Source organism: Embiotoca jacksoni, unplaced genomic scaffold (assembly GCF_022577435.1).
Source record: "Embiotoca jacksoni isolate LCO1_2020_lvr unplaced genomic scaffold, fEmbJac1.0.p SCAF_47, whole genome shotgun sequence".
Classification (NCBI taxonomy): domain Eukaryota; kingdom Metazoa; phylum Chordata; class Actinopteri; family Embiotocidae; genus Embiotoca; species Embiotoca jacksoni.
Window position 1 is genome coordinate 485279 of NW_027185400.1, and position 70462 is coordinate 555740.

The window sequence follows — 70462 nt, forward strand, 5'->3', positions numbered from 1 at the left end:
TCTTGCTCCTCACACACTTGTTTTGACTTGTTTAGTGCTAGCACTCCTGCTTTTTTCAATAAAGTCAAAAAGCCTTAAATATCCTTGTTAACTTCTTTCCTCATTAATCTGTTTTGGATTTAATGGTTTTAAGACTCTAATTTATCATAAAAAGCCTGAAGTCACAGAATATTAGTTTAGCGCCTCCATAAAACTGTTTGCAGGAAAAGTACATAAACAGAAATACAATTTTTAGTTTACAAAACACTCTTCCTCTCAGGTGTGTGGAAGTTGGATCTGTAAGACACTTTATACACCGACTGTAGTTTTAATGACTTTTCTGGATTAATCAAGTCGTGAATAAACTCTGAAGTAACGTCTGTCAAGTGCAAGCTCTGCTTGCTTTAAAGAGAGTTTAGATCAGTAGTTCCCAACGTGAGGGTCAGGGTCCCTCCAGGAGGTCACGAGATGAAGGTGAGAGGTCGCAACACAATTAACAGGGCAAGCTTGAATATATTTTCAGACATTTTCTCTTTTTTTTCCGTGGTGAAAAGGATAATTTAACCTCTTCAAGAAAAAGTAAAAGTATTATTAGAGCCGGGCAACCACTACTTTTAGCTCACAGTGTATGTCACATGTAGTGAGGGTTGCTTCATTGGGGTCATACAGTGAAAAAAGACTGGACAGCACAGGTAACATGAACATTTTTGGGATCATTTTAAAGCAGTTTTTAAGATGTAAAAGTAAAAAGTTACTGGCTGATCTGACTTTTGCTGCATTCTACAACTACTGTCCTGCATTAAATGTTATTTGTTGCAATGCGTAAGCTATCCTTTATAATTTCCATTAATAATCAGTAAAATAACAAATTGTCATAAACCACTCTCTTGTAATTTAATTATTTAAGAAGCAGCAGGGAGGCAAAGTTTTTGCCTCAGACCCCAACTTTGATTCACTAATGAGAGAAATACATGCAAAGCAATTACACCTCCTGCACAGATGCATTTCTCCTAATTTTACTAATTGCACTCAGTTTGGAGGAAAAATGGGACTCCTTGGTTTGGGGTAACTTGGGCCAGAAGTTGATTCAGCCTGCCTCCCAGTGGCCATCTGGTTTCATTTCCTACTATAAAACTTTGGAATCGAACCAAGCCTGCAGATGGGCAGAGGTGAGGAGACACATTGTGACTTTACTGTGTACACGAGTTATTTTCTTGACACAACACATTTGTATGTCTGCTATAAAACTACAAATATAAGTCTGAACAAAATTTTATTCAATCAGTCAATTCATGGCCATTAATTGAAGTTATGTGACTGTCAAGGCAAAAGCTTGTAGACATTTCGTTATATAAGGGGTATCGGCAATATAAAAAAAAAGCAGCAAAAATCGTTGCGTGATAGCTCGGTTTCTGTGTACACTGTGCAAAAATAAACTGATGCGCTCCTTATTAAAGCTCTAATAGTGTTTGAGCAGCCAGGTGGGCGCCGGTTCACCGGGCAAGACAAAGTAGTTCCACCACCAGGGCTTCTCTCGTCTCTCCTGGCGGTTCTGGCTCACATCCGCCATCAGGATGTAGCGCTCGTACTGGTTGTTGGGGTCAAACCGGTCGTAGGTGCTCATGGACGGGAGGGTGTCGTCCTCTTCCTGCATGCCAGCGTCCGGAAGAGCTTTCTGCAGCACAAAGTCCACCCGGCCCGCCGTGTGCATGCGAGGGGGCAGCTGGACTTTCTTCATGGCTCTGGCGTAGCCCGGGGCCGAGGCGGAAACGATGTGGATGCCGGGGGTGAGGAGGCGCCAGTAGTCTCCGTTTTCAGCTGGGCAGGGAGGGAAAGGCTGAATGTTTGGACTTGTGATTTATCCCTGAGTAGGAATGGGTTTATTTGTAAAGGCACTCCGCTAACTGTACTAATGAGATGGGAGTAGAAAGATATCCCAGGAATCAAGGGTCCAATGCAACAGGCTTGTCACAAACGATTGCACTACACAATATATTTCTTGATTAAATGGGTTGAAATGACTGAGGTGAAACAGGCACCTCCAGTCAGATACATTAAACCTTTTAGAAAGATTAAGGTTCATGTCAGAAACGGGTCATTACAATACCTCTTGTGATGAAAAATTATACTGAGTTGCATTGTGGGAAATGTGCAGTAGGGTGCTGTGTTTTTGGTTGGCTCGTAGTGGGACTCAAAATTACAATATTTCAGCCTTTTCGCCTCTTTTATGACCAATATATTGCAAGTCCCCTGACTTTGTTGTTGCAGTGTGACGGTAAATGGTTCGAGTAACTGAAATAAATGTTGGCCACAGAGGTCTTGGAAAAACGACTATGAAATAAAGCTCTTGTCATACCTAAACGTGTCCGTGAATAATGGTGCATCTTGCTGATGGTCCTCACCTGTGGTAACGTCATGACGGATCCCTCTGACTGATACCGAGGCACCTTTTATTCGATTTCCCTCCTCATCTGTTACGATGCCTTTAATACCACGATGGGCCTGAGGGACACAAGAAAGTAATTCATAAATAAATCACGAAATAAATAATAATAGAGAGCGTTAACCAGACCGGCGTTCGTTCATCTCACTTGGTGTTCGGTATAATTTCATGTACCGAAATGTCAGATCACCAAAAAGAACACAAGAAAGCTGCTGAATGTGCCTTACTGCCTCCACAAATGCGATTAAAGCTTCGTGGTTTTCGTGCCAGGTCATCGGCAGCTCCTCTTCAGGGGGGAATTTGTCACAACCCAGCTCCACGGTCACCTCGAAGCAGTTGGTGTGAAGGTAGTTGAAGTCCTGCATACCTGAGCAGAGACAAAGACAAAACACAAGTTGCTGACCTTTCCGTTCCACCCCTGCCGAGTCAGTCTGGACCGTAACTGGTCCTACAGCGACCTCTAGTGGCTCCAGCTAACATTTCACCGCCACCTTTCAGTCAGATTGTCATTGAAACTTTCAAGGAATGCTGTTTTCATTTTGTTTTTTTCAGCTCACTGCCTGCCAAGCTGGACCACTGCGCTCCATTGATGATCCCTTTCCGGCTGTGAGGACGAGATGATCCGCACCGAGCGCTTTCTCTGGACATGGTATCGTGGGCGTTTGCGTAGGTTTCTGCAAGAAGTTTGAAAACCTGCAAAATAAAACCCCGCTGCGTTACTTTCCCCTTTTGTCCAATACAGATCGGAAAATGATTACAGGTCAGATGCTTAAAGGGTTTTGTGACAGAAGTTTAAAGGGGATAAATGAAACAGAAAACCAGGCTAAATACTTATAGTCTGCTCTTCAGCTGCAGATATTGATACCCGTGATTTGTCCTACTTTTTGTCCCCATCTGTTTTCTGTTGTGAGTCATTGTTTCCTCTCCTGCCTCAATGACCCGTTCATATTTTCTATGGGTGCATAATGTGAATTTACTTTAATATTACGCCTCACTGTGATTTGTCACTCACAGTTCCAGTTCAGTTATGCAGTCCCATCACTCTACATCAGTTGACTAATTAGCATAAAGATTTTACACCTTGTATTGTTTATATAAAATGGCGCACAAAGTTTTCAAAAATGTTCACAATTGAGGGCGCAGAGAAAATAAATATGATTTTACGTGTGCGAATTTGCCAAGACGTGATTGAACTTTGGAACAACATTTGTGATGACGATGTTTGTCCATCTGAATTATTTCTATAGTTTCATAACGGTTTCTGTTGCTTTTACAGCTCAGCCTTTGACAGCAAAAAAAACCAACCCAATTCATCTGTCTTCATTATCTGCTGTACAATCATTCATAATGATGAGTTTCATAAGCCTATAAGTTACTTTACATCTACTCTACGACGTCGCCGGTTGTCCGTCTTTCAGCGTTCCTCTTTCTGTGCCGTTCTCACATGTACTGATGACACGTGAACGGTCGAACCTATATTTCGTCGTTGTTTGCAGCTATGGTTTTGGATCATTTTCTTGTGAAGCCTTTGTCGATTATTCATGAGACAACTTTTCCCCGGTTTCCAAATGTTATCATATTCCACAAGACTTTCAGTCCACGCGTCATACACGTGGTCACACGTGTCCTATGTGGAAAAGCTCTTCCTACTGTGCAACGGAAAGCAAGGTTTCCTTTTTCATGGTGTGTTTTGTGGATTCAGCGCATCCTTCACTGGAGAGAAGTGACACCTCAGTCAATATTCTTTCAGCGGTGTGTTTCGAGGAGCCCGTGTTCACCTTTTCGTCCGGCGTTGGGGAGAACATGTTGCGTTCCAGCGGGTGTTTGGACAGATCGTAAGGGTACGACACCACCAGGTCTCCGCCGTGGAAGTTAGCGGAGAGCACGAACGGGACGGAGCGGACCCACTTCATGACGGCATACGTCTCCGGGGCAACCTGGGTGACAGCGTGAAGACTTATCGACTCGCTGAATTAGAGGTTTATTCATTCCGAAGTTGCATAAAGATTCAGCAGCACCTATCGGGCCACAAAATATCTTTGACTGACACGTATGGAGAAGGATTCATACTGTACCTTACCAAACCAGTAATGATCTGGGATTGGGATGTGGTCGGTGCGATGGCCCTTCTGTCTGCGGCGGCCGTAAACGATGGACGTCAGATCGGGGAAGTTTCTGTTCAGGTCGATGTTCTGGGCGTTGTTTCGGCCGATGTTCCAAGAATCATATCTGGGACCCTGTTACGTTTTTTTTTTTATATATATATATATATATAAATATCAAAGAAGTGTTTTTGAAAATTAGACAGGGACAAATATCACTCATGGATTTTTATATTTCAGCAGTGTGATGCACTCAGTGATTGCAAGACATTTCCGGTGGTTTAAGGCTTATAAAAAAATTTTTTTTAAAAAAAACACTAGAAATCTGAAGTGTATGAAAAGTGTATCGGGAGAGTAGCACAGGTTAACTTAAACTAAAACTACCTTGTAATTCAGACTTTCTGTTGGTGTGTTTATTTACAACGTTTCAGTCTACATGTCAATCATCAGATATCTGCACAAGTATCACAGCAGTTTCTGACATGTATCTATGTTCTGGTGAAAGCGTTGATACGATCGCTTCCTTCTTTACGTACGTCGTATATACGTGTTGGTTAAAATATCCTCTGCTGTATTCGACTTTTGCCTCTTGACAATAAATAACGCGCAAGTAAAACATACACATTATTCTGGATAGAAACAAATCCACCAACAGCTCAAAACCCCCGAATTAAAAAATTGAAAGTAATTTTCTAAAAACAAATCAGAGTTCTATACATTCTGTAACGTGTTTAAATACATGTTTTCTGTTGGAAACGCTCTGAACTCTAAAACTGAAACTCTTCAAATAGCTTCACGCACTGTTTAACTGTAACATTTAACAGGTAAGTGTGGGTGAATCAAACGGTGCGGCGATGACTGAGTGTAAATGTGGAGAACTCCCCTCTTCATCGTCGCTGTTGTCGTTGACCCCAGACACGGCCAGCTCGTACCCGTCCGGGTTCATGGAGGGCAGGATGTGGATGCGGGTGGTGTTGATGAGCGTCTGGATGCGCTCGTCCCCCAGCAGATACTCCGAGCACAAGTACTGAGCGAGGTAGACGAGCAGCTGGCGGCCCAGGACTTCATTTCCGTGCATGTTGCCGACGTACTTTATCTCTGGCTCGACTGCGGAGGGTTCGTATTTAACTTTTAACCACAGCAGAAAGGGATGGCGAGTTTACAGAGAGGCCGATGAGACGTACTCACGCAGTTCATGTTCCCCGGGGTTGTTGGAGAACTCGATCACCAGCAGCTCCCTGCCCTCCAGACTGCGCCCGATGCTGTAGGTTCTGGCTATGTCGGCGCATCGATCCGCGGTCTTCTTCAAGATGCTGATCATCTGAGCGTTGGAGTGGTAGGTGAACTGCATCGTGGTCGCCGATTCCTGAGGAGGAAGCATTTCCAAGGTGGCATCGGCCTCTTCTTCCTGCCCTGCTGGGAAGAAAAACATTTCATCTCGTCAGTTTTCACCGACGCGTGTTTCATGTGTGTCGCTAGAAACTGAATTTGACTCATTTCTATTTGAATTTTTAATTGATTGACGATTCGACTTGAATAATTGAACTGAAAAAGTGACTCTGAGTAACATATTTGAAATGGATTTTGTTTAGTTTGGACCTGAATTTCAGTAAACTTGAAAGTGAATGTTTTATTATGAAATTGCATAAATTTGATCCTCACAGAAAACCCAGCTTTCTGTGGGCTCCACATTCAGTTCTCAGGATTCAAATTCAGGCCTCGAAATCCAATTTTCAGTTTGTATGTCAAACATCGACATATTCATGTCTCCGTGAAATAACTAAAGCTGTGGATGTATTGGCAGGTGATGCATTCAAAAGGACAAATGATGGCATATACAATAATATTTCCGTCACAGGGACCAAACCAGTACTTTTATTTTTATAATATAACTACATTTTGGCGCCAATACTTCTGTACTTTTACTTAGGTAGGATTTTTCATGCAGGACTTTTACTTGTAATTGTAATAATCTGCACACTTCTTCCACCTCTGCACAAATGCTAAAACAGCATGACAACACGCTGAAAAGCCTGCGCATAGGTTCCCGCTGTTCACGCACTCATCTGGTTCACACATGATGCTGTTGTGAGTGGCAGCACACTATCCCATTTTTTTTTTTTTTTTTTAATCTTTAGAAACCTGTTTTTCATTTGAAATAATTTACAACCATGTTTTTTTTACAAAATACCGTCCGGAAATGTTTGCCTTTCTGCGGTGCATTCAGGGGCCTGTTTATAAAGCTGGGCTGCTCATGAAAACACAGGAAAACAGCCCAAAGGACCGAGGTTTTTTTTACGTGTGGGGAAATCAGGCGTTCCAGTTTTTGAGGTGAGCCACATGAGCCCGTGTTAACCAGATGCTTTCAGAAAAATATGTTCTTAAGGAAAACAACATGTGTGTGCGTGTGTGTGTGTGTGTGTGTGTGTGTGTGTGTGTGTGTGTGTGTGTGTGTGTGCGTGCGTGTGTGTGTGTGTCTCTTTTTGGGTGGACAAACCAAAGGTCAGTTCAGGTCCCAGTGTTCATGACCTTGTGTCTCACCTCTGAGGCCCTCCAGGGGGTCGTGGCATCCCTCCTCCTCACTGACAAAGAAGCGATCGCAGTCCAGGAAGTAGGGCCAGGCCATGTCGATCCCCTCGAAGGCGTGGCTGCATTTCGTGCGCACGGCCTCGCAGGCGCTGCGACAGGGCTTCAGCACCTTCGCCCCCTCGCAGCGCGGGGCCAACACCGAGCAGCCCAGCATGCGGATCTCGGGGTTGCACTCTCCGCCGAGCAGGGATTCGACCACGCTCAGGAGGAGGTACTCGGCGCCGGCTTCGGCATCCTCGCGGGCCTTGTGTCCGAGGAGGTTCGGGAACATGGTCTGAGAGTAGGCCATGTCGTCGCAGTAGGACAGCAACAGATCTGTGCATTTGGCTGAGGTGGAAATGAAAAGGATTGTTCGGATTGATCAGCAGAAATGTGAGACGCTATTATTTTTGAGACGTGCATCTCCATCTGTTCCAGCACTTAATCACGAGCTTCGCCGCGCCGTCATCAATCATCGAAGTCCTAAATATTTCTTTTGTCTCTGGAAATTAGAATGTGAATATTTCATGCTGCCATCGATCATCTAAAAATACTCAATGGTTTTATGGCTTTTGGGCCTGAGTCCATTTAGATATGCCCAGTGTGATTTATGAGCTCATCCTGTTTGTTTTCATAAAGACTCAAATCAGAAACACAGAACTGTGCCGAGCTGTTTGTCTGATGTCACAGGCAGTAAAGATTGATTAAGTAAAAAAAAAAAAAAGACAAAAAAAAAGACAAGAAATTAAAGGCTACCATTTACAAATTGAACAGTCCAGAGATGTGATCGACATCCAGACACCAGTTGGAGTGTGTTAAAGGCAAACTGGATGACCGAGGACACTTTTCTTCCTTCAAGCCGGAGGGTACTTACGTTTTTCTTCCACTGCTGGCTTGCACAGTCCTGAAAGACACATCAGAGTGTCATTAGCTGACACTAGATGGCAGAGTGGTTTCTGTAAAATGCCTTAATGTGGCCTACAAACTCCTCAACATCAACTTCTTGTCTGGCTTTCAGTGGCTCTCTAAAACGCCTGTCAGTCTGCAAAGTATCATCAGAGGATTTACACGTTTTACGTGATTACGAATCCATTTAAAACTATGCTTTCATCTGGAACATTAGCTACAGGTCACTATTATAGTCATTGTGTTGCTGTACGTTTCTAAAAGTTACACACAAGCATTTCCCAGAAGTTTCCCTGCGTCGAAGTGACTTCCTGAGTCGTGAATAGTCCACAGTCTGCACGTGAAAAGATGCCATGTCCAAATTTCTGCGGCAGGTCCGGATGCAAACGTGAAGTATGTAAACGCACAAACGTGAGAAAAGTTTACCTCGAAATCCCGGATCGCATCGCGGAGGAGCACAAGACACGAGGAGCAGCGGGAGCAGCAAGATCTGCAGCATGCTGCTCATTGTCAGACACTTCTGATCCGTTTCGATGTGGCACCTCACGCACGTAGCCAGAGGGTGTGTGTGTGTGTGTGTGTGTGTGTGTGTGAATTCCCCCAAGTCTGCAGAAATTGCCTCTGAAGTTTCCTGTGAGCGAGTTTATTACAAACATTACGGCCCAACTATCGAGTTACAGAGGAAATGGCTGTGAGGTGAAGTGAGGATATGAACATGGAAACAGGAGCGCAGGTTTTTATGGATGTGGCGCAAATTTCCGGATATTTAAAGCTTCTTCGAGTCAGTCATATTTTGCTGCGTCCCTCATTTTGGATTTTACTTGTTGACTGTTTTAGCCTACTTAAGGTCAAAGGATCCCTTTAATTATAATTAGCTTCGCATAAAATCCTCATTTAGCAGAAGAACAACAATAAATTACAGTCTGTGAAAGTGCTTGTTTACTATTTACTATAGTACTATTTACTATTACTATATAATAGTAAATTATGTATTTTGCTATTAATGGTAAAATCAGCTGTTGTCATTAAAGTGGCTACCCAACTACAAATGATGAAATATATTTTGTTTTGTTTTTTGTTGCCCATAATGTTGTTCTTAAAGGTGGAATAACATCCTCTATAAAACTTTCTAAAACTCACCACTTGACTCAAAGACATTTTTGGTGATGAAACTTTATAATTAAAGGGCTAAAGGAACATTTTCTGAAGTTAACCCCAGACTATGAACCTTTTTTTTTTTTTTTACTTTGCTGCTCTCCTCTATCTTCGAGCCCAAAAATTAAAAAAAAAAAAATCCAGTTTAAAACAAAAGAGAGGAAGCTCGAGTGCAGATGAGGAGTTGGAAGAACTGGCCACACATCCTCACCGGCTGGCTGTGTGGACTCAGACACCTGTCAATCAAGCAAGCACAACCTATAAGCCTTAAATTAGCCCTAATAGAACAATTGTTCTGAAAATGACTGCCAAGACAGTCTCGAGAGAGAGAGTTCAAAACCTTTGACTATCTCACAAAGAGACTTAATCTGCTTCAAGACTGAGTCAAGGTGATTGACACGCAACCTCATTTATGTTTTGTACACATCAGCTAAACAGCTTCACCTTTTACTGGTATGTTGGTCAAACACACACACACACACACACACACACAAAACATAAATCCTGGCTATTATCACACAGGGAAAATGTCATCATGGCTACATAAATTCTCCAAGTGAGCATGTCTTACTTATTCAACTAATTATAGGGTCCTCTCGTCTTGGAGCTGAGCTGATCTTAATTAGCATAATGAGAAGGCTGATTATTCATCATGCAGGCAGCGAGGCAGGCAGGAAGGCGGAGGACAATGTGGAGTTAAAGTAAAAATACTACTGTATCCTTCCGCTGTTTCAGGAATATTAATTAGATCTTTAACATGGTCATGTATTATGCAAATTACTGCGTGGCCCAGAAGCTGACTGCAAATGAAGCATTATAGGAGAGATGACCCGAAAACATGCACGTATACTTGTACAATTAGGGATTTTTATGGAATATCTGTGGAGGAGTTGTGTGGGCGAGTCTGAGTCAATGTTTGAAACTATCTACAGTTTATTGTGATAGATGAGCACAGGGCTGTAAAAGCTCGTATTTGAGTTAACATGACTTGGATGTATTGTATTCGGAGACAGCTTAATATTTTCAATTAAATAAATGCCAGGTCGTGATCTATTGCCTGATGAGGCAACAGAATGATTATTGAGCCTAAAACTTTAGCATTTGCAGAAAATATGAACTGAACGAGCTGGATGTCAGTGGTGACATTTCTCAGAAAAATCCCAAGGAGAAGAAGCAGCAGCGAGTAAACAGTTTTGTCCAAGCAAAGAATGAAACAAACAATGACTACAGGCGATGAATTTTTAACTTCAAATCCAAATAAAAAAGAAACAAGGTCCCGCACACAACATTGTTTGGTTCTCTGGGAAAAGAAGTCCAGCTGTAATTACCGCTTATCGCCACAAGGGCCCCCAAAGACGACAAAACAGGGATCTTCAAGATTGTTCCTTTAATTTCTCATCTGAATGAATCAGTCTGAAACTACACTTGTCTGTCAGAGGAGTCGTGTGTAAATAGTGATAGAGAAAGTCTATTTTCAAAAAGAGGGTTGAGGCTCTTTAAACCGACTCGGTCGATTCAGTCCCTTTAAACTTGAGCAGCTGCGACACATATTTTGTTATGCATACATTTTCCATGTGAGCGGTTTTAATTACCAGTTTCTCCTTTATCAGCTTCTGATGATTGGGGTTAATTAAGATGTGTTGAAATAGCCCAGCTCTGGCATCAGTACAACCTCGAGCTGTTTTTAACACAAACGGCTCGAATTCAGAGGCGCTGGTGTTCAAGTGAGCGATATAAAAACGGAGATTCCTTCGCTTAAGGCGCCAAATAATTGCCATTGGTCTGTTTTCACGACTGAAATGAAGCCAGAGTCATTACTGACTTAGAATAAACTAATCGACCAAAATGATCTTTGACCCGTCTCTTTAATGACACTTATAATTCTGCTGCGACAGGCGTTGTTGATGCGACTCCATAGTCGTTAGTTATGTTACATATCATCTACGATATAATTAAGGCCACAAAGTAGATTAATGCAACACAGTGTGATGCAAAGACAGGTTTGAAACTGGTGGTGAATTATGTCACCTTTTTAACTATTTCCAAATTTAACTTATCCAACTTAGTCCAAGTTAGTGTCCAAGACTTTTATCTCTACTGGTTGAATCTAATTTACAAACTCACAAATTAAACCCTGAAATGAAATATGATGTGATTTAGCAAAGCGTGAAATTGACACGCCGGTCCGCCACAGCAAAACGTGAAATAGCCACACTTTGGCACTCATAGCAGTTGGATGTTTTTGAAAGCGTGAAACTTACATACGTGTAAATGTCAGGTGACACGGGATCGTGTGACCAAGCTCCCGCAACAGAGGCAATAAAGGACTTCTTTTTCTTTTTTTTTTTGCAGTAGTAGGAGGAAGGAGAGGGTGGCTTGGTGGCAATAGTCACCGACTGCCAATGCGGGACAATGAGGTTTAAATGCAAATTCAAAGACATTACTGTGAAAACATTAATATTTTAATAGCTTTATAATTGACAGTTTTTATTGCACATATACCACTAACAGCTAATCACACTGCCAAAGAACAGCAAGTGGCTCACAGGAGGAATGTGAGTAAGATACATCCAAATCAACGGGTTTCTCATAATAAAAGGAGCCGTTCTGGTTAAAGTGTGGAACAGCTGGAAAGAAGTCACCTATTCAAATCTGGCACAAACACAAAAACAGTGTGTTTTAAAGCACTTTGAAACCATTCCTATGCTACATCACGTTGCTCCATTGTTTATCTAGACAACAAAAAAAGGTTGTTCCTGTACAGTGCAAAATATATAATAACGTTGTGTAAATATCCATAGAAACATTTTTCTCCAGTCAACTGCCGAAACAAAACACAGTTGTACAAATTCAGTTCAAAGTGGGCTATTTAGTACATTCAGTTACAAACTCACACTTTAAATGGTTAGTCCAGTGTACGCTTCAGTTTCTTATTGTCAACAAAACCCATGAAAAGACCAAAAAAAACTAATTCTGAGATGAACAAATAGCGTTTGTGTTAGTGTCTTAATTCATTTACCTTCATTTATTCATCAATCTCACCCAACAATTAGTTCTATTTGGAAAATTGGTGCTGTTATCATGTTATACTGTAATATTACTGAAGTTCCCACAACAGTTTATGTATATTTTATCATTACTCATCATAATTATTTCTGTAAATCCTTGAATAGAGTTCCAAGGTTTAAAATGTGCTCTTAAGGGAACTCGGGTAAAGAAATTTAGGATCCACATTGTTTCTTTTTTAAGTCAAATGCCATGAAGTCAAAACAAGCTTTTGATATTGTGATCTCAATGTTTCGCATCTTCCCCGTCTCCTGTTGTCGTGAGTAAATTGGTTTAATCCGCAGGAGAGCTGCATTTGATTAAATAAAAACTGTCACAACAAAGATGCTTTGCAGACTTAAGTGGCCTCTACACCTGCTATTCCTTCAGACGAATTTACATGTGGGTGTCTCTTATTATCAGTTTGTACCAAAACTGTTAAAAACGCATCACTGTGGCATCGGATGGTCTGTTTCTTCATGGACGTGGGCATTGTAGTTTATTTTCAGACAAAACGTACCCCACACATTTCTGCCTTCAGTAGTCTCCCTTGCACACAATGTGTATTAGTCTAAAAATAGACCACCAGAAATGCACATTTACCGCTGCAATAAAGTACACTGCCCAGCTCTTTTTTATGAAAATGAGTAAAGATACTTGTGACAAGTTTTACCACACTAAGTAGTTCCCGGTGGCAGAATGGCGAAGACACAACGTTCCCAGTTGGATTCTGGGTCGGTGTGACAGACCCAAATTCACTGTATTAATATACGAGTCTGGGCACACTCCGTTGAGGGTTGTTTCCAGTCGTTGCATCTTAATGGGCGTAGACCTCAGGTTCATTTTAAAACTATTGGAGCAGCCTTTAACCAATCAGTATAGACCGCCATATGACGAATGTATTGTGCTGTAACAACAGAGACCCTCCTTCAATGTGAGAAGAGTACAACACTCTTGTATTGAAGGAGCGTCGTTCTTGCTCCCGAGTCGGTTCTTAGATATTTGCTGGCGTTGCTGCAACGGTTCACATCGCTTCTTGGGTCTGCCACCGTCACTACTGTTGAAACTACGTTTCAAAATAAAGGCCCGAGTTCACTGTCACCGCACTTAGCGACCCCTACTGGTCATTGATTGGTCGGCCCTTCGGAGTGGCTGGGCAAACCTTCGAGCTAACTGGGTTCCCAGACTGTAATCACACCAAAAAAACTGAAGCTGAGAGTAATAGTCAGGCGGAGCGAAGCTCTTGTTTGGAGATTAGCCTGATTAGCCACAAATCGATCTCTTGTATCTGCTCTCAGTCGGACTACTATCACTCAGATAAAGGTACAAAAAAATAAATAGACACACCGGGGAAGATGATAAATAGTGAGAGATGGACTAACACATTGTACTTTCTTGACTTTCCATGGATCTCGTTGACAGTCACGAATATATCTCCTGTCACCAGACTTATCCTTTAATATTAAGGTGTAAATGTTACTTGCCTTTGGCTCCTGAAACTAGAGTAACTCTGAGAGAATTAGACAAAGTGCATCGATATTCAGTGACTGACATGACACCGCAAAGTAGTCTAACACCGTCAACACAGAACATGGCAATAATGTGCAGCAGCGGAGTCTCCACATCTAAAAGTACATCCATCTCACTGAAGTTACGTCTGTCCAGGAGCAGACACAACACCGTCCTCCCTTCGTTTCACGGCTGCGCTCTGCCAGCCCGCCGAGAGCGTCTGCGTCCGACTCTGCGATGTTTCCGGGTCAGAACATGTGGTTCTACCAACAATAATTATAAAGCGGTTGGTACAGTACGAAAGGCCACTTTTTACATGTCTCTCAAAAGGGAGGAAGGGGCCCGTCTCCGGCTGTGCGGTCATTGAGCTCGACATTAATTTGTACCCATGAGTTATTCTGTGAAATGGATTGGTTTGATCTGTGTGTGGTTTGTGTGGTTTTGCCGTCGCCGATTAATCACAGATCCCTTTGTTTACCGATACCGTGCGAGGCCCAACATCTCCGTATTGTCTCGTCGCTTCCTATCCGTCTTCCCCGATGTCTCCCCTTCATCTCTCCACCCGTCCATCCTCCCCCTCATTACCGTCTTTTCATTCTCCTCCACCCAACGTCTTCCTTCTTTTTTTGCTCTTTCTTCGCCCTCCACCCACGGTCGGTGGCCTCTTTCTACTCTCCCTTCCCGTCCCTAACAATATCCTGTCCTCCCTCTCCCTCTCCCTCCTCCGCCCACCTTCTTCCAAGAGGCAACCTTTATTTTTGGCCTGTGCTGTAGTGTGTATCTGTCATGTCCGTGCATTTGCCATTAGCTGATCCTCTGGAGACAGTAGTCGTTCTCGGTGTCTAAAGAGCTGTTATGGCCAGACGAAGGGTACAGGTCACGGCGGAGCAGCCTGTTGACGACAGTAACCAGGACTTTCTTGTACTGCTGACGTAGGAGGGAGTAGGCAAAGGGGTCGGAAGCAGCCTTGCTGTATGTTAGGCACTTACTGATGATTCCCCAGTGGCGGTTGATGCCCACAAAGGGGAGAAGCTCGGCCAACCTGAGGGGGCATCAGCAGAAACATGACTTAACAAAGTACATTTTTGTTAAGGTGCTGTTCACAGCGGCTTCCAGATGTTACTGTTGTGTAACATTTTTAAAAAGGAGTAGTTCTGAAGTCAACTTCCCTTTCTCTGTTTGACCTTATTATATATTATTAATCATAAAAACTTTTAAAGTGCATGTAGGATTTGAACATCAAAATATGAGGTTAAAAAAACTTCAACAGAAATAGTTTGTTATATGTTGTTTTTTTTCTTTTTTGTACGTCACAATTCAGCCTTCTATCACAACACGGCATGTAATACACCCATCAGTCCACTACAGGACGCCGTGGCAGCATCACGTTTTGCCTCGCCGAGGCGTGGAAAGTACATGCACGTATGACCAGGCTCGAACAAGGAGGTAAATGATATATTAATGTAGGGAAGAGGACAGAACAAACACAAACACAAGACTTCCACCTGGGAGACTGCTGTTTGAGTCCCTGAGTAAGGAAACTAGCTCACATAATTTTACGTATTCAGCTTACGTAATGCACGTGAAGTAACCTACATGCGGTATGTAATTTTACATATGTACAAATTTTAAATGTTCTTCTTCTTTTCCAAAACCTAACCACGTGGCTTTTGGTGCCTGAACATAAGGCAGCTTACTTTTCATTCAAAACATGATGTTGACGCAATACCCTCCAGTGGCTGATGGGTGTATTACACCTTATGGTGCGATACAAGGTTGCACCATTAAACTTTTAAAAGTTAAAAGGGCATCCAGCCTGTTTAGCTTCTGGCTTTAATATTTTTTTATCGCCGTAATAGGAAAATGTGTGGCCACATAAAAACTAAATCCGATCATGGAAAACAAGAGATGTCATTTTCTAAGAAAATACACGTACAAGTTTATCGTGTTTCACTTGATGTTTTTGTCTGAGCAGGTTTTAGGCATTTCAGATATTTCAAAGAGGTAAACCAAGTCGGCACAGTAACAGGGTTATGATATTAAAGGTGGTGTTGCAGTTTTTTTTCAGTGAAGGAGAGATCAGTTAAAACTTTTGCGAACAAATTTGTCCTTTTATAAATTAAATCTTACAGTTTAGTGACAGTCCCTACACACCCCAACAATTTCCATAGAGTCCCTCATGTCCTGCTAATTAAAGTGATGTTGTGGAGCAAAAAAATGAAATGGGGGCATCAGGTTACCACAGAGGTGAAGAAATATGTAAATTCACAAGTACAACAGATCAAATAAGTGTAGTAATGATGGCAATTAGATGTTTCGGTGTGTCCGCAGTCACTCGGGCAGTAGGTATTCATGGTCGGGATGTTACTCCAACCACTCTGACACTTTGCTAATGTTTCCTCCCTCCCATATCTGTGCACACACCACACATGTTCAACTGATATCATCTGTACCACATCTGCCAGACAGCAGATTTGCGGGCTACTGAAGTACTTCCTCTTTTCTCTGGGATCCACTTTCAGTTGTCTGGACTGTATCTATTGTCCTCTAAGTATTTCAGGGGAAGCAGCAGGCCAACCTCTTTCCACACAGCACAGGTGACCCGTGAGCCATGTCATGGTTCACAGAAATGACAATTAAAATTCTGAGCATTAGGGTGTGAGCTCCGAACAAACTGTAAAGTGATTGTGCTCTTTATGAGTTAATGATGTGACAGATCTGTATTGTATCGGTCCCTACAGTATAGAGGACAACAAAGCTAATGAATCTGGATGCCGAAATAAGGTTATTTATTCATTATATTCAGGCTAAATGTGTTTTAACTGGATCTCTCACAAGGTAATTGTTTAAGATGAATTATTATACATCATTTGTTTCGTTTGTCTTTTAAGCTGTGGAGGAGTTTTGCAGTAAATTAAATTATTCATGAGTTACTCTCAGTTCGACTTACCTTGTAATTACATAAGGAGCGAAGCAGATGATAAATGAGCCGATGAAGATGCTGATCTTCTTCGTGGCTCTCTGCTTTCTCCTCTTTTGCTCCGCTAAACATCTTTGTTTCACGCTGAAAGAGCAAAGGACATTTAGACGCTTGTGTGTTTTTGCATAACACGCTGAAAGATCATTAAGAAAACATGCTCATAAATTAGGAATACATGACATGAGGTACCTGGGGTGAATATCGACCAGTAGGAACAGAGTCTGCATGGTGATAATGTCAATCCGCTTGCAGTGAAACCTGGCCACTTTCAACACCTTTAAGTAGGTGAAACACAAGATGAGCAGGGACAGCACGAAACTCGTAGCGTGGAAAACGATAGTGAAGATTGTAAACTTAATCCTGTCGCCGCCTTCCTCGCTCGGCTGCAAGGTGCAGGACGCGTAAACGTCGCTGTAGTCGGCCCAGGAGAAGAGCAGCGCCGTCAGGGAGAAGGTGAAGGAGTGCAGCCAGGAGTAGCACACCATGATCAGCGCGTCCTTGTAGCGCATTTTAGTGGAGTAGCTGAGCGGGAAGACCACCGCTATCCAGCGGTCTATGCTGAGAGCCGCCATGCTCAGCATGGTGTTGGCAGTCAGGAAAGTCTCCAGAAAGCTCACCGTGTGGCAAATGCAATCTCCGAAAGGTTGCTGCTTCCTGATAATCCCCACCAAAGTGGCCGGCATGTTCAGAACGGTGATGAGGAGGTTGCAGAAAGACAAGTTCATGGTGAAAACACCGGGCACCTGCCGGCGTATCTCGGTGCTGTGGACGAAGCATAGCAGCACCAACAAGTTTGACAACAACGAGATGACCGCGACCACGACGATGAACAAAGCGAAAATAATTTCAGCAAAGTCCATGTCTCACTCCAGAAAGTCCACTGTCGGATAGCCCGCGCCTGTTGTCGATAATAAACACGTCGAATCAACCATGGTCACCCGTCGCTCATCTTTCCAGCAGATCCGTGAATTCATTTCGGGTCGAATCCTTGTGCGTCCGCGCGCAGCCGCCCTCTCCAACTCCGCCGAGCGCTGTCCAGCGTGCTGAAGCGAGCCGCCGCCGCCATCATCATCATCATCATCATCTTCTCTCTCCTCAACGGTGCCGATTGTTTTCCTATTGACATCCGACAAGTGCGCGAGGAAAGCGTTGCAAAGTGGAGCAAGACGCGCGTGGCATGTCTCTCCGCAGCAGCCGAACAGCGTGCAAGGCGGTCCACTCAAGACCGATACAGATCTGAGAGGGGGGGGGGGGGGGGGCAGCAAGCCTGTTGAAATGAATGACCGTTTTACATAACACGTGAAGAAACGATGGTCGAAGCCAAAATTGCGGCACACAAAACATCCAAACTTGCACCTTATCTGCTACGTGCTGGAATATTTGAAGATATTTCCGTCTGTTTGATTTCCCCTTGCGCAAACCTGCGCGCAAACACAAACCATTCCTCCCGCACAAGTTATTCACACGCGCGTTTCTCGCGTCGTCCGTAACCATCAACGTGGATCTGGAGGCGAAGAGTTCAGAGAAACCCGGGGATGTGCTTCTGGATCATTTGGGGAGACGCGTCTGTCGTGGCCAAATGGCACCAGGTGCACACGCCCGCCGGAGAGGCACGAGGCAAATAGATCCTTTTCCTGAAAGGGATTATTTATAGCTCCGCGTAGATTCAGTGCGTGGTATCATAATGTGTGTCTGGTATGTAAAAATATACACCAGGGCTGTAATTTAGAAGAGAATGCTGCAGACTGGAAATCTTTTTTCTTTATTCTTTTTTTTTTATGTTTGATCAAATGGGATTTTAACATCCTAATAGCCCATCATATCAGCAGTTATATTTGGTGGCAAGTCATAAATATAGCCTCATGAGTTTCTCACTTTCAAATCAGCCGTCTGGTCCGCAGCTGTAAGTGTTAGAAGATGTTAATAAATAGATTTTAATTCACATGTTTAGCAAACATTTCACATGAGGCAGGTGGTCTAATAACACATCGGAGCCAGCAAACTTGGCAACCTTTAAGTTTTTCCCAATTAGTAAACTTATGACAGAGCTTGAAAACATTAAAAGCACACTATTTGTGAGGCATTAGGTTCATCTTATAAATGCTGTGGTGACAAAACGAGTGAAACTCCAGAAAAAGGGATTTTCTTATGACTTGGCAACCCTAAAGTTTTTCTTGTTACGGATTATAACTTCTCAACTAAACTTTGGTTAATGATTTATTAACATTAATAAATCCATTCGTTATAACTGATAACCTTTTGAGATAAGAGGAGAGAGCGCATCAGTCCAGTTTTAGCTGGTCTGCACTGAAAGACACAGGATTTACTTTAAGCTCCTCCTCCTCACATACAAAGGAAAATTGGGGTTTCAGCTTTTGTCAGCTACACTCCAAAGCTGTGGAACAAACTACCTATTAGATATCAGGGAAGCTAGCTCACTAAATACTGTTAAAAGAAATCTCAAAACATCTCATTTCTTTTCTATATTTTTAAATGTTTCTTTATATCTGTTTTTACGTGAAAAACACTGCATGTCATTTTCTTGCTGTGAAGCAATTTGAGCTGCATGTCTTCTATGAAAGGTGCTATACAAATAAAGTTTATTATTATTATTATTATTATCATTGTCATGCCGATGATACTTTGACTGTAAAAAGGTGTAAACACCAGCTAAAGTTGTTTTTTTTCCCACAACCTGGCAACCCAAAACATTCTTCTTGTTGAAAGAAATTGTTGAAAACAAAACTTAAATTTATAAATGTGCTTTCTTTTTCTTTTTTTTTTTATCATTTTGAACCATAAAGCATCTTTGAATATCTCAAAAAAGTGCTATATAAATCAAATGTATTAGGCTGTAGTAGTAGTAGTAGTAGATTATTTAACAAGCATGAATAAATCCACAATTTACAACTGTAGTTTTAAAACCTACTAATCCAAACCCTATTCTCAATAAGTCCCTAGGCACCATTTTACACTCTTTATATTCTTATTTACTGTGTCTATCCTGTCATTTGTTTTCCAATGTAGCCGCATGAAAAGAAGATGTTCACCACTGTCCCCAAAAAGCCTGCATTCATTTTTAATTAATGTTTAAGAATGTACATTTATACCTCACTGGGGCGTTTGTGTGGAATTAAGAAAAAACTCAAATAAAAGGACGTTGCACAACTCGGTTTGTTTTGATTCATGCCTCTAAAATACTGAGCGTTAAAGCTGGTGCCCGGTCCAAGTTGGAGTAACGTATTGTTGCCAGCAACAGAAGTGCACTCCAGTAATGCTTGTTAGTGAGTCATACCCAATTCTGGAGAAGCTCATGTAGACAGTGACTCACCGGGGTCAGACACAGCCTGCAGGGCTTTTTGAATATCTATTTTTTTTTTTTTTTTTTTTTCTAATCGCTTCATACTCCCATTTGTTACAAGACTTGTGGTGAATCCACATCCCCTTCGATTAAGTTCACTGGTATATTTATTTTAGAGTGATATAGTATCAGAGAATTCACTTTACTCAAGAAGAGCTGCCTTGTTCAATCATAGCGGAGCATTTTGAGAGATTAGGTGAGTCATAATTAAAATGTGGTTGAGGGAAACCCTGAGGATCTATGAAGTAAGAATCCTCATCACGGCAGCTGATGAGTCTCTCTGTGTACTACTGCAGCGAAGCTACTACAGCAGCGAGGGTGTGGATGTGCCCGTGTGTGTGTGCGTGTGCGTGTGTGTGTGTGTGTGTGTGTGTGTGTGTGTGTGTGTGTGTGTGTGTGTGTGTGCATTTAGGTGTGTTTTCCTGTGTTTGTGCCGGAGTCAGAGTCAGCGAGACAAAGCAGCAGTGGGGGATGTCAGGTCCCCTACAAACAAGTGATCAAATGCCCAGGAGAAAGCTACAGCTGGGCTCCTGAGGAAAAGTGCAGATCTATTTATAGGCCTGATGGGGTGTCACCTCCGATATAACTCTCAGTGCCGGTGTGTTACCTAACTGATGTATCCGAGTGAAGCACTGAACACAGCTTCGGAGCCACAAATGAGATTGCTTTTTAGAGGATGCTTTTATGTGTGTGTGTGTGTGTGTGTGTGTGTGTGTGTGTGTGTGTGTGTGTGTGTGTGTGAGTAATTATCCACTGCAAGTTTAGGTACCCTCCAAAATGCCTGGAGGCCCTTTGGCAGTTTAACAAATGCACTACAGCACCGCACAGATACCTGCTAATTATCAGCCATCCAACTACTGACTATAAAACCTCATTCAGATTGTGAAGGAAACAGAAAAGAGACCGACTCTGATCCCCGGTTCTGAGTTCAAAATGCTACAAATTGCAATTGATTGCGAGTCAGAGTCGAGCGCACGGAGAGAGTAAGGAAGTAAAGCGGAGAATCCCTGAGGGGTTCGACGAGCCGGACCTGCAGGGAATAGCTTGCAGCCGGCACATCAGGTGAGGTGTTGCTCAGACGGCACAATATTTTTGTGATCGTTGTGTCAGACGAGGCGGTTGTAGAGACGTAAAACTGTCACTGGGACTTCGTAGCTTCCGGGTCTGAAAAATGAGGCCAATATTGAAGTACCTTAAACTGCAATACCACCGAGGGCCACTAGGGGGTTGGCTCCAAAAAAGCCTCCGGCTCCATAGACTCCCGTTTAACTTCTTTCTTGAAATACAAAGTCGTTATGTATTTTTCCACGAGTCAATTTGGTATCGTTTGCTTAAGTCACTCCTTATTAGTTTTCTGGCGGTTCATCTCAAAATAATCTGTCATTAATTCGATATTAGGCCTCAAAAAACATTATGTTTGGGGGTGTGTCTATTTGATTGACAGGCCGGTGGTGCAGGTTTTTTCGCTATATCTTTGAATAGTGAATTTGAGTCTTTGATGTTTGGACTCTTGGTTACACAAAACAAGCAATTTCAAGATCTTTTATTTTCTTAAATTGTGAGATTTTCTCATATTTCCTGACATTTTGCAGAATACACAAGTAATTGATTTATAATGGAAAAATTAAACAGATTCAATTTGTCAAATTGTAGAGGGAAAAACAAGCTTATATCACACGGGTTAGACTGTTATGTCCGTGTGTTTTTCTTCACACCTGAATCAAACAATGGGACATTCTCAAACAGAGCATCTCGGCGAGTGTCGTGTTTTCCAGTTAAAGCCGGACTGGAACTGAGCACACCGAAAGCAAAATTGAATCTCTGAGTGCGTCACGACCTCGGCCATATATAGCAAAGACTTCTCTCGGAGCTTTCAAATATCCATTGTAACCGAAGATCTTATGTAACTGCGGCTGACCTACGTATTCACCTACATCCTGATCACCTTTAGGCAGCAGGAAAAGTGCCCCAGATGTTCAGGGAAAGAAAAAAAAAAAGAAGTGTGATCTCAGCACAGTTGTGAAATCCCCCCGCGGCCTTAGATGTCACTTGGAACTTGTACCTGCGCTGCGCCTTTTTAAATGCACTGCCTTTACAGTGTCCCGAGAGCAGGGAGCAGCGCCCGAGGGCACGAAGGACGAGGGGAGGATCTCGGTTTATGCATTAGGTAACTACTTAGGTAATTGTCTGTTCTCAGAGTCACCGCACAAGATACAGTATAGTAGCGTGATGCCTTTGGACAGGTTCATGGAATAAAGAGTCTCATGCGGTGCACAGAGTCGCACCACTCGTAACTGTTACAAACTGTTAATAGTCCCAGATTGAACTGGTTGCTGTTTGCTTCTATTTTTTATCATCATTTGCCAAAACACACCATGAAATTTGGATTAGTCTTCCTTCTGAAAGGTTATTGGATAATCCAGGAACTATGAGTGAACCTTTAGTTATCTTTGTTATTACTGGGTGGGTGAAAATGTGCTTCATGAAAATAAACTTTGTGACATTTCAGGGTTGTTGTTTTTTTTTTTTTAAATCAAATTTATGAGAAATTGATCTCGAGGCAGAGTGCCATATACTGATACACACTAACACTTATTGAATTTGTTGACTAATAAATATATGATATAATACCAGGTGTATGCTATTCACCTTAGTTGTGCGTGGCTCGAGCACTTGAACACACAAGCGGTATCTTCCACAACTTGAAACTCGCACTGCAACATGAAGTGAACTTTTAACGACTCAGTATAAGTTACTAAATCTGATGGATTAGGAAGCTTCGGTTCTGCAAAGAGATGATTTTCAAATCATAAAATGAAATGAATTTGACCCGGAGCTGCACAGGAGGTAAGATATCAATCTAAAATCGATTTGTAATGCGTCGGAAAATGAGCTTAAACATGCAAAACCATCAGCACGGTCCTAATTTAGCACACGCTTCGTCAGCTCGTCTCTCGGTTGCCTCCAGGTGTGCATATAAATAGCTTAGTCAGTCTGCAGGTTTGCAGCGAGCATGAGATCAATACAGTGTGGTTACCTGACCTCTGATCCCTTTATTTTCATAAATATATATATACATATATAATACAGCTATAGCACAGCAGCTAAGTATTGTTCCTTCACATTTCAAATAACAGTGTAATCTGAAGTTTGTATGTTTTAGACCAAATTTGTAGCAAACCACAGCAACAAATACTGACTTTAGTTGACCTTCTGCTATTAAGGACATCAGTACAGTATGTGAAAGCTGTTTTAACCTCACATTAATCAGATTGTTGCCCGAGGTTCTGGTTTAGTGGATCTTTCCAAAATGAACAAGAGGTGATCAGGTGTTTACAATCAGCAACCTGTAAGTCTTCATCACTCCTATAAAAATTTGAAATATTATTCCTTTTCTCTACGTTTTGGAAGTCATTTTTATGCCATTCTGGGTTTTAGGCCATTCTGGTGGGTATTTGTAGTTGTAATAAAAAAAAAATACAGCATCATATCTTGAAATAAACTCTTGATATTATTTTATTATTTTTACTGCTGAGCTGTATGTCAGCTCATATTGAGGACAAGGATAGGAATAAACAGGGTCAGAAGTCATTAACCTTTAAAGCCTGCCATGCTCAAACTCATACTGTCCTCCAATTATCCATCATGAGCTGAAAAATATATGATCATAAGGTTAGCAATACTGTAAAAAAAAAAAAATAAATAAAAAAAAACAGTCTCCAGAAACATATTGATCTGTAAATCCTCCTGAAGCAACATACTGTGACTTTCACATGTCAGCAGAATACAACACGCCTACTTAAAGCCAGACACTTCCTGCACAAGCTACAGATTGTTTGACATTTTCCATCTAATGTTGGTATATTTTACCTTCTGCGGCGCTGCCTGCCAGGAGGTAGCCAGGGAGGATGAAAAGGTGTGGGTGTGCTGCGAATGACAGCTCAGGATTTTGTTTACAGGGTTCGCGGTGCTGTGACAGATGGCCCTCCTCCACACTTCTCAGTGTAGGACAACATACCTGAAGCACCACGCAGAAACAAAAACTGAACTCGCACAACTGCCGCGCGCGCGTTTGCCGTTTATGGCACGGCTGGAGGGTACAACCGATGACGTTTACAACCTGCCTGCTAAATACTGCACCTTTAGAAAAGGCAGAGCTAAAAATATGAAGCCGTTTTGGTCTCATTTCATATTCAAAGAGATAACTCGTCGTGTTTCCTTTACTTCTTCTTATAGTGAGAGAAGCTTGTTTCTGACTTTTATTATTTTCATAAATTTTTTTTTACATAACTGCACATTTATCCCCAAAATCAGACTTTTTTTTGAAACCACAATACACCCAAATATGTAATTCTTTAGTTGAGCGCTAAACATCTTGTTGATGACGGTGGCATTGATGCCTGTTGCATTCAGCCCCTCTATACGAGTCAAACAACATCCAAAAGGCTAAATATTTCAGACGGATCAATTTTTAATAAACTACATATGTGCCAACATTGTGTGTTTGAGTTCGGTTCTTCGTGTTGTTGTGAGGACAGACATTAAAAAGAAGTGTCATGCAGAAGAAGTTGTCTCAAGAAACAGTTTCATTTATAGTTAACGCTACAGAGTTGACCAGCGTTACAGTAACTTACATAAAATGTATATGTAATCTAAATTATGATCTTTTCCGAAACCTTACTGTGCGTTTTTTTTGTTGAGGAACTTAAGGCACGTTTCTTCTCAGGCCTAAAAGAAGCAAAACATGACACTGACACGGTACGATGTGATAACGTGTTGATTTACAACTTAAGACAGTTCATCCTCCATTCAAACTTAAAAATATTCACTATTATAGACTGATAAACTGCACAGGAGCTTCTCATGGGGATATAATGTGTATTATAATGCATTCGAACTGAATACTGTTGTTTCAAAGCTTCTATTAAATCCAATTTAATCTACTATAACCCAGCTAATACATTAAAATCACCAAGTTCTCATGTGACTTGTTTTCTTCGGGAAAAGTTCATTTTCTATCTCACCTGCTCCTCCAACACTCAGATGCTCATGTGATTGATTGATTGACTGATTAGGATTCAATCATGCTGCCTCACTCTGTTCTCACTCACTTTTGTCTAAGTACACAAAACATGTTCATTAAAATAAAAAATTAAAAAAAAAAAACTCGCAACAGAAGCCTTTATAGCACCCGTGTTTCATTCTGTTTTCCCAGAAATCTGATATGATATGTTATTGAAAATTGAGGCTCAGCGCTGCCAGTTGGCAAACAAAGGGAGCATGAAATAGCTTTCAGGAGTGCTGTGCAGCTGCCACAGGTAAAGCAGGAAGACTTGTGATGAGTCATGTTCCCATAGCAACGCCTCAGCCGAGAAGGTATCGCACCATCTCTGGCAGCCCATGCTCTCATTGTGGATGTAAATATCATTTACATGGGGGTTGTTATTGTCATCACAGGAGATTACGAAGCCTCCATTATCTGCTGCTTCTTTAAAGTACACATCAAAGGAAGTACATAAAAAAAAATATATAAAAAAATGTAAATGAGGAATTTCTTCTTTTTTTTTTTTTTGTATGGTATCTATGCAACACGATATTACAACAGCTTTCGGAGGGCTTAAATGTTGTGTGCACAAACATTGGCCTGCAGTGAAATTTCTCCTTCCACATGTCTCTAATAACTGAATGGTCTCTCCCACCCTCAGACGGACCCCGTTCTATCGAACCTCAGCAAACGGAGTGGTTTGGTCCGCTGCAGGTGCCCACAGCTCTGTCAAACTCCTCGCTTTGTTCCCAATGAGCCCTCTTTTATGTGGCGACCTAAAGGAGTGAGACGGGGAGATAGCAGGGGTGAGGAGGAAGCACAAATAGACCGCTTTGACCCAGTGAGGACGGACCGTATAAAGCCACGTTTGAAAGGACTCCTTTAGTGTTTTATTAATGACCCAGTAGGAAATGCCCGGCCCATTTATTGATTTCCTCATCAATCCTTTCATGCAGTCAAAGATTTTTCTTTATGAGGCTTTGAAAATATATTACACAGGCTTCCTGGATGCCTTTGGAAAGGATACAGTGGGAGAATACTGAAGCCCTGAATCTAACTGCCAGCTCAAGTGTTTGCCTTGGATTTTAAAAGCGCATTCCTTTGATTTGGACCACAGGGTCACAAAAACACATTGTTGTGGCGGAAGGTTCGTGACCGCAGACTCGGAGCGGCCAGCGGGCGAACCGACCAGGAAAAACGGCCTTTCTTGGCGATCGCTCTTGCAGGGAGAGCGGCCGAACAGCGACCGTAACCTGAGTCCGAGGGGAACGGATTGACAGTGAGCCTCCGAACACAATGAGCAGACACGCCGCATTCATTATCATTAGGAGTGCTTTGAAGCCAGCCGGGACTCCAGCGGGCAGACAGAGCAGGCCAGCGGGCATGTGACGGAGCATGACTGCTCCTACAGTAAGCTGTGAAAATGAGCCTCGTGAGACGTGCAGCCACCCCGATGAAGGAAACACCTTATTACAAGCCTGTCACGGGGAGCGTGGACGCTGCATTACTAAAGTAAAACAACGGGCTTCTGTTCAAACTGACGGACCAGCAAGTTCTCTGAAGACTATTTGTCAAGAAAATGTGCAACAAAGCAAGTGAGAAGAAGTGAGTTTTCTTCGCGTTGATTACATAACACTAAGGTTTGCCACTGAAGGGCCGACCAATCAGCGGCCAGTTAAGTACGACGACGTTGAAGGCCAGACGTTTTTTTTTTTCTGTGCCGTTGATGGTTAAAGGCTGTTTCAATAGTTTCAAAATGAACCTGATGTCCGTGCTCAGTAGGAAACGATTCTCCATGCAGAGCGACCGCACTCGTAAATTTGTGCAGCTACTATGAAGTTGCCCCTTTTTAAAAAAATTTTAAAAAAAACAGCCCGGTTTCACACCAAAGCGTGTAATACACCCGTCTGTCCACTAAGACGCGTGTTCTCCAAAACTCATCTCAAGTATACTTAAAAGTTGTAATTATCTATTTAGCTCGGAATTAAATAATAATTCAGCTCATTTCATTTCACTCATGCATGTATGTACATTTTTTGTCAAAAATCCTTATTAGTTTTATTTATTTTTTTAATCATCCGGGCAAGACAATATGGGTAAATTCTGGCATTTTTAAAATTAAAGTTGATTGCTCGAACACCGATTCAATAAATACCTCAAATAAAAGTAGAAGTAACTGTTCAGAAAATGTGACAGTTGTTCATGAGGAAAATCAACAGATATTCTCCTTCCGTATGCAGTTTCGACGTTTGGCGTCCTGCAGACGGTACGAAGCAGCGCGGCGTTTAAATCTCATGACTGTCATCCATAAGAAAATCTCCAAGTTTAATGACCCTCTGCAATTACACTGCACCATTATACCATTACGTTGTGACACAGATGGATTTCACGGGGTGCAATTTACTAAATGGATAAATGTTCATTGTTATTCATTGCTGCTGTTGGATGAAAACCGCTTCAGTCATCCAAACGGCCAGATCAGTGGACCTGAGAAAAATACTAATCTTAGCTTTATTCGCAAGCTTGCTACAGCTTGCGAATTAGCAGGAGCTATTTCAGCCAACAAATCCAGCATTTGCTGGCTCAAAAAAAAATATGGGAGGCAGGTTTTTTTTTTCCCGAGCCTGTATGCAATCAAGGACCCATCGTTTCAAAAGTGACTTTGAAATTTTGACGAGTCAATCTGCCTCTATTATCGTCTTAAGAGCAGAAAGTAGCCTAATTAAGGGGAGCCGGGACTCAGCGAACAGTCGCCCCGGCCCGTGATTGTGGTCCTGTTATTTCTGTCTCTCTTCATTATTGAATCAAAGAAGAAAAGTGTTCGTACAAGAGGTTCCCTGATTATCCAAGCACAAGCTCCATCATCATCTCTGCCTCTGGAAATGTATTACAGTACGTTGTTTTTTTTTTTTGTTTGTTTGTTTTTTTAGCGTTTTGTGGAAATAAACGGCTGCAGGAGCGTAAGGCCGCTGGTGGTTTTACACTTTCTGCACTGCCAGTGAATATATTATGAGGTCTTTGACATCACCATGCTGCCTCTCAGTGCCACAGTAAATATACACTGCCTAAGCATTGACTCACTGCTTTTCTCTGCCTACTTTCTGCTCTCTCCCTGCGCACACACACACACACACACACACACACACACACACACACACACACACACACACACACTGTGCAACTCACAGTACCTCTGCTCTAACTAATCCTAGTCTAACCTTCACTGCAATCCACTGGCCTAAAGGAGGAACCCCCCCCCCCCCCCCCCCCCCAAAAAAAAAAAAAAAAAAAAAAACAAGCTGTCACTAAAAACATCTGCTTCCACCATCCTTTAAGGCATTTTTTCAGGCTCGGATGTTTCCTAAAGGTGCGGACTGCAGGTGTAGTGACTCATGCTAAATAAGTCGCATGAGTCACGCACGAGAAGGGTAGTCACCGCCTCCCCCCCCTCTCCCCCCTCTCCCCTCTCTGGGTCAGGTGATGCACTGATGGGATATTTATTAAGATGTCAAAAAAAAAAAAAAGGTGCACAGCCGTAGCTTGGATCGGGGCGTTCGGTGCCCAGCTGGAGTGAAAACGTGAAGATGAGCGAGGACGCCGTCTTCTCCTCGGAAAAAAAACAAAAACAAACTACCATCGCTGCTCCAGTGAGCGAGATTCACGGGTCAGTTGCCACAAGTACAAGACTGGATTTGTTCCCAAGTGTGTGTTGTTGTTGTTGTTGTTGTTGGTGGTGGGTGTGTGTGTGTGTGTGTGTGTGTGTGTGTGTGTGTGTGTGTGTGTGTGTGTGTGTGTCGTCGTTCCTTGCGTTACAAGTACTCCCCACTGGCTGTGGGACATGGCTTAAAAGTGTTTTTATTATACCTAAAAATAAAAGATGCAACTTTGCATGAAGAGGTGATTATATAATTTTTTTCACTCGTGTCCAATTCCACTTCAGCAAGTAATAATGTCGATGCAGAGTAAGTCACGTGGTTTTAAAGGATGGGAACTTTGTGTCCTGTTTAAATATAAGTGTATTTTGGGCGTAACATCGTCCCCCTTTCCCTTTAAAAGCCGTGCGTGCATCCACCATGAATTGCTCTAACGTGACATCAACTGTTATGACTAAATACCTGCAGATCAAATGGCGGCCTCAGCTGTACCTGTGTGTGTTTCGTGCTTGTAAAATAACACATGAGGACATTTTAAATCAAAGCAAAATAGGATTTCTTTGAAATACCTCTGCAAAGATCGTCAATCATCCAGGTCATTATCTTTCTGTTATGGTGTATTGAAGTGTCTTTAAAATATTATTACAATAAATACCAGCTACTTTTTAGGAAATATATCAGGAAAGATTCCAGGAAATTAGCAGTAAAATACAGGACTCGTGTGTGTGTGTGTGTATATATAAATAGTAGTTAGGTATCTACAGGAGAATATGACATAAATGATCATTTTAATTTATTTCTTTAAAAGTTTAGATCACATCGATGTCCCGATGAAACACTTCATCTGTGAGGATACAATAAAATGTTGTTTATGAACGCAAACCGTGTGTGAAATTTTGTAAAATCGGTAATAAGCTGGACCCGAAGCTCTGTTGAAGCTGGACGACGGATCCATGAAAGATCCTGTCAGCCACAAAAACACACTTTTCACACACCGCAGACAGATTTTGTGTTTTTGCCTCAGTGGAAGGGGAATAAAACAGCGATTCCAAGAGCAGAAACTCACCTTGCAGGAGCCTTTTCTTCTTGCGGTGGCCGTTTGTCGATTCGTTTCGAGTCTCTGAGATGAGCGTCCTGGTTCTGGCTCAGCTCGGGCCCCCCCGGTGAGCGGCGTCATCATCCTCTCCCATCCGTCTGGCGGTTGCTGCGCCTGCTTCTGCCGTGCTAGCTCGGACCTGCCTCAACTTCTGCTACGTTCACATCATCTCCACCTTGTTCATCACCTGTCCCCTAAATGACGTCAAGACAGGCCAGAAAAAGGGAAAGAAATGGAAAAAAGATGACATAAAGGAACATTTTCACCATAAATATTGCAACTGATAATGAATATTGCAAAATCTAAAGATCTCATTCATATTTTCTTAAGCTTGGGCCTCCATTTATTTATTTTTTTTAAACACAAAGCAAGTGAGATTATTATCTAACTTTAATACTCTAAACTTTCACTGTGTTTCTAACAATGAATATAAAAACATGCTACAGAGCCCCCAGTGGGTCACAGCAAGATTTTTTTGGGGACTATTTTTGCGTTCCCTCGTAATATGTTTTGCATTTGGAGCGATAAAAAAAAAAGAAACATCCAAATGTTTGGCTTATTTTCTGGTATTTTTTGTTTTAGGATTAAATTATTATTAAATTATGTTATGTCTACCAAATGACCAAAAGTCAGGTATTGTGTTGGCAAACATTGGTAAAAATTTAAACTGATACCAAGTCCGACAGAATAATTAGTTTTTCCTGCTGTGAAATAAAACCGTTTTACTGCCAACCGAAAAAACAAAACTCCTCCTTCGTGTCTGTTGTTTTTTATGGAAATGAGGAAACCGTGTGAAAAGATTCAGGATCTGCTGTTATGAGGGAGCTCTCGGGGTCAGTCTGTGGACCAACACGTTATTACCGCTCTGCATCAAGAAAATCATTTGTCAAACCTCGGAGCGGAGAGGTGATAAATCGAGGCCACCTCTCGGACCTCTTTGTGTGGGGTTCATCATTAATTCAGATACATTTTGCACAAATCAGTATGATTTAAGTGATTCAGCAGCTGTGAGCAGCCAATTAATCAATGCGCTGGCAATGCACCCACTTAAAATTTTGCAGCCCGTCATGGCAGGATTGATTCTGCCACACGGGCAGATGTCATTACTTTTTTAGCGTGGCCCATGCAGTATTAACAAGTGTTACGTAACCCTAATCAGAGAAGTAAAGTGAGGGTCTGAGAAACCTCCACACCAGCAAGCAATTTCTCATTAATCTTTAATTAAGCATAAGGTGCGGCATTGATTCATCCTTTCTCGACGAGTTCTATTTTGGGCCGGCGTCGCCCACTCTTACCCTCTCCGGGGAGGCACAGGGACTCTTTAAAAGCAAAGAAGAGGCAACCAGACTTTCCCGTCAAAGCGTGATTAGATTGAGGAAGGCCACATTAAAGTACATGCTTGTTTGGATTGTGCACATGCATACTGGCTCAAATAATAATGACATCAGAGATGAGGCAGATCAAATCTATGTGGTTACACCCAAACAGGAAGTGCCTCTGATCCATAAATCTCGCTGTTTTGGCACTTAATGGTTTGGATGTTCCCATCAAGCTTCCATCGTGCACTAAAAATCCTGAACTTCATAATGTGAGATGTCATCAAAACTCCTGCGTGCCTCTCACAGTGACAAAGGAAGCAGCAGTGAATATTTCAGGGCTGTAATATTCATGATGTCCTTTTCAACATGAGCTGCAAAGCAAATGATCACCTGATTAATTTCCTTTGCGATAACTGCAAGTTGATATAAGCAGTACGAGTTTTTTTGATAACTATTATTATTATTTTCTTGTACAATTTAAAGACGACACCGTATAGTGTCTAAAATGTCAAAGTACTCTTTGATGTTGAGTGAAATATTGATGGTCCATTACAGAATACAGGGAGCAGTGAAGGATGCGGTGATTTCGGACACCTTCATGTTCAATCAGGCGTGCGAGCATTATTTGACGACATACTTCTGGGTAATATATCATCAGTGGATGATATCAGACAGCCTCAGCGGAGCTGTCGAAGCACAGTGGCCCAGTAAGCTCCGCTGCTTTTTTTTTTTTTTTCGCCATCTGGGTCACCTATGTCCGTCGCCCATGGTAACGACACCCCCTCCCCGTTCTGCCTCTACGGTAACCCCCATTTTCACTTCACATCCGAGCTGCTGAGCTACTCTTACGATGGTCAAATGCATTTTCTTTTTTCACTTTCGCCGTTTACCTCACGGGGAGAAAAAAAAAAAAAACATTCTTCACATAAAGATCATCAGCCGAAGGTGTGATGTCACACTAAAAGCAACAGGGCAGGTTTCCTGTTGCATTGCATCACGTTTGCTGGAAACATCAACCATCAAATTAAAAGTGCTTTGGTCCTATGACAGTGATACAGTACAGGTCAGCCTGCACGCTGCTGATGGTCACAAACATTGTATGAATACTGAACTGCTGAAGTGAAATCGCTAAATTACCACAAATTATGGGATGTTATTGTGCAGCAAGATGCTAGTGTCCAAACAGCAATACACCCATTATTCTTTAGGGTTGTTTTTTTAATTTTTTTATTAAAGGACATTAATTATGGATAATGCATTTTTGTTTCTCAATGTTCAGATGCACTGCTCTAATTTCTGGGTCTAATACTACAAAACGCAGCGATAGTCTTCACAGCATTTCTACAGTAGACATGCATGTCTGATTCTGTCTATGATTTCCAATTGTCCTTGAAGAAAAATGAACACCATGATCACGGCTCTCTACACGGAAAACAGTCGAAGCAGCAGAAGAATTGAAAAAAAAAAAACCTGATCGTAAGACTTCATAAAGATGGGAAAGGATACATTCAAAACGGACTAAAAATCTGTTAAAGCACAGTCGCAGCAGTGATCAGGAGGTGTAGAGCGAGCTTCAGTACCACTAACTAGAGCCAACGTGTCCGTCCTCTTAAAAATGACACTGGTTAACGGTGCTCTGCAGCTCTGACACGCAGACGGGGAAAGTGCTTCAGCCATGGCACCGAGGTTATCAATGGAAATCACAGTTTCTGTGGCAACTCAGACAGTGTAAAGGACATTACATAATGTCGAGCTCTACAGACAGCGTCCAAGAAATACATAAGAAGAAGCCCGAGGAATACTGGGAGCACATTCTTCTGAAGTACAGAGGCGGGACTGTGATGATTGGGGGGCTGCGTGAGTGCGATAGCACCGTTAATGCCTGTAGATGTGCCAAAATAGCCGGCTGACGAGACGAGTCCTCCACATCTCCAGAAGCTCAGCAGAGCAGAAAGATTCCAGCGTGATAACGATCGAATGTAAGCAGCCAAGAATCACACAAGAGTGGAAAGAGAAAAAAAACAAAAGGTAAAAAAAAAAAATCTAAAATACGACCATGAATCCGGTAGATCAGCTTCGGGGTATTTTAAACAGAAAAGAAGCACAAAACAACCCTTCAAGCAAAGAGCAGCTGTAAGAAGAATGGAGGGTCTGTTATAATAATAAATAATAAAGACCTTTCACATATATAACTGCCTGCCTCTGAGGACCTACTGTCACCACTGACTTTAAATCTGAGAATTTGTAAGAGTTTGTTTTTTCTACCAAAAAACCTGGAAAAGCAGCACCTGTGGGAGAACGACCAGATGTTATATTCTGAGTCAAAGTCGCCGGAAGTCAGTATAGAGTGATCTGTGATTACTTATTTCTGACGTTGTTGAAGTGCTAAACCAGCACATAAACCGTCTAGTTCAATGTCCTGAACCTGTTTTGTTTTTTTGCATAATATTATGCAGATAGTGTCTGTTGTGGGTATTAGGTACCACAGCCACAAAATAACAAAGGTTGAAAATAATTATGTACGCAGTCTGATTAAAAAAATATGCCCTGTTTAACCCCCCAAAAAATATTTTTTTTGCATCTGAAATATCTAATTTAATCACTTTGCATTTTAAAACTCCTCAGACCGTTTCTGAGATATAAACAGGAAGTGATTTTAAAACCGCATGAAAAAAAGAAAATCTATATTTTGATCAGACGAGCAGCGGAGGGAAGGAAAGGACTGGGGAGTGTGGGAATTCACACCCTGTGAAGCATCCCATTTTGAACAGAACACAGGACTGGATTAACATTTCATCAAATATGAATTAAGCGGATTAGCTCAAGTAAAATACATATATTGATGCTCGTGGATCAATCTGTGAGTAAAAGCTCTCTGTTGGAAAATAAATCTCACAGTTCAGATTTAAAAAAAAAAAAAACAAGATAAACGGGTGGATATGTGTGAGTATTTTGCAGGGAAGCATTAGCCGTGTTCTAATTTTAACTGCATGTAAGTCTGAGTGAGTTGGGAACGCGCCACGATCACGGCCAATGTGTGTATCGTGCATCTCCAGCTCTGCGTTGAGAAGAAGTGCCATCCACGCTCGGGCAGCTCTCCACCGCACGACACTTAACTTTTTGAATTTCAGCTGAAGTACGCGTTGAATGGGGAAATGTCAAATGGAAACACTTTCCAAACAAACCTTCCCCCTCGTCGTCTCTCTGCGAGGGCGGAGGACGGTTCACGGTGCCAAACCGGGGGAGCACCAGGTATGACAGCTGGAGAGCCGAACACCCTTATCTCCGAGCGTCACCACGGTCTGAGTACTCAGGTGGTGAGAACGGTCGAGGCAGGTTGGACGGTGAAGTGGGCGAAGAGGGGTTTCCTGCAGGTCCAGTGTGACACATCTGTGGGTAGAAAGTACACAAACAAAAACAGAGTGCGTTATCCGCTGCGACCATCCTCCTGTCAGCTTTGAGATATTGATCGAGGGGCCTGGATGAGAATCATCATCCTCCACTCAGGGACAGGATTTTAGACACTTTCCTCTTGTGGGAGCTTTTTTTTTTTTTTTTTTGTAAGTTTAAGAACAACATGAGAAAACCTGTTTCTAATAATTACTGATTTTCTAATGTACGTTTTTGTTTGTACTTTGGAGGCATACTTACAGAATATTTCTGTCTGTGAAAGGAGCTTCATCAGATGAAAATTTAAAATCTGTTAAAAAAAAAAATAAAGAAGACGTACATAAAAATGTCGGCATAAGAGGAGTTACTATTATTACACTGATTTAATTTACAGTCGTGTGAAAAAATAACTTAAATAACTTCTTGTTGGCGTTTTGCGTAATTGTCCGACAGTCAATAGCATCGGCATGCTGAAAATCTTTAATGCAAAAGTCCTTCAGTTGCAAGTTGTTTGAGGGTTTTCTTTGCCTTCACTGCCCGTTTCAAATCCCCTGACAACAGTTCAATAGTATTCAAATCTGGGCTTTGACTAGGCCATCCCATAATGCTCCATCTCTTCTTTTTGAACCATTCCTTGGTGGATTTACTTGAGTGCTGAGGATCAATATCCTGTTGAAAGGTCCATTTCCAGCTCAACTTAAACCTTTGAGCCGATGGCGTTACATTTTTTTAAGGCCCTCTTTGGCCTTGTTCAGACTGACAGACCAAATAAAAAAAATTGTCATATCCAGATTGTAAAAAAAAAGAAAAAAATCACTTAAAAAGCTGCCTACTCCCTTAAGGCAGTGAAGCAACCTTAAACCATAACACTACCACCACCATGCTTCACAGTTATGAGGTTCTCATGAAAAGCCGCCTTTGGTCTGAAACAAATATGTCTGTCTTTGATGTGTTTATCCAAAGCACATGGCTCCAAAAGGCCTGATCTTTTTGATGATGTTCTTTTTGGACGGCGAAGGCTTTTTCATGGCACGATTATGGATTTAAACATGTGATGAACGTGGGGGTGTGCATATTTTTTCCATGTGACTAATTCGTTTTTTTGTTTTTGAATTTAAACTATGAAAATGACGACAAATTGTCAATTTTATGTGCCATTTGTTTGAGTGTATCACGTCGACCAGGAGGAAAACACTACCAGCATCTTGGCAAAACCAAATGAACGAGGGTGTGAAAATATGTCTCCTGGCATTCCTCCATTTCAACACATCAGTGCACATGATATGACATCACCACAACAAATCACCCAGTGACTCACTGATGTCTTAACTTATAAACGCAGGTCAGAGTCAGAGGATGAGGATGAGGATGAGGATGAGTGGGCTGTTCTGCTACAAGGCGACTTAGTCACACTAATGGAGCAACTCTACAAATAACATCAGAAGGTAGAGACATGAGGCTGAAGATGCACTCCAGCAGGCCCTGTGATAGAATTACATTTGCCAGAACAATTTATTTTTCCTCATCAAAAAAGCCATTTCTTTGGTAAAGATTAAAAAAAAAAAAAAATTGACATATTGTTTGGAAAATGCGGGGGGAAAAAACCCAAACATGAGCTTATTCAACTCGCTACAGCTTCATAACATTTTTGGTGAAAGCTGTCATTTCAGGCAGCAAAATCTAAACCTGCCTTTGTCTACCAAGGTCTTAAATCAGGGATTGTTACTAAGTGTTTTCCAGAAATGAGGGGAAAACAAAAAAATACAGTACCATGACAAAGTATTCAACCCCTTCAGATTGATTTTATTTATTTTTTTTGTATCCATCGCTACTAAACTGTGTCAGATCGTCAAACAGCATTGCACATTAAACAAAGGCAAACTGTTTCGACTAGCATGTTACACCCAATGAGTCAGACGAGGTGAAGTCCGCACCCGAAGTGGACTCGCTGTACAAAGTCCACTTGACATATTTTGGTTTTGGACAGTCTGCAAAAGCAGTCAAGTTCCAGACTTTTTTTTTTGCTTCAAAACATACGGTGTTTATGTATTTATGTATAACTTGCCTTTGTTTTATGTTCTTTTTTTGTCTGAAGACCTGACAATGTTTAGTATTAGATAGACCTGAAAAAAATAGAAGAAATCAGGAGGCGGTCGGATACAATGCTGACAAGAAGTGTATCCTAAACCTGCTGTTTTATAGATTCACGCATAATAAAAATCCACACCAAAAACAATAATGGAAACAACCCCCTCTCTACAGAACACAAATAAAACAAAGCTGAGAGGGAAAACAGAGATTTTCTAAGGCAGCAACAGTCAAGCAAAATGACTCATCGCTGTGACAGCTGTCAGAGTCAGAGTCCAACATGGTTGGCTTTGCTGAGGAAGACTTCTGTTCATCCAAAATAATGTCTCAGAGACGCTGCATTACGGCGAGCCCCGTGGTGCCACGATGAATAAAGCATGAGGGAAACACGGGGAAAGTTGTTGGCTTAGGCGAAGAGATGCAGCCACTTCTCCCTGACCTAGATTTCTGGCATGGGGAGTACATTTGTCTGCTAATGTGTTGCCCCTTCATCCTTCCTCCTAATTTATTCCTCAGAGCTGATGGACGTCGTCCAGACACGATGAGAACAGACATATATGGGTAAGACTTTCCTCTTTAGTCACCGGACAGAAATAAACATGCGATGCAGGAGAAATGCGTTCAGGATCCGACACTGTGTAGTAGAGCAGATCCACTTTTGAAGGAAACAAGTTTGCTTACATAGTTTACATGACTCGCATAGTTCACCACTGGAACAACAGCAGGACAATCTGGACACCATCTTAACTGGACACACACATCCAGTCTCCTGTCCTACTGGTTCCTCACTGTATGTCCAAGCTGCACCTACGAGTGACCCTTCATCACGGGTTTCATACTGCGTCAGCAAAGTCTGGAAAAAATCTTAAATAAATGTGTTGCTTGAACATTTATTTGATCTCTTTATCTTCAGCTTGAGAACTGCTGTCATACGTATAAAAAAAATATATTTAACACACTACAGATGAGTCTAAAATGCCCCGTATGTGCGGTTGACTGCTCGAGAAAAAAAAAAAAAAAAAAAAAAAAGCTTGATTGGAGCTTAAGGTATAATTCCGTTGTAGGAACTACAAAATCCATAATTATTTTGCCACGCTTTGCTTTTGATTCAACAAGAATGAGTCCTTATTGCTGTAAATTAAATCACAGCAGGTCCTGCCAACGAAGCAAATTCCAGCTGCTGATGAAGACCATGTGATGCAACTGAATCTCTTCAACACACCAGAAAGAGTACCATTAGTTTTGAATGTTCTGTTGAGGGACTTATTTTTGCCATATTGTATGATGCCAAATAGTCAGCATCATGATGAATTACTAACTTCTTATGAAGAGGAAATAAACAGTAAATAATTAAAATGTAAGGTGAGAGATTTACTTTAAAGGCTGATGTGAGCTTCCATAAATGTAAAATCTGGTCGAGGTTTGTGCATCGCCTGCAAGTATGAATAAACAATATTAGTTTGGGTTTTGATCTGATACCAAACAAAAGATCTGAGAGATTCACCTTCTCCTCTTTTATGTTTCCAGGTCTCTTGTGATCAAACTGTTCATGTGTTTAGAAAACTATACTTTTATCCTGCCGATCGTCCGTACTGTAAATCTACTTTGTTACTTTTCTGTCCACACAACATCAACTGCAGACTCTGACCACCCGTTCTTAGGAGCTTTTCTTCCATCTTATTACCTGTAAGTGTTTTTTGATGAGTGTCTGAGGACAGAAGGTGTAGAGACCGTAAAGCCACTCGAGACAACATAAATAAAACTGACGTGACAGCACAAGGACCAGAATCGCTAAAATTAAAACGAATACTTAAACTTGTCCATTGAATGCATCACTAACAAACTATTTCTGTAATTATGTCATGATTAGCTTCAATTATTTTGTCACGCATCTCTTAAAATTCTAGTTTTTCACTAAAGCACGCGCAAATCTGGACAGTTTCTTTGTGCTAAATGAATATCGAGAGGAGAAATGCTGCACAGATACTCACCACAGCAAAGGGAGAAACAAAGAGGACTTAGCAGCAAGCGGAGCTCTAATATTCATGTGCTTTAGATTTAGCTGCCTACATTTTTCCTGCCCTCATGTCCCAATGAAGGTGAAGCTTGTTCTTAAAATGGACCAATCTTTCCAAACCCACTCAACTAAAATAACACTAATGCTGCAGCCACTGGGGAGAGCAAGAGGAAACAGGAGTTTGTGGGAAGAGGTTCAAAAAGTGGGCTGAAACAAGGCGATTTTATTTTTTTGAAACAATGAATAGTTATTAGGTCATTATGATGTTGACATTTTAACACGTACCAGGTTCTAATCATGTTTTTCTGTAACCTCGTGTAGTCTAGCTTTGACATTAGTCCCAGATGCCATTTTGACAAACTGATTATGAAATCTGTGCTTCGGTTCCTTTATCTAAACAGTGTAAACATGTATTGTGCAGAGATTTCCTGGTGTTTACATCAGTTCTTTTTGGAACGACGATGCATTCTTCCGATGGGTGAGCAGCAGACCTCCTATGATGTGTTTACGTGTGGGCCGATGAGCAGCGAGACTCACTGTGTGAGGCTGGGACTCCTCTGGATCTCCTCCTCCGGTCTCCGGAGCGGCGGATGGGAAACACAGTCATGACGATGGCTCATTCAACAGCGGTCGGAAAGGGCTGGGGGCAAAAGGTCACGACAACAGCAAGCTGCAAGTATGTGTGTGTTGTGTGTTGTGTGTGTTGTGTGTGTGTGTGTGTGTGTGTGTGTGTGTGTGTGTGTGTGTGTCACACTCCTCAGAAGTTAAATGTAGGGTAGCGGGTCGATTGGATCGGATGATCTTTGCAGACCCGGAGCAGCAGGAGTATTTTCATGAATTGATTTCTTCCAGGAAGCATAATGACGTTAAGTGGAGAGGTTGGGGTGGGCGGGGGGGGGGGGCTGGAGAGAGAGAGGGAGACGTGATTTAAACAGGTCATTAAAACCCACACATAGCTGAGCACATTATGACTGAGTGCTGTCTGTCAAGACACGACCGCACTCCCTCTCAGCTCCACGAGTTCAGCGGTATATGTCCATCACAGCATCATTTATGTCTTAATGGCCTTTCATTGCTGGTAAATGATCTTTTTTCCTCCCCAATCACAATTACGCAGAAAACTCTTCCGGCTTTCTCCGGCGCCGTCTCGCTCTCCCTGTGTCGGACCTGCTTAGACGCGTGGATATCTTCATCAATATTCAACGACACAGCCGAGGAGCTCCACGGGAGTCGCTGCTGTTTCAGTGATTATTGTCTATTGATTGGATACGATTACGTTTTAAAGGGTCATTTCACCCAAACATTGGAAGGATATGCCTTTTCTAATTCTAATGATTATTTACTTTAAAGTCATGACCAAAGACATTATTTTGAACTTAAATCAGTAATTATAAAAGTCAAAATTGTGATTTCAATAAATGTGCTTTCAGTTTTACAATTAATTTAGATTTATTGGACAAATTTGATATCAGATTTTCTCTAAGAACTTCAAACTCACAAGGATGTCCAATTCTGTGACAACAGTAATCATTAAGTGTAATTGCACTTTGTTAGGAAGACAGGACTCCCCTCTTGTCCCCCATTTGTTTGCTCCATGCAGAACCGTATGATTTGTTAAAAAAAAACTTGATATCAAAATAAGCTGCTGAGCACATGTTGATAAAATGATATCAAATTGCTTTCTTTTCCTACTTTTTGTGTGTTTCGAGGTGTGCATACAAATATGAATGTGATTCAAGCTAAATCAGGGGAGAAGTCACATTCACATCTCAGTTAGTCACATTTAGCAAATCAATCAATCAATTTGCACATCAGTGGCCTTTAATAGCAGAACTGGATCATCCAGATTAGTTTGGCTCCACCTGACTGCTCATAGCTTCAGATTACAGTCTGGAAACCCTGTTCGCACGGAGGTTTGCTCAGCCACTCTGAAGGGCCGACCAATCAGCGATCAGCAGGGGTGGCGAAGAGTGACGCTGAAGTCGAGCGTTTGCTTCTATATTTGGTTCCTACAATGTGATCGAGCTTGATGAAAAAATACAAACCAAAGCAAATATGGAGGAATTTAAGCCAGAGCGAGGACAAAGCCTTCATTTTTATTGTATTTTTTTAAGTCTGCAGTGGCTGCTTACGTGACATGGCGTTGGACTCGGGGGAGTGACTCTGTTGTTTACAGTTTGGCGAGTTTCGGCTCTCAACATACGTCATATGGTGGTCCAGTAGTTTAACCCTCCTGTTGTCCTCGGGTCAAAATGACCCGCAGCTGTGTTCAACCAAGTTCTATTTTATTTTCATATTTTTTGGGATCATTGGTGACAAGGAGGCTGTGAGGGTTTCTTTAAAGAATGATGACCAATGATCCCAAAAAATATTTAAAAAATATATAGAAATAAAATAGAACTTGGTTGAACACAGCTGCGGGTCATTTTGACCCGAGGACAACAGGAGGGTTAAAAATAAAAATCAACCGGAGGCCCGTTAGGACGTAATGACGGAAAACAATCGTAAATGGAGCGTGAGGACTCGTGTACTCATGCAGTGAACTTGGATCTTGTAATACCAGACTAAAGCTATTACTTGTCAAAACAGCACACAGCACATTGTGAGATAAGTAGAAGCTGATTAAGTTATGCCAAAAATATGCCTAATCTTCTTTTTCACTCTGCATGTGCTCTGAACTGCGTCCTCGTGCTTCATTGTATCAGTGGTCTGATTATTGTGTGTCACATAGACAAACAAAGCCCCCGAGGAGGCCCTTCTCATGGCCGCGCCGCGGTCCCTGGGAGGGCCTCGCTGCCTTTGACATTTGAGCCACAGGGTGACGGCAAACTGTGCTGGAGAGACACAGCGGAGAGCGGCCGTCTGGAGGGAACGACACGCAGCTCACCCCTCACAAACTCCTCGCCAACAAATAATTCATACCGCTAACATTTACTTTGTTCAAACGCTGTCCTCACTTTATCCGCCGCCCCGACGGTGAACCTCGGAGCGCACGTCTGAGGCGAAGGAAACGTCTCAGTGAAGCGCAGAGGTAAAATCCTGGAAGTACACAAGAGGCTTTTAAAGTTTATATCTAGTGGAGGCAAAAAGTTGGAAAATACTCCGGATGGTAAGAAAATCCATGACGCAGTTGATCATCTTAAAATTGTTCCGAAGATACGATTTCTGAACTTTACAAAAAAAGCTCACTCCTTAAATAAACAGAAGACAGACAAAGGAATCGTTTTGAAAATAAATTTCATTAAATAAGTCCAGCGGTGAGACCCTGGCAGCCTCACAGAGAATGAAGAGGACAGTGTGAAATTTAAAGACCTACATTCACAGAACCGATGTAAGGTTGCATCAGTAAAACTCACACTGCTTGGACCTGAACGTCTTCCTCTGTCCGTGTGCGGGGCTGGACGCGGGGACCGCTGGTGGACACAGCTCGGCCTTTTAATTGGAAAACAATTTAAAAATCAACTACAGAAACGAGTTCAAATGAAGTGATCTGGAGGAGCAGTCCAATCAAAGGGCAGCGTTCTTTATCTTCTTCAGCGGTTTGGTCGAGGGTCGGAGGTCATCCGGTCCGTGAGCGAAAGCGCAGCTTTCCGCCTGCAGGGGGCAGCCCTGAGCGTGGTGGTCATGAAACCAGCAGGGACGAGTTTTCAGGGCGCCGGGGGCGACGGGCTTCCTCTTAGTCTCCGCTCTGGAGGACTTCCTGTCCCGCCAGTCTCTTATGTACACTCTCCCGCCTTCCACTGAAACACAGGCAGACACGAGACCTTTCAAAATAAAACACTCCTCGCTAAAGTTCAAAGTAAATCTTTTCTGATAGAGAGTAGAGGAGTTATTTCCGGCGTTCACACTCCCCGAAGTAAACAACACGTCTGCCATCTGCATAACGAAGACAATAATAGACGAGTGGCGGTTTGAGAAGGCTCGACACGCTCCTGCTTGAATCATCAGCACACGAGAGGAGCAGCTTTCTCGTTTTCATTTAAGGGTGGAGGGGCGCGGCGTACACCTTTATTAAAAAAGGAGACGGTGGAGAAATGACAGGAAATGAAGTGAGCTTGAGGGAACGATACGCAGCAAAGATCCCCGGCTGGACCTGAGCAAAAGACGCAACAACCATCAGACCAGCAGGACACCTGCGTTTAGATCTATGCAAGTAAGAACTTGTAGGGTGGAGTGACTTGTTTCTGCTGACCTTCAGTGACTTCCTCCAGCACACCATGACATCACTGTTAGGTGTGTTTTCAGGGAACCAAGCTGCAGTCTGATGTTCAGTTACTCCTTAAGGTGAAAGCCGCAAGGAGCATTTCTGAAAACTGTTTGTTCAGTGACAGGATGGGATTTTTTATTTTTTTTTTACCTTTTTTTTTTTTTAACACTCTGTGGAAAGCTTTTCAAATGGCAACAGGAAACTGAATTTACTGCTGCTCTGATGTGTCGTTTTCTCCATGGCAACAACACCTGAAGCTCATGAGATGAAACTGACGGAAAACTGACTCTAAAACGAAGTTCAGGGTTTCCACGGTTCAGGGAATATCGGGGACTATCAGGGACTATCAGGGACTATCAGGGAAGATCAGGGACTATCAGGGACTATCAGGGAAGATCAGGGAATATCAGGGACTATCAGGGACTATCAGGGAAGATCAGGGAAGATCAGGGACTATCAGGGACTATCAGGGACTATCAGGGATTATCAGGGAATATCACGGAATATCAGGGACTATCAGGGAAAATCAAGGATTATCAGGGAAGTCTAAAAACACCTTTCCGGACAGGGAAAGTCAGGGAATTTGAGCGAAGTCATGGAATATGAGGGAATTTTGCATGTGCCAACCCATTTTTAACAAAAATGTCACTGTTTCTTTTCTGCTCATTATTGGTGACTTAGAGTGGGAATCCTGTAAATTAAAAAAGATTAAAACAGATATAAAACCCTGCAGCCTTGCGAAATTATCCAAAATTTATTTCCATTAAAAACTGTTCAATGTGAAAGTAAAAAAACAGGCTTCTGAACTCATAAGAGGTAAAAGATAAAATACACGTTCCCCTCTATTTCACGTGGACTACCTCTGAAGACTTGATGGTTGTTCCTCAGGAGCGTCTGAAGGCCTCCGCACTCCTTCTTCAGCAGCTGCAGGGTTTCCTGCTCCAGCAGCGCGGCCACCTCGCTCACAGAGAGGCTGCCTGAAGAGGAGGGGAGGAAGGAGGAGGGGAGGAACGGATGAAAGACAAGAGTGACAAAAGGAGCAGGAGGAGATCTATCGATGTTACTCTCATCAATATATTAACACACTGCTTCGGGCCTGCACGGCAATTATTTTCAGATGCAGAGAGACTTGAAAAATCCTCTCCAAGAAAATATACCAGGACAGAAAAAGTGGTCAATGCTATGTGCAGACCAAAAAAGAAAAAGAAAAAAGGACCTGAGTCCCTGTCCTTTCAGTGCTCGTCAGGGCAGTGGTGCTCAATTAAAGTTGCTCCAACGAGCTGTCAGAGCGACCGGCATGCGTTTCACCGCTGCTTCTCCCAACGGCCATTTGAGAGCATGAGTCACTGTCGTCGCTCCCCCGGTGAGACACAATTTTTAGATACCAAAGAGCAAAAAAAACAAAAAAAAAAGTAGAAGGAGGGGAGGTATTGAAATATATAAAGTTGTAAGCTCCGAGTGGAGCAGACTTTCAGCAGATAAAATATCTATCGACTCACAGCACGCCACCGTTGGGCTTTGTTTCAGGACATTTCTGGTATTTTGGGCTTTGCCCTTTCTCCCCCCCAGAAGAGAATTCAATCAGTGCTGACCTTTGGTTTATACAAATGACAATCTTCCTCCTCTTTTCTCTGACATATTGGAGAGGGACATGCCGCACGATTTCCAATTGTTCCTTTGAGCCGTTTCATTACAATTTTTGACCTAAATCTGCAAACTTCATCACACTACTGCACCAAATCTCTGGGGGCATTCCAGGCAGTCCGTGTCGGTGCAGAGATTATTGAATGCGAGATCATTTCACAGTGAAACTCACCGTCTGTGTCCCGGTTCTAAATTCTGCCGCTCGAAGACAAAGTTGAATTCATAATTTGACAGTAAATGTGACCGCAGAACTGATACAGCAATGATTTTAGGTTAGCAGGACAAGTTGTTTCACGGAAATTCGTCAAACAAATAAAATACATTCTCCACCTTAAATTTAGTTAATTCCAAAAATATGCGACGCACTCCCACATTCACAGACAGCAGCGCGGCCAAACGCAGCCCCGGTGCTGCAGAGTGTGAAACTGGGCAGACTGTCGTCCCTGCAGCTCAGGACGCCAGGGAGCTCCAGCTCTTAATATAATATCAATACAGCGTTTAGAAGCTGCCCTTTGCTGCCCACGATGTTAATGGGGATTAATGGGAGAAGGACAGTATTGATTGAGTTGAATCTGCTTGGACTAAGACCAGGCGCAGATGATTATTAATGGATTGGCATGACGTACAGTTGGACTTGTTTAAGGTTGAACGTCCCCTGTGAGAAAGATGGCCAACAATTGATGGTGTGTGTGTGTGTGTGTGGGGGGGGGGGGGTTTGCTGCTTAAGCCAAATTCAGAATCAGGCCGAGTACAGCAGCGGATCCTCGGCGTCTTCACTGAACCTCGGAAATTTCACCGAGTCGACGTTCAGTGTCGCAGAATATGAAATGCGTGTTCGATGTACAGCTGCGCACAGATTTTCATTCTCGGCATAGTTACATAACTACGTGAGCCCAGTCAGCAGTGCGGCACGCATGAATTAGTGACGGGTCACAGAGTCACAGCCACAGTGGCCAGCTTCACACGGAAAGTGTTTAAAACGCCACAGAGATTTATCGTATTTCTAGTGCACAGATATCACACGATGCAAACAGCAGTGATGTAAGCAGGTTGGAACTTTTTCTTACTTATTGAAATAAGCCAAAGTGCTCGATGCAAATGTGTTTAATAAAATGTGAACTAAAAGGAAAACCTCCAAATGATTTTGGGATTTTGAGATCTTCTAAGTAAAGATTTTTAAAAGTATTGAGATCAGATAAAACCATAGTAGAGTATTTTAAACATACGCCAAAGACAGTCACGCGATGTCATGTTATCACTTCCACAGGAAGAGAGGCGAACAAGTCCGACACCAAATATTTGGTTACGCAAACAGGACGAATCCACGGGTGCATGAAGCTCTTCTTTATATACAAGCTGAACGAAAGTGTTGTGTCTGTACTTACAAATAGAGATTAATGAAGAGTGGACAGAATTTGAAGCCAGGAAGCTGTAAACCTCCTCAAGTATCACTTTTAAACAATCAAAAAACGAGTCATTATCAAATCCAAAATGATCACCCTGTTTGAGGATGCATTAAGTCTGAAGAGAAACTGAAGTCCTTCGGATGAATCCGAGACCCTTCTGGATCTGGAAACACGGGCCGGCTCGCCCTGATTTTACCTTTTGTTCTTACACAGCAGATAACTGGTAAGAAAACCTCGATACAAATGCATACTCACGCATGAATCATAGATGGTGGTGCATTATTCATCCAGCCATCTCTATACAGAGTTGCCGTCTCCTTTTAGTCGCTGTACTTCATATTTCTCTACATCTAATTTCAGCAGCGGCACCCTGACGGAGAATTTTCCGTTTTAATCATAGTAGTCTTCATCTCGTTATCTCAATTCATATTGTGTGTGTGCGCGCTCGTATACGTGTGTGTGTGTGTGTGTGTGTGTGTGTGTGTGTGGCAGCAGGGGTGCAGAGGCATTGTCAAAGGTGCTGCGTGGGCGGTGTGTGTGTGTGTGTGTGTGTGTGTGTGTGTGTGTGTGTGTGTGTGTGTGTGTGTGTGTGTGTGTGTGTGTGGCGCTCTCTGCGCCGTGCAGTGCAGGAAGTCGCTGGCGGAGGGGTGAGGTGGGGAGTTCAAAGCATCACGAGGCCCTGCCGACTCACGCCGAGAGGGGACAGGGTGGTGATGAGCGAGGTGGGGGGAGGGAGGGAGGAAGGGAGGGAGGGAGGGAGTGGTGGGAAGGGTTCGGTTTAGACAGAATGATGGAGGAGGAGAATCAGACGGGAGGTTCAGGCAGAACAAAATCCCGACGGGTCACAAAGCAGCTAGAAATATAGTCTAAAAGGTAAAAATGTGAGGAATGACTCACTGGTGTCATTGTGGAGGTGTCAGGTTTCATCTACGCTGCCCTACGAGGGCGACACACAGTCACACATATGTGGCCAAAACTGAGCCAAAGGAATTCTCTGACATTTTGGAAAATTTAGCAGCGAGTGGCAGCCCACCGTGACACCACCCGCTGGTTTGTGAACTGCCATTTTGTGCCTTGAGTCTGGTGTTTTAGCCTCGTCGGGGTTTTTTTGTGGAGCCACAAGTGACCATATTTGGACACTAATGCCGGTAACCTGACAGCACGCCAGGCATGTCGATTCCTGTTGTTCTGGGTTTTGTACCCTCGTGGTTGAAATGCACTTTTTGTAAGTCGCTTTGGATAAAAGCGTCAGCTAAATGAAATGTAATGTAATGTAATGTAATGTAGTGTCAATCAAACCGGGCACCCCCTCAAACGCACCTCTCTTTGAGGGCTAACTGCTAATTAATAATGGAATTATTTTCAGACAATGTCACTTTAATGATTTGTGGAAAAAATGTACTGACTTTCATGAGAAGTTGATGCGTTATAAATTGGAGTCTATTGGAGCTACCGGTTATTGTTATAGCAAGCCCCTAGTGGCCCTCGGCGGTATTGCACTCTTAAACGGACAGTATAACTGCTCTGCAACAGACACAACGAAATAATGGATTCAGAAATCCCCGATGTAAACAGTAATAAGACCTGGATCAGCACGCTTCACAGATAACGTATCGTACTCTGGATTTGATCCGGATCTGTTCGTCGCTCACGTCCAGGGAGACTTTTGTAATCATTATTATTTTGTATTGTTTTTTTGTTTTTTTATCTCAGGTGTTTTGTGGCTGTTGGTGTTTTGCCATTTACCTCCTCGGTTCCAGTCGCTGTCATCCGCCGTCATTCCCAGAAGAACTTTACCGACCCGCAGAACGATGCCGTCAACGAAGTCCCGCGGGAGAGCGGCGCAGTTTCGAACCGTTTCCACCCGGTCTCGGGGCTGAAACCCTGCTCCCCAGGAGCTCCCGGGGGTCCTGTCACTCTCTGCGTTACCGCGGCAACAGTCCCCGGCGTTCACGGTGCCTGACCTTCGAACCGCGGGCCCCGCGGCGGTCTGGCGGCTCTGGATGTAACGAGCTCTCCGTGTCTCCGCCTCCGCCTCGTCGGGCGGCCGATAGTTTCTCGACTTTCCCACCAGACACACCTGCGGGAGGAAGAGCTGAATGTCAGGACGACTCCCGGCGGTGCCGACGACTCCAACTGTAAAACCACAAACTCAAAGTAGACATGACCAAAAAAAAAATAATAAAAAAACACCATGGCAACATATGTAGTGATTTTGAGGGATTTTTAAGCCTTTGTTTTTAATGTATAAACTAATGACTGATCAGCGCACATTAAAGCCCAGGAATTAATTGCTTGTTCTTTTTTACGTGCGCATGTGCGTCGTGGCTATTAATGGCTTCCAGCTATGAACCAAATGTCTCTTTGGGAGTATTAAAGACTTGATTTATTCATGTGCGTCTCTACTAAACGAGACCCAAGTGGAGAAAAGGCCTCTTTGAACTGAATGTGGTCATGACGGACGAACGGCAGCATATACATCCGAAACCTTATTTAAATGGTGTTTTCCATCCTGTAAGCGGTCTGTGAGTCAAACGGTTGAATGATGAATGCATTTACCAAGAAAAGGCTGAAAGATGAGGTCATGGTGCATTATGGGAAATATAGGATGCAGGAATTTTGACACAAACCAGAGACTTTAAAAACAAGTGGGAACTCTGCCGCTGTTTTTTTTTTTTTTTTTTTTTTTTTTTTAAACTCCGTTTCTGATCTGGTATTATTAACTTCATTTTTTTGGTCTTCAGTTATTTGATAGCTGACAGCAGAACTGGACAGGAAACACGGCGAAGAGAAATGACGAGCAATAAAAGGTCTCCAGGCAGAATCAAACCAGGAAAGATGTGATTACATAGTTTGGCTATTAAATCACTGGCTCACGTTGGCAGACGACTTAAAAAGAAGTCTTTGTATCTTCTCAGCTATATTAGCACAATAGCAGGGAATAGTTTTCATAGTAGTCACTGACTTCTTTTGAAGGACATGTTGGACAAAGAATATGTCAAACTAATGTGTTCACTACGAAGCTTTGTCTTTTGTCAGCCTACCCGTTTGGTGGACGGGATTCTCAGGCAGTCCTCTTCCGTGTTGAAGCCACAGACTTGGCTGACCTCGCTGATGAAGTCAATGTACTCCTTGTACTGAGACTTCTTACACTGGCGTCTCTGGTATTTTCCATAGAAGTCGAAGAAACAGCAAGGGAGGACAAAGTAGCGGCAGGAGTGAGACGACCTGCAGTTTTAAAAAAAAAAAAAAGGAAAGAAAATGATGATTATAAATCTTTAGGGGGTCGATGAAGTGACTGTATGTGCTACTTATGTTCATTTATGTGTTTCCCAACAGTGTTTTAAGGTTATGAAACGGTCATTACTAAAGATTATCATTTGTAGTGACAGAAGAGGAAAAAAAAAAAAAACGACCGAGGCTCAACATCGCCACCCGGTGGTCGTCTCAAAGAAGACACACTCCCATGGGAGCAAACACACGGTACACACAAACAGTCCCACATCCTCCCCTGCCTATTATGTTATTCCGATTTGGAGAGATCAGCTGGCACTTGAGCTGCAGAGTGTGATTGTGTCTCCTGATGACTCGCCTGGCTGCTATAACGGGGATCCACGGCGTGAGCTCGTCCGAGTGGTTCCCAATCAGCCAGTCTGTACCTGGGAATAAGAAGTTCTCGCTGGGAGTAATTGCCTTTTCCTGAAATAGCAAAGATCCCCAAAACAAAAGCACAAGGGCTCCTTTAAAGCAGGGAGGATGCACAGTGGTGTGATTTAATTCAGAAACACTTCATGGAAACTTTTTAATATATATATATATATTCTCAAACTTCTTTTATAATGCCAGATTTGTGAAAACTTGTGTTTTTGTTTGAATTGGGCTTTTTTTCTAAAAAAAAAAAAAAAAAAAACTTGACAAAGCAGTGACACAATCTAACTCCCCCTCAGCATTTATATAAACCCTTTCATATTTAAACAGGCGGCTCCATCTCCAACATCGCAGCCGATGTAAGTGAAGAGAATTGAAGCTTGTGAGGTTTTCGGAGAGCTTCCGAACGAAGGTTGAGGGCTGAGCGCGGCGGCCCTGAAGGGCTCGGAGAGATTGGTGTGCCACGTCCGCTCCGCTGAAATCAGTCAATAATAGATGAGTTGAAATGGAAGCAGTCAGCAGCTTGTTGTCAAAATGAGCGACTGAGGCCGGGAGGCAAGACGGGGAAAGAGCTGCGTTTTTTTCTTTTTTGGGGGGGCGCAGGCTTCTGCTCATGGCTGTGTGTTTACATGATTTTCTCCGAATTTACCATCACATCATTTAAGTCCTTTAAGTATACCGCTGCCTGATGGATAATGTCAGTGTAACATCACTGTTTCGCTGTTAAAAAAATACATTTTTCTTATATTGCTTTTTTTTTTTTTTAACAATAGTTTCATCTCCGACTGCTGCTGACAACTATGTTCATTATCAATTCATCTTCTAAAGTAAACAGAGAGATGGCGTTCATTTACGAATCATTGGCCAATGTTTGACACAAAAACCAACATTTCAATTGTATTTCTAGTGTTTAGGGAACTAAAATCAACGTGTATTTATATTTATAACCATTTATTAACTTCTTTAATTATTCGTGTTGGTCCTCAAGAGTTTGAAACTTCAAAGCATTTAAAAGCCTTTTTTTTTTTTTCACCCAAAATAAAACGACGGCGATGCCAGACAGCTGCTGCACGTGACACTGAAAAGATAAGAACTCAAAAATCAAAACCCTGATTATGTTTGGAGTTAATCCTTCCTCGCGCTCACCTCCAGCTGAGTCTGAGGGCCGTACATGTCCCAGATCTTCCTCTTCCTGACGTCGATGCCTTTTCCAGGGTGCTGCAACACAAGAAGGCGTGACGGACGGCTGCTAATCACTCATCACCACGTTGACGCCGAGGCTGCTTGCGTGCGATGTGAATTACAGCTGTCCCAGTTTCTGATTGGTAATTACAGTCACGGTGCTAATATATTCAGAAACGTGAGTCCTTCTCACCCGCTCACACCAATTTACTGTTTGTTTTCATCATATTTCATATCAAATATAAACATTTGGTCAGATGAAACTATCTGAGGACACCGCTTTGAACTCTGGGAAGTTACCACGGACATTTTTTTCACCACTTTTTTTATATTTCATAGTATCTCAAGTTGATTGAGACAATAATCAGGAAATTAATCAATAATTAAAAATAACTGTTCGTCACAGATGTCTTCCGGAAAGAAATATTTCAACAACAACAGGATCGGATGGCTTAAAAATTCACCACAAAATGAACTGTAAAAACTTTTGATTAGTGTCACCATCAGGTCAAATTTTTAATTTGTTCAATACTCTGATTTATGACCAATCACCCCTAAAACTGATCTCATCTGCGTCGTGGTTTATTGCCAGTTGGCAAATGTAAAAAGTGCAAACATGCTAAATTAACATGCCTCACAGAGCATTTGCATGGCTATAATCTATTATAATTAATAATATATAATTATTAGTCCTGATGATTTCAAGTCTTTATCTGAATAAACACCACTTTCATGACCGGCAGTCATTTTATATAAATTGAGTGATTTTTTTTTTTTTTTTTTTTTTTGTCACATTATTCGACTGACATTTGAATTAAAGCTTGTGTTCAACAATGAGGTACGATACACTCTGATTGGATGTCTATGTGACAGATGATGAAGCTTCACTAAACCAACATATTCAAGAGTTTACAGGCTAAAAAGCATAAATATTATTGCACATAGAAAATATTTCTGACCGTCCTCAGCTCGTTCTCCAACTCTTTCATCAACATGATGTTGTTTCGATGCGTTACATATAAAAACTTGTGTTCAGTGGATTTGGTTTTTAGTACGATTTTAACCAGGAAGTAACTGACTGTTGAGATCAGTTTTCAGGAACCAATGAGGGGAACTCAAATGCAAAACAAACAAAAAAAACCTCCAGTGACACATAATACTCAGCTCAGCTTTAGGTTCATTCGGCCAGCACCGAACTTACCCCTTCGTTGGTCAGTATGTGAACCAGCAGGCCGTTTCCACAGCCGAGGTCCACGAAGGACTGCGAGGCCGTCGCACTTCTCTCTGCTCTCTCCTCGGCCCACAGCACCTGCAGGCGCAGAGACAGACGCTCAATACTGCTGCGAGGTCAGAGGGCGTTGGATCTCTTTCATAAAAATCCAATTTAGGAGCGCAGCGCGACACCTGCTGCTGACACCCTTTCACCCGCCGGCAGCACGACGTACGGTTTGACCCACCGGGTCAAAAAACTGTTGTTTTTTTTCCCACACTCAAATTGATTGACACAGCTTCGGCTGCGTGTCGACAACATGCGACAGATCGCGATTGATTTTTCACCTACGCGTACGGACGTGTTTTAGGGTCAGAAGTATTTCTTCAGTTCGTAAAAATTCAAGGACAAAACAACTTTACTTGACCCACTGGCGTATTGATTTTGTTAATAAATCACGATGAATAAGCAGGTTCGGCACCCACCAGGAGATACGTAGCTATGGCAACATCCTCGTAGACAAACTTCTCGGGATCCGTGACCTCAGGCCAAACCTGGAGAGAATACAACAACAACAAAATCACAAAACATCATCAACGAAAAGACCAGACGAGCCCCGGAGCGTCCGTTCTCTTCACCTGGACCATGGCCTTGTACTTCTCCTTCAGCCGCTGGTACACGAGGCCGTACTTCTCCAGCGGCAGCAGAGACAAGGTGCTCCCGAACTCGCTGCTCCTGCACTCGGTGGCCCAGCGCACCAGTTTAGGCAGCAGGTCCGAGGACATCCAGGGCAGCTTGGCGTAGGCGACGCCATCGGAGAACCACGCGTCCTCCGTCAACACGTGCAGCTCCAAGGTCCTGCGCAAAAAACAAGGAGTCGTCTGCAATGTTGTTGTTTTTCTGTACTTAGAAATTATTTCTATGTTATATTGATTTTTTTTTTTTTTTGGGGGGGGGGGGAGTAATTTGTACTCTTTCCTGTTGAATAGTTTCCTGAATGTCCTGCTCACTGTCCTACTTCAACATACATCAGGAGGACTTAAGGGTTTAAAAATATCAATAATAATAAGCATTAACTACCAGCTAATTAATGGTTTAATAATCATTCAGTTCATGTTAGTTAAGGTTTCAATTTATGCCTTACTTAAAGTTTATTTAGGTTACTATTAGTATTAGTAAACACAGCAATAAGAATTAACTACAGGTTAATTAATAGTTAGTTAACGGTTGAGTCACCTTGTTGAAACTTAACATTAATTTGAAGAGCAACTGTGATTTAATTGCATTTTTTTTTCTCAGTCCCTGTAATTTGTATTTATTAACTGATTACAACATGTCAATAAACCAAACTAATACAACTAAACAGTAATTATGCCAAATTTACAGTGTTAATATATGTAAAAGTATCTGTAAGCTTATTGTCAGTGACATAGAAGTATTAAAATAAATAATTTCAACATTTTATCCGGTCAGTTTTGTCCTCGTACGCAGTCATGTTGACCTATGACCCTGTTTTAGGACTCCGCTGGACACAAATATGATTTCAGACTCACCACTCATCACAATCCTGATTGCGGAGCTGAATCTGATAAACGTTGCCCCGCTTCAGAGACACTTTCCCCTCTGCATCCTCTTCAAACGGAAGAAAAGTCACCTGTTGTCTGCAAAGGTCTACACAACACACAAACAAAAAAAAGGTATTAAGACTTATCAAGGACAAATTGAGAGTTCAGAGCAACAGTCAACAACCGAGTCATATTGATTAACGGTAGATATTCAAGATTATTTATTAATATGTGGAAATAAATAGCCTATATATCCAAAGGTTGTTTTTATAGAGAAAATGAGCAAAAAAAAGACTTCATCCACTCCCATTTAACAAGGAAATATTGTACTTTTTATGACAACACGTTTATTTGACAGCTGTGGTTTTGAGTTACTTTTCTAATTCAAGGTCTAAATACAAATATACGATTAATACATCAAAACACAGCAGATTGAAATACCAATAATAACAATCTAACATTATATAACACTGAAAGGGATTTTTATACTTTTATTATATTATATATATTTATACATATAATATATTTATATAATTCAAAATATATATTAATTTTAATTTAATTTAAAATTAATTTAAAATAATTTAAAATAATTTTATTTTAATTTTTAACTTAAGTTAATTAAGTTAACTTAATTAAATTTAAATTAACTTAAATTTAAATTTAAGTTAATTTAAAATATATATATATATTATATATTTTTATCAATGAATACTCACGTTACCTTTTAGTACAACTTCTCTCTGCAGGTTTGTCCCATAACAGCTGACTTTCGGGATGAATGTCCTGACAGTGGAGGACCAGGGTTTGTTCCGGGCGGCTGAAGGCCCGCCGGCGGGGCCGAGCGGCAGGTCCTCCTCCCGGAGTCCAGCACCCAGCAGGAGCCGCAGGTCCTCCCCGTCCGCGGCTTCGCTCTCGGTCTCTTTAACTCCGCAGAGACGCTTGTTTACGACGTGAGGTTTCTTTATCCACACGTCTATCGCGGACCAGAAACCTCCGGGGAGAGTCTCACCTCCTCCGGGGAACTTTATGTCGAAGACTTTCGGCATCGTTGCTCGTCAGAGTTTCGTTTTGTTTACCTTCGCGGAATATTATATCGTCGCGTTTTTGATGACGTCTCCCGATGCGACGCAGCAAAGCAACGCCGCAACGCCGCGGTAGAGGGCGCTGTTTCTCTCGGTCTCGATTATCGGCCTATTTCTGCCCGTTGCTGTTTTTGTTTTGTTGTTTTGCTTTGTTTTGTTTTTTTTCCTGACTAGATAACAAACAAACACATAAACAAAAGGACGACAGTGGCCATAAATATTACCTGATTATTTTTATTTTTTTTCTTATTTAAATAAAGTTGATTTATAACAAATCACATAATCGGACTCCTCAGGTTTATGACAATAACAACAACAATAGGCTCAGCAAGTAATCTGCTGTAATCAATGTTTGGTTTTTTTTGTCATTGTTTCCATGTCTTGTGGATTATTTATTTTTTTACACACGGTGGCATTTTCTCAAATCTTAATTTACTTTCAGGTTTATTCTTGATTTAGAATTTAAATCTGTGGGATTATTTTTACATCTTACTTTATCTATTTCTATTTCATCTGTGCTTTGGATTGTGTGTGTGTGTGTGTGTGTGTGTGTGTGTGTGTGTGTGTGTGTGTGTGTGTGTGTGTGTGTGTGTGTGTGTGTTTCACAATTCAAATTTGCAATTTTTCTTCTTGCAAATATATAATACTGTGTGTAAAAAATGGGATTATAAACACTCTTATAACTCTACACGATAGCACACAGTACGTGGAGCTTGTGAATACATCGTTTGGGTCCTCAGTATAATAAAAAAATAAAATAAAACAGAAATTGATGAATGAACTGGCTCTAGAGTTGCTAACTCTTTGTTCTCCTGTCATCTTTTTATGTCTCTATTTTCTCTTTCATTCACGTCACAAGCGCCAGTATGGGATCATGACAAAGGCCCGGGTGAACACAACCCATCCCTGAGGCGCCGCTGGTTAATATCTCTCTAATTTATGTGTGCCACAGTTATATACTCTAAACTGCGAGGACTATCGAGTTCACAAAACTGATGCTGCATTTCCCAGCGGTGAATCATGAGCTCAGACCCCCTCCTCAGCCCGGACCGGGCCTAGTCTCTCACACTTTAGAAAGATTTACATACTGGAAACTGAAACATGAGCTTTAAGACACAAGAGTGGAAAAAAACCAGTCCACACTCCTTCACCCTGAAACTCCTCATCTAATCCTGTAAATGACAGGTTCTTGTCTGAACACCTGTCTGGTGGCTTATCGATGACCTATTTTACTGGTCAGTTATTATGACTGTTTAATTCGTCACCTCATCATCATTTTTTTTTTGTTTGCAATCAATTGTATTCTTTGTTAATGCCACAAGTCATTACAATAACATCCCCTGCATCAGGTCATCTGCCTCTTCAGCTAATCTAGTTGGAAGTGCATTAAAAGAAAAACGTGAAAACGGATCTCCACGGCCGGTTTGCGTTTTGCAGGGTCCTTTGAATGGCTGCACTGAAATCCATTGTGCCTGTTGAGCAATTCAGGCGAGCAGGGAGGAGGAGAGATACTGTACCAGGAGGTGCAGAGTTCAGGCAGGTCGTCCGTGCTGCTCGATTTGCATTCAAACGAACGGCCACTTGTGAGGCTGAAAGCAATCCTGTCAAACCTGCTTAGCAACACGGCAGGTATGACCCAAAAAAAAAAAAGAGACAGAGACAGAAAACTATTTGACTTTCTTCATTTGACTCATGGCAAGTTTCGTCTAACCCCAGACGTAATTGAATATGACCAATGGAGAGAATGAATAGTTTTATTTGTAGTAATAATTTCCACCCCAGTCATGGTTAATCTACTTTAATCTGGACACAATGAGGGCAGTTAAATAATATCAAACAAACAGCTCTTTATAATAAACATATTACAAATAGTCTGTGTAAATCACACTTTATAAACTTTTTTTTTAAAAAGAAGCTATTATTTAAACTTTCCTGTACTTTAAGACTGTGGTTGTTAATACTGTTGTTTTGTACAGCATAACATTTAGTTTTTATTTCTTCATCTGTTACCCATCAAATTTAAGATAGAAAAAAATATGAATTCAACAGCATTACAAACATCTGCTTCAAAAATAGCCATGAATTTAAATCAAATTATAATCAAACAAATATTTAAACCTCAACACATAATAAACTGGTTTTAGCCTCCCAGCTAACATTATATTATTAATAAGGTGTATTTTATTATTTTAGATGACACATTATAAACTGGTTTTAACTAGGTAAACTTACCTGAACCTGTGCTCTAGTTAACATCAGCTAGAAGAGTTTTAGCCAACTAAGCTTTTACCCAACCTTATAAAATGGTTTTCTGTGGGTGAAACTTGGGGCTAAAGTTTTGAATGTGTTTATTAATGTGTAAATTACAACTTCAATTTTTTTTTTTTACGCAATATATTTGTTAAACTTTTATTTAATTTTGAACTTTTTTTTTTATACCATCAGTCCCTATAGCCTCATATAATGACCATGTTTGATGTTCATGTATAATAAAAAAAAAAATGATTTTATACATACATGCATTTACATAATTTTTTTTTGCATTATATCCTAATTAAAAATGATAATATTTGCTTATTGCCTCACTTCATCCAGTGAGACCACACGGATGCACAGCTCCAGCTGACTCGGAGCCAACTTGACTGTCCTTTTACTTTCGACACATGATTTATGACATTTTGCGAGTTGTGTCGTCAGTGCAGGTGATTTACGGTTGTTGGTTTTTTTTGTCCGCAGCTTCTCCCGGTGTTGAAGAGCTCAGGTGAGAAGTCGGGAAGGGGTGTGGCCAGCTGAGGAGCTGTGCGCGGGCGGTGAAGGGAGGTGGAAAACACGCGCGCACACAGGTAGGTAGATCATTTGATACGCACCGGCGCGCGGTACATTAAAATATAGGTCACATCTGAAGCCTCGGAGGAACAGCCCGGATCTGTTGTGTGGTGACGGGACGAGTTGAGAGATCGGACTGGAGTTTTGATTTGAACCTTCCGTCGACGCCGTTGGAGGTTTCACTATCCGACATGGATCACTTGTCTCGGGGCATGTGTGGTTGAGAAACACAGTCAACAACCGGGAGACCGAGTCATATTGATTAACGGTGAGTATTGGAGATTATTTATTCATATGTGGAGATAATTAGCCTATATATATCCGAAGGTTGTACGGAAGTAGTGTAAAACACGTTTTTAATAAGTATTTGACAACAAAAAAAATACTTAATAATTTGTGGATAATGTGCTTTAGAGGACAGTAGTTCTTCATATTATAATATTTATTTTAGGCTAAATCAGCTTTTGTGTCTTTCACAGACTAATTGAGAATAAATCATAATAGAATAAAGCCAAACCAACCATTTGTGTGTCTGTGGTGTAATTTACATCTACCATTACTATATTAAGGCATTTTAGATTCTGTGCTACTTTATTCTTTTTCACTCCCATTTAACAAGGAAATATTGTACTTTTTATGACAACACATTTATTTGACAGCTGTGATTTGGAGTTACTTTTCTAATTCAAGGTCTAAATACAAATATATGATCGATACATGGAAACACAGCAGATTGAAATACCCGGCAGTTTATAAAGCAGCTCAGTGTTGCATCATCTCCACCAGCTTTAATGTGAAAAAAAAACATGTTTATCTGTCAATAATAACAATCTTATATTGTGTAACACTGAATGGGATTGTTATGCTTTAAATAAAATTGTATCTCGCATACTGTGGATAGTAGTATTGTACTGAAGTACTTTTACTTAAGTTAGAAATCTGAACACTTCCTCTACTACGACTGTATACACACTCATGCTGTCTGTTTTTTTGAAGGCACACCCTTCAACTCCCGTGATAATAGACCAGACTGAGGTTATGCTCTTTCTTCAGGAATGAAGCCTCCTCAGGAGCGTCTCTGTCACTGACTAATGACGTGATCGTGATCTTGATTTTTCTTTTGTTTTGTTCTCGGGCTCCAGTCTGAGGAAGCAGACATCAGCAGCGTAAACACATTAAAGCCGGGACAGTTTTAAACGTGACCGTCCAGCCGCGTCGGGCTGTGAACTGCATAACTGAGCTGTTGGCCACGCGTGCCATCAGATTCTTTTCTTCAGTAGCCGGGCAGGTTAAATATTCATCACTCTGTACATAGACAGACTCTCTTTGTTTATCTTTTGTGAGTGTTTTCCTTTTGAATTTGAAAGCGACTTGCAGAGAATTCGCCTTGTTGCATATTTAATTGGGAGTTGTCCCTATAAATGAGTGCAAGTCCAGGCGAGTACCTTCTTGCACTTGTTTTTTGAAGCCGTGGTTCCAACTGAGCAGCTTAAATTTCTAAAGATAATGTTGCCTTGCAGGTTGTTTAGGGTGGATGTTAATTTTTTCCCAGGGTATCTGACGGGAATGTTGAAGGTCCTTCCTGACTCATACCTGCTGGGCTTGGTGTGCTGATAAGCAGGTGATTTATGGTTGTACAACCTTCAGTAACATTAAGAGCTGGAGATTATAACTATCAGATGAAGCAGCCACTGCTTCCAACTTTTCATTTTCCAGTAAAAAGGGAGTTTTGCAAACCGTGCTCGTGACTCAGAGCAGTGTTATTAACGTTAAAGGTTAATTAGCTGGAAGGAGAAAATGATGCACAGACTCATAGACCTGCTGCTGGTTCAGAGAAATTTCAACACTGTCACTTCAAGTAGTTACATAAATACTGTGTGAACAGGATCCGGTCCGACTGGTGGCTCCAAAACACCTGCCCTCAGTTTGTCACAGTGCTGCAGGATTCCCTGCAGGATCGCTGCCTTTGAGGTTCAGAGTGAGTCAGAGTCCTTCTCACAGCTCTGAAACTGCACCCACATGTTTCTATGTTTCCCGTATCCACCTCCACCTGTTCCTCTTTTTCTCTCCTGTGCGTATTCTATCGTCTTTCCCCATTTTCCCGATTTACTTGCGTCGCTAACTGCCTATTAGTGTGATCTAATGACGGTACTTTGTCCACTCTGCTGTCACTCTTGACGCGGTGAGCGTGATCGACAGGCGTCAGTGTGAGATTCCTCCCCTCACAAACAACAGCTTGTTAAAAGTTGGGTAGAAGCCAAATAACGCAGCGTCGGACTCAGAGGGCTTTTTGTTAGGTCACCGTGGCAACCTAACAAGGCTCAGAGCGGGAGCGAAGCCACCATTAAACCAGGTCTTTAACGAGCCCTGACACGGAGCTCAGTTTTATATCTGCCGTCCAGAAACACGATCGAGAAGACGTTTTAATGAGAGTCACTACTCGCCTTACGACCTTTGACCTTCGACCCCACAGTCAGGTCGGCCGGGTCATGCTGATGGACCAGGACACTCAGTGGTTGTACCAACTTCTGGCCGAGGTCCAGCTGGAGAAGTTCTACCTGCGCGTCAGAGATGGCCTCAACATCACCCGCATCGGGCACTTCGCCTACGTCAAGGACTCGGACCTGGAGCAGATCGGAATCAGCAAACCCGGTGAGCCTGCTTTGATCGCTCCCTGCCTCTGGCAGAAGAGATTTCCCTTTTGGCTCAGTAATGGATGTTTGGAGCCGCTCCTGCTTCAGAAGCGTTGTCTTCTGTTTGCCCACCGGAGAATGTTTGTGTTTGAAAGGCCCCTAATCAATACACGATTTACATTATTGATGTTTTTGCTTTCTTTGACCTGCATCTCACAGGCTGCCAGCATAGTTCAAAACCTAAAGTGTTCATTTCCAGCTTTATTTTTTTTCACACAGAAATTCACTTTGTACATCTTGAGGATATTCAGCGTAAATTTAAAGCAACGCTCCACTAAAAATGATTTCTTTTCCATGTTGCTACCATGCGACTCTGTGTTTGGTTGCTTTGTATCTTTGGGCTGCAATTAACAATCGTTTTCCTATTCGGTGAACCAGCTATTTGTTTTTTCATAAAAACAAATATAAAACTGTCGATCAAAATCACATCCTCGGACCAAGAGGCTCCTTAGAAAACATATAATCTTGTCCCACAGCTGTCCAGAATATAAAAATAGTAAATTTACTGTGTAGTCAGAATATGAAATCAGAGAATAATTCTCACATTTTAGAAGAATATACAAATAGCTGTAGTTCAAGATAAGCCTGCCTTTTTATTTCACAGGGTTTTTAGCATTACTTGCACTTTTTTTGTTTATTTCACGTTGTTTTCGTCACATATTTTATATTACTTTTTTTCTGCGATAAATTTAAGTGGCTTAAAAAAAAAAGTGTCCAACTTAACAACTGTTTAGAGCTTAAGTCATCTAACCTTGAGTGCAAAATTGAAATATAATCAATATACAGTGATATCAATCTGTGATTTTTTTTTTTTTTTTTTTTTTGCAGGACAAAGGAGATTATGGGACGCTCTGAAACGCTACAAGACAAACTCACGTTCACGGCCATGGAAGCCCAAGGTCTGAAACATCTCCTTCATCTTTGTATTGCGAGAGCTCCGCGTTATCAAACCTGGCAGGTTGGTTCTTGTTTATTGACGTGTTGCTGCACACAGGTGTTCAGCAGCCGAGGTCCGGATGGAGGGGAGCAGTGTAGCGGAGGCAGCCCCGCTCAGGGCCAGGACGGCGGCAGCCGGGCTCTCCCCTGCCTCATCCAGGACACTGAGCTGATTCTGGGGGAGAAGATAGGCTCCGGGTCCTTCGGGGTGGTGAAGAGGGGAGAGTGGCACACGTCCACCGGGAGAGTGGTAAGGGACTATTTTACAGATCGGATGCTGTGCATTATGTACCGTTAAACTAACATATACAGTTACGCAGTATAGTCAGTGACGAGCTTAAAGATGTCGAACCACCTGTCCGTTCCTACCCGACCAGGTCCAGTTCATATTGTCCTCAAGAATGTTCTGTTATTTAAGATAAGGAGAGGCGCCTGCTTCATCCTTGAAACTCGGCTAACCTTGGACCGCTCGACGGTCTCCTTCTGTAGCCACAACAGACGTTGTCTCGTGGCAACACAAGAGTCCAGGACGAAACCTCATGGGCTCGGGAAACCCGATGAGACAGGGAGACCTAATAGGGAATGCAAATTCCTTCACACCTTTAAGATTATTCTGGAAACCTTTCTTTTTGATAAAGTCTATAGTCCCCTGGTTATGCTTATGTTACTACTTTTTTGACAGCGATATTTCAGTGTGATTGCTCGTTGTTTTGCTTGTTGTAGGTTTTTCGTGAAGTGTTTTGGTACATGGTGATTTTACACTGAAATAAATAGAGTGGATTGAGTTGAAACTGAATCGACAGACCTGCACATAGTCATCACCTGACTTTGAAGGTCCAGAGGATTTTAGCGTCTTTGAGCTACTTGGTGCTGCTTGCTGAAGTGCGTTTGAGTGTGTGTGTGTGTGTGTGTGTGTGTGTGTGTGTGTGTGTGTGTGTGTGTGTGTGTGTGTGTGTGTGTGTGTGTGTGTGTGTATGTGCGTGCCGTGATTGAGATCGAGCCTCCGTCTCTTTACTCTTCTCAGCTGCCCGTAGCAGTGAAATCCCTGAGGAGCAGCACGTCGAGGCAGACGGACGCGCTGACCGACTTCCTCCAAGAGGTGACCACCATGCAGTCCTTAGACCACCCCAACATCATTCGACTCTACGGCGTGGTGCTCACACAGCCCCTCAAGATGGTGAGTTGATAACCGGCGGATCCGTTAGTGATAATAAATGTGTTTTTCGGAGCTGGAATACGCACTGACCTTGTTTGTCTTCTTGCTGTAGGTGACAGAGCTGGCCCCCTCGGGCTCTCTGTACGACACCCTGCGCTCCCGTCAGTACGAGTACCCTCTGGTCCGCCTCTGGCTCTTTGCTACGCAGATCGTGGCAGGTATGGAGTACTTGGAGAGCAGGAGGTTCATCCATCGGGACCTGGCTGCCAGGAACGTACTGCTGGCCTACAGGGAGATGGTGAAGATCGGAGACTTCGGTCTCATGCGAGGTCTGAGCCAAGAGACGGACCACTACGTCATGACGGCACACAGAAGGATCCCGTTTGCATGGTGAGGGCCGCTGGGAAGATTCAAAAGTTTGAGGAGGAAATAATTACTAATAATATGAATAGCACACTTATTCCTGCTGGTCTGTGTGGCTTCTTCTCTTCCAGGTGCGCTCCGGAGAGTCTTCGGATCGGCTCCTTCTCCCATTCCTCAGACGTCTGGATGTTCGGCGTCACCCTGTGGGAGATGTTCACCTACTGCGAGGAACCCTGGTTGGGTCTGTCGGGCCGAGAGGTACGCGCTCGTCAGCATCTGAACATTCACGCTGTGCTTTTAGTGTTTGTGTTCATGCTCGTTTTGACAGATTTGTCTCTGACCTTTACCCTCTTCGGTCCAGATCCTGTGGCGGGTGGAGCGGGAGGGGGAGCGTCTGGAGAAACCGCCGGATTGCCCTCAGGATCTCTACGCCGTCATGAGGAAGTGCTGGGCCTGCAATCCTGCCGACAGACCCAGCTTCGCCCAGCTCACCGCCATGGTGACAGAGGTCCGAACATTACGTGAAGCTTTTACGTCATTGGTGATGAAATCAGAACATCTAATCAGTCTTTGCACGGCATCTTATCATATTTCCCGATTTCACCAGGCTAAACCAATGGAGATGCAAGCAACCAGAGACTTTGCTGAATCCAGGAAACTCCCACTAGTGGCCAACGACCTTGTGACCGTCATAGACCACGGGTGAGTAAGAGAAAGGAGGGCCGGACACAAAGAGCAAAGGCACAATGGGCCTTTTGTTAAGATGAAGCAGTGGTTTAAATCAGGCTGCTCTTAAATGGTGCATTCCAGCCGTAATCTCATCCAGTCCTCGAATGCATTTAGCTTCATTTGTCGAACGAGTCTCGCAGCTTCACTGTCCACACAGTGTTCAAGATGGTATTCACTGTGTCACTGGAGGCAGATTTTTGTTTCTATTTTCTTATACAGTCATAAATATACCCTAAAAATATTCAAAAAGACATAAAAAACTACTCCAAACATGCACTTTGTTTATTAGTAACTTGAACTGAAGGCCATTTAAAAGGATTTCAGTCACGCAAAGAACCTCCAAAGTGAGTCATCAAGTGTTCAGTGCTCTTTAGTAAAAAGTATGTGAGTCCTGATGCAGGAAACGATCCCCAAGCATAAATATTTTTTGTATTTTTGTTGTTGTTGTGAATTTCTTTTCTTGTTGGTTCGTTGTTGACCTCAGTGGACAGTTTGTGTATTAAAGGTCCCGTTCGCACATTTCACATTTAGTCTTCTTCAGCAAACACCGATTCACTTGTTTCTTGATTCTCTTCTCTGTACAGCTGGTAAAATAGTAAAGATGACACAAATAAAAAAGTAGAAGTACTCGTAACGTACATATATCCTGTCACACCAGACAGTTTCAGCAGCTCAAAGCAAGACTATGTATGTTTTAAAAGAATAACATATTTATCCTCTTGAGAAATGAAGAGTTTAACTCATAAGCAACCAAACACACCCGTAAAGTTCAGTACAAGTACAAGCTACTTAGCATGAGCACACCAGAGTCATTTCAGTGATGTTATTGCCTTCTGTTCGTAAGTTTCTTTTAAACGATGGAATCTCATTTGAACCAAATGTTCCTCTCCGTCCAGTCTGGAGCTGAGTGAGTGGCGGGGCCAGAACCAGAGGACGCTGGCCATCGGCTGGTTTCCCGCCAGCCTCACCGTGCCGTCACACCCTCCTGCTGCCGCTGCCGCCTCCAACAACCCCGGGCCGAACCCCACTACTCTCATCTCCGGCCCGGTGAAGGGCAGCCTGCAGCACACCGGCCACAGAGACATCAAACCTGAGCACTGGGGGAAACCTGTGAGCCTGGAAGAGTCAGTGATTCTCCTCATTCACTCTTCTCTATCTGATTTAGTATATTTACTTCTTCTATAAAAAAAAAAAATAATAATAAATTTAAAAAAACATGCCATTTATGAAAGATAAATGGTGGTGCAAAAATAATAAGACGGGATCATGTTTGATTACAGACAAGAAAGACCTCACATTTACCATTTTGTTTTACCACTGTTGTTTTTGAACACCCTCAAAGGCTGAACTGAAAGTATCCTGATACGTACTGTATGTTTGACCAGTTATCTGCAGGTATAGAAATAACTAAGAGCTAAACAGGAACCAGTAAAAAACACTGAAGGATTATAGTTTACTGTCTGACCTAAATTCAAAGTGATAAATCAGTCATGCTAATTTTATTTTTAAAAAAACAGAAAAAAAACAGTGGCTTGAAATCATTAAAAAAAAAAAGCACCATCAAACCAAAGAAATAGATCCTGAAATCCAAATATCACGTCTAAAAGCTGTTTTAACAACATTATAGGGTTTTACGGTGGTCTCCTCTCATTATTGCCTTTCAGCCTTTCCTGCTTAGTTTCCTGCCAATTTGTTTTCCTGTCGGGATGCAACAAAACAACGAAAATGAGCTATCTGTAAATAGGTTTCTACGTTGTTGTATTCTGCCTTTATCGTGTAGAAAACCCCATAAACTTCCACCTCCGGTCTCTGAGTCACTGAGTTTTATTGCACAATGCAAAGTGCACGCGCCGCCTTGACCTTTCACCTGCTGTCAGTCTGCATGGTCTGCGAGCCGAGGTCTAACGTTGTTTACTGTTGTTTATCCCTTGTGTGTGTGCAGTAGCGGCAGCTGGAGGCCGAGCGCCAGCAGGGAGAAGGAGGGATCCAACCTGCAGAAAATGGCAGGTAGGAACTAAAAATATCCCGGCTGTGGTAACCTAAACAAAAATGTCTGCCATCTTCTTTCCATGCCACTGTTAATGCTGTACTTCCTGCTTGCATTTACACTGCCCCTGTCATTACACACAGTCTCTGCTGAAGGTCCCCAACCCTTAAAAACTGTAAAAACTAATTTTAAATATCACTCATTAAGAGTAATTGCACACTTATGCATTCATTTATTTGTGAATTATGTTTAAAAAGTAAATAAAATGTTGCTTTTTGTTGTATTGTTTATATTTACAGCATCTAATCCATCTGGGAAGTAATTCATATTTGACAAGTCTGCCCCCTGTTGGCCGAATCAGGAAGCTTGGCAGTGCCTATGTGCTGTATGCCAGAATAATTCACCTGCCACCTCTATTCAGTACTACTATGAACTGTACTTTTCTCATGAAAAAGGACGTCTCCCTGTGTCTTCAGGTATGACCCACAGCCTGGAGTCGGTCTTAAGCGGCCATCGGCCGCGAGCTCATACAGTCGGGGAGATCAGAGTGGATCAGCAGGGCAGACTCATGCTTCCTCAGAGCATGTTGATGCAGCAGGATCCTCGGCGGTTCAGCGATGCCAGCATCGTTCCCCCTTCCCGACCGCCGCTCCCCAACCTGAAACACCCGAACATTAAATCCCAGAGGAGGCCCCCGATCCACCTGGCCCCGGGCCCCTCGTGGCCCGCGCAGATTGTCCCGTCGCCTCAGGCGCAGCCTCAGCCGGGCGTCGGAGGCTCCAACCTGGCCAAAATGTCCCAGATTGCACGCTCGACCCCGCAGCTGGACGACACGGACGGCAGGGAAAGAGATCGAGAACGAGGGAGAGATCGGGACAAGCCGCCTCACGTGCAGAACACCAGAGACGGCCTCGTTGCACAGGTGGGAGCAAGTTTCTTATTGTGCCGGATGCTTTTTCTCCCCTCACCTCTCGCTGAGTGGATTCAAATAGGCACGTGTTGCTGTGCTCAGGTCATGGAGGCGGTACACGGGGCGACCATTGAAGAGGTTCATACTGCACTTCAGCGGAACGACTGGAACCCAGTGAGGGCTGAGAAGCAACTCAAGGTCAGACCGTGGACGGACTGTTAACACAGAACAATCTGCTGTTTGAAGCTGTTTGTAGAATAAAAGGCAAAGGAGGTTAAATTGTGCTGCGGCCTTCAACAAAAAGACAATAAAAAGTGATTTATGTCGAATATATAAGTGTATTAAAGATATGACAGAAAACACGAGGAATTGGACGTTCTTCTCTGACGCAGCTCCACTTTATGGCATAAACTAACGTGAATGTTTTATTCTAAAATCGAAACACATATCCGCAGATGGCTGCTTCTGAGCCTCGTCCTCTCCCCTCTTGTCTCCTCAGCTGGAGCAGCTGTACTCGCTGAGCCTCTGCTCCAAAGACGACTGCCTGAGGATCCTCACCAGGTACCAGTGGAACCTGCAGCTGGCCAGCCGGTACCTGATCCGGTGGTCTCGGGACGCTCCCGGAGAGAGGGAGCGGCCTCCGGTCAGCGCAGAGAGACGAGTCTGAGGAGATCCCGGCTGGTTTTGGTGGACTTCAATAGTGACGTCTTTGCTTTACGGCGACGCTCCGGCACGATACAACCGCCATCGACTGCGTTCGATACGGAAACAGTCCAGGTCACATAAAATGAAGATGGATGGATGTGAGAAGTAAAAAAAATATTCTCAAACACAGGAAGTTGGCAAAAAGACTCCTCACCACTGTTTTTATATTTCTGTGACATTTTCAGCACATGTTTTTGCAAATAGTTTTTGTACCTTAATGAATTTTGTATATATTGTATTTGAAATTATTGTCGTGTTAAATAAAATAAAATTGATGATCTGCCAGTCTTTTCTATTTCCTGCTTCGATTTGAAACCGTGCCACGATGACTGCTTGTAGCTTTTTATAACCACAAATATCAGATTATTCTTCAGTAAAGTTAACTTTTCTGTGTAACGTTGCGTCATATCCTCGAGTTTAAGTACGTCACTTTGCTTCCAATAACATCAGATCTTGGTTTTAATAATAATATAGAAACGCCATTAGTAAATCACAAGCTGGCTTTTGTTTAGGAAATTCTTTAAATTAGTTGCATTGTGGGTAATGTAGGCACCAGGTGTCGACAAGAGAGAAGACTTTTCATACTTTCATCTAGGAGTGCTAAATCAGTGGTGTCCTTGAATTGTGTTTGTGTCCGTTACCTTTTTCGAAAGATTTAATGTGTGTGACTCTTAATTTAATTTAATTTCCCTGCCCTTAAATTAAATTTCTCTTCTGACAGAGATAATGACTCCGATCAGTGCTACTGATTCAAACCCAGCCACTCAGACCTTACATATAGTCAGATATTCTCATGAATTCAGGTGAACTTTTTGTTTGACGACCAGCCGCAAAGCACGGACTTCCTGTTTAATAAGAATCGCAGGATTAAATTGAGTCACTTCCTGGAAACGCTGAGGACAGATGGACAGATGAACATGTGCAGACATGGTCCTCCTGAACTCTCTGCGTGCACTTCTCACACGCTCCCAGGAGGGGGCGCAGTCAAACCTGCAGTCTCTGATCACGGTGTAGAGGCTTTTGTCTCATTTCATTGCCTCCAAAATAACAATTTAAATATCTTTCTGTAATTGTGTCACAGTTCAGAGGACTCTTGAACTGAAACCAATAAACTGAGAACATTAGCAGCGATTGAGGAAAACGTTTAAGTCGACTTTGGACTCATTTTGACAACAAGCGACTGTATGTTTCTTTTCCCCCCTCACCAAGAGAAACCAGGTGTTTCACATTTAGACTGATTAACTCGGGCCTTCCCCACAGTTTCCTGAATGGTCACTGGAGCAGAAGAACACAACACAGCTACACTTTGATAATGACTTAACATGGCATTTATTTTTTTTATTTCTGAAATCTTTTTTTTTTTTTAAGTACAATCACAAAACAAGAAAGAAAATGGTACAAAACTATTTTTGTTTAAATGAATGCTGCACATACACAACGGATACAAAAGAAAGCCCGTGCTGCAAGATTAACTTCAAAACTGTTAGTGAACAATTACCTGCACTGTACAGCATTTGGCTACTTTCCTTATAAGAGGTCAGATTACTGGTCGATGCGTATACAGGTGAAAGTAAGACACGTTTAGTCACTGACAACATCACAGTGAGCTGCGGTCTGGATTTGAAAGCACTAGTGGCAACGAAGCCTCAAGGGAGGCCCGCCCATTTTATCTGAACAAGAACGGGGGAAACCACCCGAATGATTATTGGAGAGCAGCTAACGGCATTAAACAGGCAACAGCCTACATTCAACCTGCTATTTTCAAAACACGTCCTGAAGCAGCGCATAAATCAGATGAGCTGAAAGTTCAGGTCTGTGCAGAGATCACGTTTCCTCAAAACCCTTCAACCGGTGATGTTTTCAACCCTTCTGAGGTCACCGACCTCAACTTCTGCTTTCTATTACTACTTTCACTCCTATTTTTTTTCCCACTGCTCTCCCTGTACTACGTCGTCACGTGTTCAACACAGCGGTCTCCGGAGGTCATACTGTGGCCCAGCTGTCCGTGGCAACCGCTGGACCGCCAAAGGGGCCACGAGAGCATTTACAGTGTCGCCCGTTTTACAGTTTTGTTGAAGTACACTACGGGCGGCTGAAGAGAAAAAAAAACAACAACCAAGAACTTTGGTAAATACTGTCAGCGAGCATGCTGCCGGTCCGCTCACCAACACAACAACCAGCCTGTTTCCTGCAGCTAACATCCCAGCTTCTTATCATGCTTTTGGTTAAAAAAAAAAAACAATAACAAAAACAGTAAAAAGTCCACAGCTATGCGGCTAAATATTAACGTCAGCATGCTTATGTAGCCGCAACGACCATGTTAATGTGACGATATTCAACAGGTGCAAGAGATAAGTTAGGGTTTAGTTTGTTCACATGCATATATTTGTGTATATTGCACTTAAACTATATCTACTGCCGTTCTCTCATAAAGCGTGCGCGCAGCAGACAAAAAAAGACGGCACTGATTCGTATTGTCGATGTTAGCGTAGCATCAAGCTTGTTCAAAAGTATGCGTGTACGTTTATTTCTGTGTGTGTGTCGACCCTGAAGAAGACATTCAGGGTCAGGCTGCTTTTCTTTGGCAGGGTTCATGTCTTTGCTGGAGGTACGTTCATTCACTTCAAAACAGACACAACTTCTACAGGCTGTAAGAAACGCCCGTCACCGAGCTCGGATCGGTTTCCCCCCAAAAAATGCTGGTTAATTAAATGATGTCGCTGCATGCGTGTATATAAATGGATTCTGGGACTGGCACCAATCAAAAAAAAAAAAAAAAAAAAAGTATGGACGATGAATAACAGGAGATGACCTTTGCTCTCACGCTGCCGTTTCCTGTTATGAAAACACGGAGCTCCGCTGGTTGGCTTCCCCGACCTTCTCGAAGAACATGAAATCCTGCAAAGCAACAGCGAAGAATGACGTGATCGTCACTAAAACCCACAAAAAAAAAAATACAAATAAATTGTAATGGAAGCGTTTGTCGCCGAAACTTACGATGAGGAAGCAGGCTCCCATGAGCACGGCTTTCATCTTCACGTCCAGGTCCATCGGGAACTGGATGCCGAAGTTGTCGGTGTCGGTGAAGACTTCTTTCAGCAGGCCGCTCCACTGTTTGCTGATGCGACCGATGGGTTTGCCGCCATCTCTCCCCTTCAGCTGCGGAGCGACGGGAGTTCATCACAAGTTGTTCACAAGCTCTCGAGTCATTTTAACACCACATCTTTTGTACGAAAAAAAAAAAAAAAAAAGGCTGAAAAGTTTTGACCCAGACGTCGAGGTGTTAATTCACGCTTCGGCTTTTCTTGATGAGAGACGTGAGACCAGTCGGTGGTAAGCTGAGGTCAACATACCGAGTCAGGGCGAAGCAGTCGGTCCGGCCGTAGGTCGTCATTTTTACTTCGCTCTGAGTACTTTACTTTAGGTCGTCATTTTTAACGTCATCATTTTGACGCCATCGTTTTTACATCAGTCAACTGCTGGGTAGAGCTTCAACTTTGTGGAATAAAGTAAATAAGTATACTGAAATGGTTTTGGAGACACGTTCTCGGTTGA

The 70462-nt window shown here is 42.4% G+C and overlaps 5 protein-coding genes across 9 annotated transcripts in view; 1 reads left to right on the forward strand and 4 right to left on the reverse strand.

Moving 5' to 3' along the window:
* Positions 1-1235: 1235 nt before the first annotated feature.
* Positions 1236-8517, reverse strand: LOC138210664 (carboxypeptidase Z-like). The gene is made up of 11 exons (XM_069169941.1): positions 8425-8517; positions 7967-7996; positions 7066-7440; positions 5713-5940; positions 5407-5631; positions 4498-4661; positions 4201-4359; positions 2980-3115; positions 2650-2789; positions 2382-2481; positions 1236-1797 (listed from the first exon to the last, which is right to left on the reverse strand). The coding sequence occupies exons 1-11, from the start codon at positions 8504-8506 to the stop codon at positions 1439-1441; spliced, it is 1998 nt and encodes a 665-aa protein (XP_069026042.1). The 5' UTR covers positions 8507-8517; the 3' UTR covers positions 1236-1438.
* Positions 8518-11593: 3076 nt separating this feature from the next.
* LOC138210646 (G-protein coupled receptor 26-like) lies at positions 11594-18291 on the reverse strand. Its single transcript, XM_069169919.1, has 3 exons — positions 16877-18291; positions 16658-16771; positions 11594-14749 (listed from the first exon to the last, which is right to left on the reverse strand). The coding sequence occupies exons 1-3, from the start codon at positions 17545-17547 to the stop codon at positions 14512-14514; spliced, it is 1023 nt and encodes a 340-aa protein (XP_069026020.1). The 5' UTR covers positions 17548-18291; the 3' UTR covers positions 11594-14511.
* A 22420-nt stretch (positions 18292-40711) lies between these two features.
* trmt44 (tRNA methyltransferase 44 homolog) lies at positions 40712-54591 on the reverse strand. The gene is made up of 11 exons (XM_069169908.1): positions 54242-54591; positions 53506-53623; positions 52591-52810; positions 52438-52506; positions 51944-52051; positions 50707-50778; positions 49505-49611; positions 48957-49140; positions 47659-47992; positions 43723-43839; positions 40712-42395 (listed from the first exon to the last, which is right to left on the reverse strand). The coding sequence occupies exons 1-11, from the start codon at positions 54564-54566 to the stop codon at positions 42163-42165; spliced, it is 1887 nt and encodes a 628-aa protein (XP_069026009.1). The 5' UTR covers positions 54567-54591; the 3' UTR covers positions 40712-42162.
* Positions 54592-57445: 2854 nt separating this feature from the next.
* On the forward strand, positions 57446-67185 carry tnk1 (tyrosine kinase, non-receptor, 1). The gene is made up of 14 exons (XM_069169948.1): positions 57446-57696; positions 59902-60080; positions 60950-61020; positions 61116-61307; positions 62082-62234; positions 62326-62603; positions 62708-62834; positions 62938-63084; positions 63184-63278; positions 64202-64429; positions 65248-65312; positions 65769-66214; positions 66305-66400; positions 66702-67185. Exons 2-14 carry the CDS (start codon positions 59918-59920, stop codon positions 66867-66869), a joined length of 2229 nt encoding a protein of 742 aa, XP_069026049.1. The 5' UTR covers positions 57446-57696; positions 59902-59917; the 3' UTR covers positions 66870-67185.
* Positions 67186-68224: 1039 nt separating this feature from the next.
* The window catches only part of LOC138210637 (phospholipid scramblase 1-like), a 9432-nt gene continuing 7194 nt past the window's right edge, over positions 68225-70462 (reverse strand). For all 5 annotated transcript variants that reach the window (XM_069169903.1, XM_069169902.1, XM_069169901.1 and 2 more), the window contains 2 exons: positions 69905-70066; positions 68225-69805 (listed from right to left, as the gene is read on the reverse strand). In XM_069169903.1, the coding sequence (XP_069026004.1) occupies positions 69746-69805; positions 69905-70066 (222 nt within the window). In that variant the 3' untranslated portion in view covers positions 68225-69745. The remainder of the gene's footprint in view (positions 69806-69904; positions 70067-70462) is intronic.

Excerpts from the sequence above, each read along its gene's own strand:
- LOC138210664 (XM_069169941.1), bottom strand. The coding sequence starts at position 8,506 with ATGAGCAGCATGCTGCAGATCTTGCTGCTCCCGCTGCTCCTCGTGTCT. Across the intron at positions 7,441-7,966 it reads GCCAGCAGTGGAAGAAAAAC|CCAAATGCACAGATCTGTTG; the intron begins GTAAGTACCCTC and ends TTTCCACCTCAG. Across the intron at positions 2,482-2,649 it reads TAATCGCATTTGTGGAGGCA|GCCCATCGTGGTATTAAAGG; the intron begins GTAAGGCACATT and ends TGTGTCCCTCAG.
- LOC138210646 (XM_069169919.1), bottom strand. The coding sequence starts at position 17,547 with ATGGACTTTGCTGAAATTATTTTCGCTTTGTTCATCGTCGTGGTCGCG. Across the intron at positions 16,772-16,876 it reads CTGGTCGATATTCACCCCAG|CGTGAAACAAAGATGTTTAG; the intron begins GTACCTCATGTC and ends TTGCTCTTTCAG. Across the intron at positions 14,750-16,657 it reads GCTCCTTATGTAATTACAAG|GTTGGCCGAGCTTCTCCCCT; the intron begins GTAAGTCGAACT and ends ATGCCCCCTCAG.
- trmt44 (XM_069169908.1), bottom strand. The coding sequence starts at position 54,566 with ATGCCGAAAGTCTTCGACATAAAGTTCCCCGGAGGAGGTGAGACTCTC. Across the intron at positions 52,811-53,505 it reads AATCAGGATTGTGATGAGTG|GACCTTGGAGCTGCACGTGT; the intron begins GTGAGTCTGAAA and ends TTTTTTGCGCAG. Across the intron at positions 49,612-50,706 it reads GCCCTCAGACTCAGCTGGAG|GAAAAGGCAATTACTCCCAG; the intron begins GTGAGCGCGAGG and ends TTGCTATTTCAG.
- tnk1 (XM_069169948.1), top strand. The coding sequence starts at position 59,918 with ATGCTGATGGACCAGGACACTCAGTGGTTGTACCAACTTCTGGCCGAG. Across the intron at positions 62,835-62,937 it reads TGGGTCTGTCGGGCCGAGAG|ATCCTGTGGCGGGTGGAGCG; the intron begins GTACGCGCTCGT and ends TCTTCGGTCCAG. Across the intron at positions 64,430-65,247 it reads AAACCTGTGAGCCTGGAAGA|TAGCGGCAGCTGGAGGCCGA; the intron begins GTCAGTGATTCT and ends GTGTGTGTGCAG.